This window comes from Vigna radiata, chromosome 11 (assembly GCF_000741045.1).
Source record: "Vigna radiata var. radiata cultivar VC1973A chromosome 11, Vradiata_ver6, whole genome shotgun sequence".
Classification (NCBI taxonomy): Eukaryota; Viridiplantae; Streptophyta; class Magnoliopsida; order Fabales; family Fabaceae; genus Vigna; species Vigna radiata.
This window is the reverse complement of record NC_028361.1, coordinates 17,679,324-17,751,412: the sequence shown is the minus strand read 5'-3', so window position 1 is coordinate 17,751,412 and position 72,089 is coordinate 17,679,324. Positions and strand designations below refer to the sequence as shown.

General features: G+C 31.9%; 4 protein-coding genes and 1 long non-coding RNA gene across 9 annotated transcripts in view; 2 read left to right on the top strand and 3 right to left on the bottom strand.

Moving 5' to 3' along the window:
- LOC106777094 (formimidoyltransferase-cyclodeaminase-like) overlaps window positions 1-5,013 on the bottom strand; it is a 6,054-nt gene extending 1,041 nt beyond the window's left edge. The window contains exons 1-2 of the mRNA XM_014664613.2: window positions 4,868-5,013; window positions 982-1,393 (exon numbers count right to left, since the gene is read on the bottom strand). Of these exons, the coding sequence (XP_014520099.1) occupies window positions 982-1,393; window positions 4,868-4,891 (436 nt within the window). The 5' untranslated portion in view covers window positions 4,892-5,013. The remainder of the gene's footprint in view (window positions 1-981; window positions 1,394-4,867) is intronic.
- An 8,973-nt stretch (window positions 5,014-13,986) lies between these two features.
- Window positions 13,987-17,456, top strand: LOC106777608 (F-box/FBD/LRR-repeat protein At1g13570). 2 transcript variants are annotated; one of them, XR_002670093.1, is made up of 5 exons: window positions 13,987-15,323; window positions 15,432-15,590; window positions 15,728-16,025; window positions 16,350-16,453; window positions 16,774-17,456. XR_002670093.1 is itself a non-coding variant. In XM_014665260.2 (3 exons), the coding sequence occupies exons 1-3, from the start codon at window positions 14,493-14,495 to the stop codon at window positions 16,019-16,021; spliced, it is 1,284 nt and encodes a 427-aa protein (XP_014520746.1). In that variant the 5' UTR covers window positions 13,987-14,492; the 3' UTR covers window positions 16,022-16,058. The 2 variants fall into 2 exon arrangements, 1 of the variants encoding a protein (XP_014520746.1); XM_014665260.2 differs by lacking the exons at window positions 16,350-16,453; window positions 16,774-17,456 and having other exon boundaries at window positions 15,728-16,058.
- A 4,821-nt stretch (window positions 17,457-22,277) lies between these two features.
- LOC106777607 (uridine-cytidine kinase C) lies at window positions 22,278-39,172 on the top strand. 2 transcript variants are annotated; one of them, XM_014665258.2, is made up of 12 exons: window positions 22,278-22,554; window positions 23,428-23,781; window positions 24,089-24,203; window positions 24,763-24,958; window positions 25,044-25,157; window positions 25,241-25,414; window positions 28,818-29,012; window positions 32,947-33,069; window positions 33,140-33,261; window positions 33,667-33,790; window positions 33,925-34,197; window positions 38,683-39,172. In XM_014665258.2, exons 2-12 carry the CDS (start codon window positions 23,445-23,447, stop codon window positions 38,899-38,901), a joined length of 1,992 nt encoding a protein of 663 aa, XP_014520744.1. In that variant the 5' UTR covers window positions 22,278-22,554; window positions 23,428-23,444; the 3' UTR covers window positions 38,902-39,172. The 2 variants fall into 2 exon arrangements, with proteins under 2 accessions (XP_014520744.1, XP_014520745.1); XM_014665259.2 differs by lacking the exon at window positions 22,278-22,554 and adding an exon at window positions 23,888-23,988 and having other exon boundaries at window positions 23,644-23,781.
- Window positions 39,173-44,967: 5,795 nt separating this feature from the next.
- LOC106777747 (WPP domain-interacting tail-anchored protein 2) lies at window positions 44,968-56,075 on the bottom strand. 3 transcript variants are annotated; one of them, XM_022787422.1, is made up of 6 exons: window positions 55,594-56,075; window positions 53,311-54,580; window positions 52,057-52,624; window positions 50,811-51,943; window positions 48,573-48,770; window positions 44,968-45,294 (listed from the first exon to the last, which is right to left on the bottom strand). In XM_022787422.1, the coding sequence occupies exons 3-6, from the start codon at window positions 52,595-52,597 to the stop codon at window positions 45,118-45,120; spliced, it is 2,049 nt and encodes a 682-aa protein (XP_022643143.1). In that variant the 5' UTR covers window positions 52,598-52,624; window positions 53,311-54,580; window positions 55,594-56,075; the 3' UTR covers window positions 44,968-45,117. The 3 variants fall into 3 exon arrangements, with proteins under 3 accessions (XP_022643143.1, XP_014520969.1, XP_014520970.1); XM_014665483.2 differs by lacking the exon at window positions 53,311-54,580; XM_014665484.2 differs by lacking the exon at window positions 53,311-54,580 and having other exon boundaries at window positions 45,161-45,294; window positions 48,569-48,770.
- Window positions 56,076-63,356: 7,281 nt separating this feature from the next.
- Window positions 63,357-66,890, bottom strand: LOC106776506. The gene is made up of 2 exons (XR_002665991.1): window positions 66,812-66,890; window positions 63,357-63,782 (listed from the first exon to the last, which is right to left on the bottom strand). It is a non-coding gene; the product is annotated as an uncharacterized LOC106776506 (long non-coding RNA).
- Between the last annotated feature and the right edge of the window lie 5,199 nt (window positions 66,891-72,089).

Here is a 72,089-nt window from a genome sequence, read left to right as displayed (position 1 = left end):
TAGAAATAAAATATTATAAAAATTTGCCAAACTGACAACTGAGTTAGTATAATGTTTTTTCTGTTAAAAATTTTTGTTTTTATTTTATAGAAAACACAATTCTTTTAGTATCTTTATGTCATCCTTCACTTAGAATTAAATTTTTACTTAAGTAATTTGTAATTTAATTACTATGCAAACTTTTTATTTTATAAATTTATAATTCTAACTTTTATTGAAAACAAATACAAGAAACACCTCAAAATTTGCATGCGTGTTTTATACTTTATTTGATTCTAACAAAAGTTTTAGAATTAATCGAGAATAAAAAAACTTACTTATTAAGAATTTAAATCTTAGAAAATCAATGTAACCCTTTTACACTTAATATACACATTTCGATGTAAATTTACTGATGAGATTATTTTTTTTTTATCAATGTAAATCGAGATTATTAAAAGTTATATTTTTCTTATCAAGAAAAACAAAATAAAATTATTTGTGTATAACTAAAAATATTTAAGAGTTATTTTTCATTCCCATTACAATTAGTAATTATATGAAGATCGATTATTCAAATCCCAACTTTAAAACAATCAGTTCTTTATAAATGAATAATATAATATATATTATGTATTATTCCGTCTATTCCACAATTTAAATTTAAGGATGAATGTAACAACTTAAAAATAAAAATAAATAAAACCATTTACACAATAAAAAATTATAAAAAGTATTCATTTTTGTAATCATTCTTTTGTAAAAGTTATTTTATGGTTTATTAATATGTTTTATTTTAAAATTAAAAAATCATTTTATAATTTAATAAAACTTTTATTATGATATAAGAATAACACAATAATAAAAGTAACTAGTTTTTATACTTATAAGAAAGAAAACAATTAATATTTTATTAGGATGTGAAAAATAACTTTTTATATGACAGAAATCGTAACTATTTAAATATATATTATCTTGAATAAGGAGTAATTTAATACTGACCATTGAATCGGTTGCCTATATCTGCTGAAACTCTTTTGGCGAGCCATGCTGCCTCATGTAGTGATGCACCTGCGAGAGGGTGGAAAACGATGTCATCCACTACGCCTAAACGAGGATGAGCGCCGTCATGGAATTCGAGGTTGATGGCGTTGAAGGCAGCCTCCGCCATGGCTATGACGGTTTGTTGCAAGGGGCTGTACACAACACTTCCGTTGCAGTCGTGCAGAACATACGACACAAGAGTGTACCTCGCTCTGTTGTATGCTCCATCCAGAAACTTGTTCACAATCACTGTTTCTGGATTTGACCTCGCAGCGCGTTCTATTACGTCCAGAGTGGCCATGCTGCGGGACTCGGAGACGAAGAACTTGCAGCATAGTAGGATGGACTGGTCTACGCCTTTCTTTTGATCCTAGATGAGTTTTATAAGAGACTCAATATTTCATACGTTCAACCAAATGAACCATTGTTTTAGTGAGGTGGTGATTTTTCCCCACAAAAGTAAGCACTCACAACTTAAAATTTTAATCATTTTTTATTAATATATTATTAAAGTGGATTAATGAACAATATAGTAATGATTTACTTCACTCCAAAACGTAAAGAAACTAATGTTTTAACACTCAATGAAATTCTTACAAGTAATAAGGAATTAAAAATAATGAATCTGATCTGGTTTATTTAATTATAAGTTTTTTCTAATTAAAAATAATAATATTTTTTTAATTCAAATCTAAATAAAAGAAAATGATCTTAAATTATATTTATCATCAATTAAACATAACATTTCATTTACAATTATCACAAAACCTCCTGAACAAATTTTTTATTGGTTTTATAGTTATTCAAATTTGTTTTTATTTAAAAAAATTGAGTTAATAAATAGAGATTTGTAGATTTTTCATGTTACATAATTATTTTATACAAAAACTAATTTTATAAGTATTCGTTTCATGTTACATAATTATTTTATACAAAAATATTTATTAAGAAAACTAGGTGAGTTAATGAACCGATATGGTTCACCACAGATTTTATCATTATTACTTCTACAAAATTGACTCACATATATATCTATGTCATAAATCAGTTGATGATTTTTTTGTCAAATTTTAATGCATGCACCTTCAAAATACCCCAAAAAATTATAAAGTCCATTGCCCTTGTGCTAAGAAACAAAAAAAAAAATCATTTTTTATTAAGTGAGCATACTAGTTTGTTTGAATTAGTTCGTTATGATTTATGAAAACCTTTTATCATACTCCTTGATCTTATAGGTGTGATATTACTTAAAAATTATTAACGATTATTCACAAGTAGTTTGAGTTTATTTAGCATGCAATAAAATGAAGTCGTGTCTACATTTATGAACTATTTGTCTTTGTGGAAAAATAATATGATACAAAAATAAAGAATAAAGAAAGTATGAAGTGACAATGTCACTAAGTTTAATTGTTTGTGTGACTTGTTTTTAAACAATGGGATTGTGTTTGAAATATGTTGTGTGGATACTCGAGAACAAAATAAGAAAATGGAAAGACATCAACTTATTATAAATGTGACAGGTATTATTAGATAAAAAGGTCATTAATTACCAATGCATTTTTGGGGTAAATGTGTGTTACCAGCATATTATTTAATTAATCGCACACCATCTAGTGTGGTAATTATTTGATACTTTATGAAAAATTATTTGGTAAACTAAATAATTCACAAATGTTTTTTATTACTTATGTTATATGTATCAACAACATCAGGGATAAATTTGTAAGTAGAATAAGTCGAAAGTGTTTATTGAGTATCTTTATGGAAAAAAGGATAGAAATTATATGATTTGGAATCTCATGAATATTTTATTTTCAAAGATGTGAAATTTTATGAATATGAATTTTCTTTTCTTAGGTCACAAGATAACAATCTTTATACTCCTAACTGGAGAATTCTGATGCAACAGGGGTGCGTTTATGATCTTACAAAAAGAAGAGTGCCCCAACTTCAAAGGAGATTGTGTGGAGACTATCATGATACTACTGTGTGATGAAGGAGAACGTATGAGTGGTGTGGATGGTGAGGTAGTATCTCCATATGGAGTTCATGAGATTCATGATGTTATGATGATGAAAAAAGAAAATATGGGACAAAAATAGGAAGGGAATAAGAAACAAAATTCCATGGATATAAGGATTTGGTCATTAATGTTATTAGAAAGAAAAATCCTTAAAAAAGTTCATTCCTTGTCAATATTTCTCTAGTAATCATTATTATCATATACCATTGACAATGTACAAGGATTTCGTCACTAATTATCATAATGACTATTTTATTATACTATTGATTTGATTAGGAGATATATTTTAAACTTATTTATGGGTATTTCGATAAACCCAATAGTTACATATTCCAAGCCAAAAAAAATTTAAATACTATTTTCTTTTTTAACTTTTCCAGACATCTTTTAAGAAGAAAATCGTAACGAAGCATCATACTTCAAAAACAATGCATAAAGTATCTAGGACCTCTGTGTGCGCCTACTTGTTGGATTTATAATAATTATTTTTGGTAATTTTAGTTGTTGTTGACTTGATTGATTATTTGATCTGTAACTTGTAGTACATTATTCCAAAAGTTTTTTTGACTAGTTGATCCTTCTCAATAGTCTTCTGCAACAGCAAGAGAGAGAGAGTTATGAATACACTCTCTGCGAGGGGAAAATTGTCCACAGGAAATCTAGAGATTTTTTGTCCGCTAAAGAAGATTCTAAGGATGCCAAGTGGATGGATACTCGTAATGAGCACCTTATGCTGGCAAGGTAACAATTCAAGCTTATCAATTGTTTCAAATTTTCTGTTTCTCATTATTATACAGGCACTCTGCCATTTCTTTCCAACCATGATACTTTGTAATAACCTCACATTAGACTCAGATGTCAGACATACCTTGGACCTATAAAATTTGAGCCCAAGCATTGTAAATCTCAAAAATTGGGCCAGCCCACTAACAAGATAGAAATTATGAGAGTTTATATCTTTTTCAAAAAATTAATATTATATAAACTATCGATTTTTATTACTTATTTTAGTTTATTGAGATTTCAGTGAAAATTATTACAATCCTAGAATTGTGACTCCCTTTGAATGAGCTCCGGTGTATTTGAAATTTCCTCTACGATCCCTCCTTTATCAGAAAAAAGAAAAAACATGCAAAAGATTTTATTTTAGTGTACAACTCATGTGGATATCTGTTTCCTAATTGTGAACTTATATTACCATTATAGAGATGTGAAATTATTACAATTCTAGAATTATGACTCAGTTTGAATGCACTTCACTATGTTTCTGCAATTTCTTTTATGATCTCTCCTTTATCAGAAAAGAAAAAAACACTTAAAAATTTTATTTAAGCATACAATTCGTGTGGATATTTGTTAATGTGATTGTGTCCGTGTCTGTCACTCACTGATAACCACTCTTATCCGCATTTTCTCACACACGTGACTCTTTCCACTTTATTCAATTGGTTTACAGAGGATAAGCGATAGAGCAAAACACGAACGAGCAGATATTTTTGAAAGCCAAAATACCAGAAAAGAAAAACTCAGTAGAACATTCCGATTCATCATCCATGGCTCTAACTCACTCTACTCGTCAGAAAATCCATCATTCAACTGAAACAAGAACACTAGAAGAGATCGAAACCACAAATTAACAAAGGTTAACCGCTGTTTCCTTTCTTATTTCCCCCTTTCTCTGTGTATTTGGTAACATTTTGCAATAACAAACAAATTGACAGAGATTTTGAATATTGAGAAGAAAAAGCACACCAAGCAAAGAGGAACAGTGGTTGATCTAATATCAGAGAAAGAATAAGTGGAAAGAGATTTTCTAACCTTGGCAGTAGAACTGAAATCCATGGCGAAATTGATCCTTTGCCAATTGCAACCTGTGTTCACGAACTGTGTTTATCGAAATTTCAATGAAGAACTCATGCCAGTACCAGAAGATATAAATATCGAACCACCAGTCCATGGAAAATATTAAATGCATTAATACAGACAAAGCTTATCTGTGACATATTTATATATATACATACATAATATAATACGCGATGTATTAATGACATGTGACATAAATTCTTTAAACAAAACCCTACATTTAATTGAAAGTCATAGCAATTATATTAAATTGGTACACCTTCTCCTACAGACAAATTTTGCCCACGTGTTACGCTACTTTATAATTTTGGAGGAAATATGACTATTAAAGTTAAGGTAGTGTTAGGTTGAAACTTCTATATCCAGTACATTTCCTTAGAATTTTTAAAACTAAGTAATATAACTTTTCCATAAAAACGAAAAAAAAAATACTGATTTTATATAATTTTTTTATGTTAAATGATTGATTTGTTCTAACTCTATCTTTTAGTTTTTGTATTTTAACATTTTTAATCTGATTTATTTTCTACGAATTTAGACAAGAAGATTAAAAGGAGTAAATGATACACGTAAATTAAAATTGATAATTTTTAAATATATTAATAAAAAAGTAAAGTTTGCCCTTGTATACAAAATAAATATATTCTTTTTAAATGATTGTGAATGTTTCCTCGTGATGTAAGGTCCCTCTATTACCTTAGAAGAAAACAAAATCATGCTTGTTTAAACGTATAAAACATTTTGTTTAAATATTAGGTAGTGTTTGGCTGCAATTTTCATGTCAAACACAGTTTGAAAAGAAAAAGTAATTTAATAACTTAATAAGTAACATGGTTATTATATTTACTAATATGATTAATATATATATATATATATATATATATATATATTCAATTGAGTTTAAATATATTTTAAATAGATTTTATTTTATTAAATTGATATTAATTTTGGATTAAAATGTGTGACCTATTAAAATTTAGATTCTTGTATCTTTTGAGATACTTTTTATCTGACACGAGACACGTTTCAAATTTAAACACTTAGTTTGATGCGTAATAAGTTTTAGGATAATGATAGTTTGATATTTTTTAACTTTTTAATGTTAATTTAAATGATGTGCATTAATGCTAATTTATTGAAAGATAATAAATTAATTTTATTTAAAAAATAATGTGAGTCAATAATATAAAACATCATTAGTATAAATTATAAACATAAATATAAGAAAAAATATTGAGCCTAATTTAATTTTTATAAACTAATGTAATTTGAAAAAAATATGTTGACGTGTTTAGATAAACAAATAATCTTTGATCATTCCTATTTTATTTTATTTTCAAAGTTTTCATTTTAATGTTAAATTTTTTTAATAATTTTACTAATTTTTTAGCTAAATAAATCTTTATAATGTCGTTAAACCAGTTAACACACTTTATTTAGTATTTTTTAAAATGTTAACAAATTTCATATAATAAATATTTACATATTTTGTTTTTAGAACAATAAAAAACATTGGTTTAGTACAAGATTAACTTTAGTTTTGAATTCTATTTATGGTTAATTTTATTTTACTACGTGTTTGATCTATAAGAATTGTTATATGTGTTTATTGAAGAAAATTTTAAGATTAATATACCATTAAAAAGAAGCATATAGAGTATTTTAAATTTGCAAAGCAAAAATTACGACTAAAACGACTTTTTTTCAAAGTTCAATTGTAAATCGATAATAACTTTATTTTTCTTGTAAATATGTAAAAAATTGAAAATAAAATATGTGCTCAATTATTTTAAATATTAAGAAAATTTAAATAAAATAATGAAATTAAAGTTTTTACATTTAAAAATAGGATTAAATATGTTTTTGGTCTCTTTTAATCAGTGAAAATTAGAATTTGTCATTTTTTAAAATTGTGGCCTAATTTAGTTCTTTATCTTTAGAATTGCATAGATTTAGTCATTTTAACTAAATTTTATTAAGTTTATTTGACATTTCAAATGTGTTTGAAAATAACATTTGAGTTGTTCATACCCTTTTGACACATTTTCGCTTCAATATTAACCGAGAAGACAAAGTTCATACATTTCTAAAGTTGGGAGAATAAATTGGTCCAAAGTTTTGAAGAAGAACCGATTTCAATTTTCTTTTAAAGTTAAGGGATAAAAAACATATATAATCCTTAAAAATATGTATTCACTTATTGTCATAAAAATAAAATATATCAATATTTATTAAACATTAATTCATTAACTTAAGATAAACTCTCTCCAAAAATCTTATACTACATGGCCGATGATACAAGGTCCAAATTAAAATCCTAGACTACTTGATCCATTATATAAGATCCAAAAGAAAATCCTATACTACTAGGCCTATAATACAAAGGGTCAAAATAAACCTACTCTACTAAGAACTCACTAATGACCCATGATGATAGAAGTTTGTGTCCACCTTCCACAAGTTACTCCAACTATTCTTGAATATTCTTGGCCATGGTTTAGGGGGATGCCATTACGTGTGCATAGTTAAATTAACATGAGAAATGTTGCTAAGTTAATATTTTTTATTTCGTGTTAGCTTATTCTGTTATTTGTGTATGTGGTTTTGTCTTGTTATGATCATGTGTTACATAGGAGTACGTAGGAAATGGTGCACAACTTGGAAAAAAGTAGAAACATTGAATAATAGTATGATAATCTTTATTTTTGTCTTTGTTAAATATTTATCTAATGTAAAAACTAAGTTTAAAACTTTAAGTTCTTTGGTGTGCACTACTGAACCCTTTGAATGTTTTAATCCTAATGACAAACAATGTTTTTCACAAATTTATTTTTTTCGTTAAGTAGTGATTAGTTGGATAAGCCTTATGAGAACTTTATACGACACCCATGGGAGTGTTAAATAACCCTTATGAGAAGAGCTAAACGACCTACTTGAATCTGTTGCAAAAATAGGGGCCTTGATCACCAAAAATGGATTTCGGTACTCCAAACCTACAAAATATGTTAGATATGACAAAATCAACAACAACCTAAGCATTACTAGTGGTGACTTTAGCTTTCACCCATTTCAAAACATAGTCAACTACAAGTAGAATGTAAGAGAAACCAAAATAGACAAGGAAAAGATCCATGAAGTCTATACCACAAACATAAAAAACCTCACAAAATAATATAGGTTATTCATGCATATGTTGTCTTCAAGAAAAGGATCCTACTACTCTTTGACACTACTCACAAGTGTTACAAACCTTCCACACATCCTTAGAGACTAAAGATGGTAGGCCAGTAAAATCCACAATCAAACACCTTCTAAGTTGTCCTTTGAGAAGTGTTACTACTCACAAGTGTTACAAACCTTCCACGTATCCTTAGAGATTAAAGAGGGTAGGCCAATAAAATCCATAATCAAGCACTTTCTAAGTTGTCCTCTGAGTGCCAAGACGACCACCTGGTGAGGAAGAACGACAAAATTGCAGGATTGAGTCAATCTCATGATCTAGAATGCATCTCTTGATAACCTGGTCATTACATAACTTCCCTAGATAGGGGTCATCTTATACATAATATCTAACATTGTTCTCAATTTTAACAATTTGAGCTCTGAATGCTAAGGGATGGAGAACATAAATAATAAGATAATTGACAATGTTTGTAAACTAGGGGGAATGGAAAGAGTTAGAAATTTTAATGGTTATCAGTTCATCCCTCTCATTCTTATCACAGTGAGATCTTTCTTCTTTGGAATCACTTGGACTAGACTCACCCACTAACTCTTAGACATGGGATAAATGATCTCATCTTGTAAAAGCTTGGTCATTTCCATCTTTACAATTAAAAGTTTTAATGCATAGATAAGTGTACAATTAAGAAAAAATGGATATTTTATAGCATGAAAAGGATGAAAATAAAAAACATACTCATCAACAACATCATCTATTATCCCATCACAAAAGACAAAATGATCCTTAGATGGATGTTTCATGGCATTAAGAATATTAAATCGAATCACAATGTCATCAAACTCCATAAATAATGTACTAGCATGAACATCAATCTTGGTTTCAGTTGTCATTAAAAATGGCTTGCCTAAAATGATTAGGCAAGAAACCCGGAGAAAAATTTTCTTCCATGTTAAGAATATAAAAATCACCCGAAAAAATCAGTTCACCAACTTGAACTAAGACATCCTCTATGAAACCTACAAGGGAAACACTTCGATTTGCTAATTAAATTACCACACCAGTAGGTTGTAGAGGTCCAAGAGATAGAGAATTAAATATTGACAAAGGTATGACAGTAATTGAACCTCTTAAATTAAGCATGGCATTTTCAAACTTCTTATATGATGCAATGCAAAACATATCTGAGTCCTTACAGTTTTCAAAAATTTGAGGAATAAGCTTACCTATGAATGCAAACACATTTCTACCTATGTTAATCCTCTTATCTCTCTTAAACTTTGTTTTGTGTGTGCATAACTCTTTTAGGAACTTGGCATATATTAGAATATGCTTGATTGCATCTAGAGGAGGCGTGTTAACCTTCACTTTCTTGAAGGTCTCCAAGATCTCCTTATTGACCTCTTCCATCTTTTTTCTTGGAATTATTTTATGTGGGAACGAAAGAGGGATAGGAGCTTGCTATGAACTACTTTGTGCATTGGGGCTAGAAGGTTCAGTTTCGTCCTCATCATTCTTCCTCTTTGGTGAAACAAGGCCATCTTCTCAAGTGTGGCCTTAGGTGTTGGTATTTGTGTTAGAACATTAATATGCTTTCTAAACCTTAAGGTGATGACACTCACATTTTTTGGATTTTACACAGTTTGTGAAGGAAAACTATCAGAATTGTGGGCTTGTGCTTGATTTAATTGAGTATGTCCCATCTGATTCGTCAAACTCTAAATGAAGACCATTGTCTCTTGCTAAAACTATATATTCTGGACAGTTACCTACCTCACCAACTCCTTTAATGAAGATGAAGGTTCAAGTGTAGTAGGAGCTGGTGTAGGCACAACTGTAGGTGTAGGAGGCTCAACTCTTTGTTGAAGAGGGGGCTATGTATTTTGAACTTGCACTTGGTTCTGCTGGTTTCCCCATTTCACATTGGGATGATTTCTCCAACCAGGATTATACCTACTTAGTGATAAGTCATGGTTTTGTTGTTGTTGTTGCTGTTATGGAGCTCTATTGTTATAAATGTTGGTAACATATACTTGAGGAGTATTTGGAGGTGCAATTTGTTATTACAATTTTGGATAAATATCTATATAATGATCATGTGAAGAACAAATGCCACAAACTTTCTTGGGTGAAACTTTTGATTTTGGAGCAAGTTTGGTAACTAATGTGATGGTGAAAGCATCAATTTTACTCTCTAACTTTTAATTTTTCTCTACTACTTCTACGTCATGGACATTTCTAACAACTATGACATTACTTCTAACATTAAACCGTTAGAAATTAGAAGTCATCTTCTCAATCTAATGTGTAACCTTTTTTAGAGTCATATTACCAAGTATACGACTACTTGCAACATCAATGCTCCTTTCCATGTTGCGCAAGTCTTCATACAAATATTGGAGAAGTAACTATTCATAAATCTATTGGTGGAAATAACTTTTTCATAACTTCTTTGCAACAACAAAAAGTTACACTGTGATATATACCCAAAGTCATAATTCCATTTATATATTATTTATTTTAAAACCGCATATTCAAATGTCTTCCAGTTTTTATACATTCAAAATGCATACTATATATTATCATAGATAATATTTTACAAACTTTCCACTCCCACGTTATATAAAATATATTATAATCTGCACGTGTATAATATAATAATATCCTCGCTATATATAAATTTCCAGGTCTTTCGCTCGTAACCAATATTTTATAAATACTATATAATAATCTAATATAAGCCTATCCACACTAATTTTCTACACATCATTCACGTATGGTATGGTATATATCACAGTGCGTGCGACTATGAACATAATAAAGAAACACACTTTGTGTTTGCACTTCACAATACAAATAAAATTTTAGGTTTTTACTACCCATCCAGAGTACGTGAAGACACTAAATTCGTAACCTTATTTCTACTATCAAAACATAAAAATAAACTTCAATTGTTCTAACATCCCAAAAATTATAGTATTGAACTATATAATATAATTATTACATCCTTGATATGATAAAGTAGTTATAAAAACGAGGAATAAAAGTTTTCCTCAATTTTATATAAATTATCACTCAAATTTAAGACTTAATACAATTCAAACTTAAAACGATTAAAAATAAGAAATCTCGTCCATATAAGCTAAAACTAGTTGATCCTCCATCTAATACCTGTTCCACCAGCATCTCATCACCTTCTGCTCACACCCATTGGACGATCGTCGCTGAGAGAAAACACACAACACAACAATAACAACAAATAAAGCAAGAGCGAGCTAATGCAACAAAATAACATGGTATATTTAAATTAGTAACAAAATTTCTAACTTATAAGTCAAATCAATTAATAATACAATAAACATATCATAATCATCATAAACTCAAACCATTCAAATAATCGTATGAATATCAAACTCTCAGTAGTTCTACACTTGTAGTGGACTTTACTCAGATACATCATATCCTACTCTGTCCCCCAAAGTGGATCTTCAGATATGGATGCACCTACTTGCTAGCTCAATTATCTTATCCTACTTTGTCCTCCAAACTAAATCTTCGGATATAAGTACAACCACTGAAGCTACATCCTTCCTACTCTGTCCAACTTCCCAAGGTGGATCTTCGGTAAGCATTTCTCACTCTCCACCAAACTCTTACTATGTTCAAATACATAATTTCACATCCAACATAATATAATACATTCAACACAGATTTTATATCCATTGAGTATTTTACAAAATAAAATCAGCAGAATATAATCTATTTAATAAGAATTTAGTTAAAACACATAGAGTAGACTTCTAGGAAAGAGAGGTGTGTCACAATGGACAACTTAAGTATCAGGTCTTTCCTAGCCAAAGTATTCCTCAACTTGTTATTAACAAATTTCTTATTTACAGATTCAAAACAACAACATATAATATTAATATAGAAATTTAAATAGTTATATAACAAGCACATAGGTTTTTCATTAACAATAATTGCACAAAATTTCAAGACATGAATAGTTATGCAAAAATATTTTATCATAATATTAAAGCTTAAAAAAAAAAGTTAGCTCTCCTTACCTTTTTTCCAAACTTAGTGTTTTGATGGAAGGTTGTTCTCGAAAACCTTCGAGAATCTCTACTCTAAAATTTCTTCTTACCCTCCTTTCAATTTTTTTTTCCACTTCTTAATTTTTCTTCTTGCGGCAGAACTCTCATTTCTACTTGCCTATTTATAGTCGAAATTTTTACTATTCAAAATATTTTTATAATATTATTTATTATTTTAATAGTATTTTATTAATATTTTAATCTCAATTTGCAAAAACCACTTGCAAATCTTATCCTCCCTTAATCATTACAACCCGTAAGAATTTTTATCCTTTCATGAATTTATTTATTTATTTTATTTTATTTATTTATTAATTTATTATTATTTTTTACTTATTTTTATTATTTTTACAAAACCTTCTAAAATAGGTTCTCAAAATTTTGAACTCCTCCTTTTGAAATTACTATAGTTCTCTACCATAAAATTTTTAATTTTTCTAATTATAATTTTCTATTCAATTATATTTTCTATACATTAAAATTATTATTAATAATAAAAATACTACTAATAAAATTTACTACTATTCATTAAAATGAATATTTTTCATGGGTTTAACATTCTTTCCACCTTTAAAATTTATGTCCTAGAAAATTGCCCTGACTAAATAGATGAGGATAAGAGTTCTTTATTTCTTCCTCCAATTTCCAAGTCATCTCCTGAGTCTTCTCATTCCACAATACCATTAAGATGAACTCTTATAAATTTCTCTAAAAGGTAATAACCTTGAAAAAATGTGTCACTAGAAATCTACAATTCAAACAAACAAACAAGATTAGATACCTAACACATGGAGAAATGGTAAATAAAGTTAAAGAAGTGTGTGAGGAAGAGACCTCCCTTTTAATCATTCTTCTAATGATCTTCTTAAGAAAAGCTTCTTTAGTCTCATGAGGAACCATGTTGTTTATAAAAATTCAACAAATATGTCTCAACTTCTATAAATCGGAGAAAGCATACGAGAATTCTAAATCTCACAAAACATATGTTGATTTTAAATTTCTAAATGTAAAATCCAATACAACTAAAATCATAAAAAAAATCTATAAAGAAAATTATGGTTAAAATAGTAAACAAATGTCAAAATTAACTAAAGATATAAAATTAAAATAAATATCAACATTAGATTCAATTTATTACTACTAAGAGAAAATGGCCTACAATTTGAAAATGAAGTATATCGAAAGTGGTTCACTGTATAATAAAATCGTAAATATGTGTATAAGATATGTTTAATCATAGATGTAATTAACATCATACTTTTTTTTTCTTACTTTGACTCTATCCATAATTCACATAGTTAAGATCTTCAAGATCATACTTATTAATAAATAAATTTCTACCACTAATAAAATTAAATTTGTCGAAGAAATCGCATGGATGTGGGTTATACAATAACATGTTTTAATTTTAGAAGAAAAAAAAAGCATTTTTGAAAAAAATTAAAATATTTAAGAAAGTTAATTTAGCAATAATAAATCTACTTATGGGCTGTTATGTGATGAATTGATATTAGTTAACTTTATATAGAATTGGTAGTACATTTTGACAATCTTCGTCCTAGAAAATTTTATGGAATATTTTCTAAATATATAATCAGAATTTTTTATAATACATCTTATATTACATTCTTCAAAAGGTGCACACATTTGGGAAGGTTATTTTTGCTATTTCACTCTGACGGAGAGGTGCAGAAATCAATTATAGGATGAATAGCAAGATTGAACAGGTTAGACCGTATGTTCGGCCCATGATAAAAACTACGACGGTAACTTCTTATGTTGTTAAGATTCACTTCTTAGGTAACGCAGTACCTTGCACGCAACATTTTAGTTTTTCACTCTCAATACTCATCGCTCAGAAACAGAAAAGACAGAATTTTTGCTCTAGAGTTTCATTAAAGTGCCCACAATTCTCTTCCTTTTCATCTCTTCCCCAAAGCCCCTTTTTCTGAAATTCAATCCCATGCTCGCTTGGAATCCGTGATCCAGCCCCTTCAGCTACAATTCGCTTCCAATCTCGCTAATGGGTGCCTTTTATCTTGGTACATTCTATTGGGTTCTTTCTCAATGCAAACAATTTAACCCTCAATACTGTGTTTGTATCAGATCCTAGATTTCACTACGTGGGTTCACAATACCAGAATAAAAAACCTGGGTTAGTGATATATATACTTATACAAAGTAAATGGGTGTGCTTTCCTTTTCTTTTTCTTTAATGGGTGATTTGATTTCTGAAGAATTGCCGGCAAATTGAGCTTTTTTATTGTTTTTTATTCTGGTTCCTTGAGTTGTTGTGTTGTGAATGAGGCGGGTCATAAGAATGGTTGATGTGATGGGTCCAGACTTGATTAGTGATCTTCCTCAAAGCATTATAGAGAGTATTCTGGTGAAGCTTCCAATTACAGATGCTGTGAGAACTAGCATTTTATCTAGTAAATGGAGATACAAATGGGCTTCAATTACTCAACTTGTGTTTGATGACAAATGTGTGCCCTTTAGTAATGATAGGGAGATTGTTGAGAGGAGTGTTGTCAAGTTCATCACCAGGGCGTTGTTTCTTCACCAAGGGCCAATTCATAAGTTTCAAATTTCGAATTCGATGTTGCAAAGCTGTCCTGAAATTGATCAGTGGATTCTTTTCCTATCGAGGAATGATATCAAGGAGTTGGTTATGGAGATAGGAGAAGGGGAATTTTTTAGAATACCTTCAAGCCTTTTCAATTGTAGGAAGTTGACCAGGTTGGAGCTGTCGCGGTGCGAGTTGGACCCGCCGCATAGTTTTAAGGGGTTTGTGTGCTTGAGGAGCCTCAACCTTCACCAAGTTTTGATATCCCCTGATGCAGTTGAGAGCCTAATTTCCAGATGCCCTCTCTTGGAGAGTTTATCACTGTCATATTTTGATAATTTGGCTCTTACTATCTCTGCCCCGAATCTTAAATACTTGTATCTTGAAGGTGAATTCAAGGATATATGTCTTGAAGATACTCCACTTTTGGTGGAAATATCTATTGCTATGTATATGACTGATGATATTGCAGAGCACTTTGAGCAAAGCTCAAACTGCAATTTTCTCAAATTTCTTGGTGGTGTGCCTAATCTTGAGAAGCTTGTCGGGCTTATCTACTTCACAAAGGTAACATCGTCTTCTCATGTGTTTATTGTGTTAGATCATCCCCAAAAGGTTGTTTATGAAATTATGCATGACCAACTTTATTTTATTCATTTCTGCGTTTTCTTGAAGTATTTGAGCATAGGTATTGATTCGGTGCATCTTCCAATAATGTACCACAATTTAGAGACTATTGAATTACATCAAGTAAATTTTGAGGATACAAAAGAGATACTTGTCATCCTTCGCATGATTACAAGTTCTCCCAACCTAAAAGAGCTACATATTTCAGTAAGTCCTCGGTCTTTACTCCTTGCAGAAGTGGTGGCTTTTACAACTAATAATGAGTGATTTTATTAACTTCTACAAATCAGACCCGTTTATGTAAGATTAACTGCTGCATTATTTTATGCATTTGACTTTGGCAGGGTTCATCGAACATACCCATTGCTGCAGATGCCCCGGACTTGGATTTTTGGGAAAAAGGATGCCTTTCAGATTCTTCACTTAACAGGCTTAAAACCGTGAAGTTGTCAGAAATGGGTGGTTGGCCACATGAGCTAGAATTTATCAAATATTTGCTTTGCCGTTCTCCTGTGCTTGAGACATTGAGTATCATTCCCTGTGTATTTGACATGGGGAATAATTTGAAAATGTTGATCGAATTGGTGAAATGTCGAAGAGCTTCTTCTAGAGGAGAAGTTATTTTCATCCACGAGTGAAATGGTGGAGTGTTATAAAATGCATTCTTTTATACTATTTCGGTTGCTACTTCCACTGGGTTCATGCATAACTTTCTTTTAAAATACAAATATTACCATTGCGAAAACCTGTAAAATCTCAAGCCAAAGTAGGAACTTTATATAGACTGATTGAAGACGTGTGGCAAACAAGTTAGAGCCGTTTTACTGACTAAAAACTCAACTAAGCATCCGGAAAGTAAAAACATGGATGCTTTTCCAATGTATTTACTCATCTGAACTTGATATGCTGGATTGAATCATAGCATATTTTGTAGAAATTAATTTCCACTCAATTACTTGCTGGCAGTATTTGCAGTGACTATCTTGGCCCAAAATATAAGAATGGTATACCGACACAAATTCAGCCATTCAATGTGCCACAATTTGTATGTGCTCTTTGCCTTTGGCATAGTAAGTGTACCTGCTTGGTAACAATCTTTACCTTTTTTTATAAAATAATGTTGTTTTAGTAAATCGATCCTTGTTCTCACCAAAATAGTTCTTTGTTGGGTACTGTGGAAATTCTATTACTTGAGTCAGATGACATAATATTATATTGAGGTAGAGTTCATCACCTTTGCCCGAGTCCACCCTCTTCACTGCCAGTTTTATTTCCTTTAAGTATTTAAACTAGTTCAGACATCTTGCTTCTGGTTGGAAACTTTGAGTACACATAAAATACGTACTTGGAAGATTTCAGCAAGGTTAATATAATCTCAAATGTTTTGCAGGTTCATATCTACTAGCAAATCAATTTTCTTCATTTCCAACCTCGATTTGTAGCAACTTTATGTACTTACAAAGTCGAAGAGGTATCTTGTAAAGACACCTCAACTCCAAAGCTCTCTCAACCTTTCATTTGCCAACTATTCTTTCTCTTCCTCTCAGGACTTGTCCCACACTAGATGAACGGGGGTTGTGCTTGTAGAATATTCTCCCACGTTCAAGTCCGTTTTTAGAATAAAAGAATAGTCAAAATGACATTTAATGCAAAAAGTAAAAATCAAAATGTGATTATTGTCGTATTTATAGCAATATTTTAATATTTAGGGGTCTTTAGCTGAATGGGTCTAGGTGGACCTAGTGGTCCAATGACTCATCTATCTTAAGCAATGGTTAGCCAAATATGATTAAGTTATGTTGTACATGATTCATCAATATCTTCAGCAGGTGATACACGTTAATGGTAGAAAGTAGGCAACTTCTTACACGTGATAGTTAGGTATTGATAAGCAACACCAGGTTCTAGTAGATAGCAAATAAAACTTGGTGTTTTTGCATTCAGCCTCCGTAGGCAACACTTGATCTTTGGGAGGGAGCACATAACATTCGTCACTCGATGTTCAAAGCATTTCAAACATAATGTTATGACGTGCTTTTAGAATATTGTGTGTAATGCACTGCATGCTAGAGGCTCTACAACTATTATACTCTCTCTCTCTATTTATATATATATATATTCAACCTCTATAAAAGGAAGAAAGTCCTCTTCATATGACATTTCTAGTCATACTACATTTACTTTGCAAGATCAAAGTCCTCTTTATGACATTACTAATAGTGCTACATTTACTTGATAAGATCAAAATCATTTTCGTAGAACATTAGTCATACGGAGTGAGTTCGATCTCGCTTTAGGTTTTTCTTCCCTCTGTTTCGAGTTCATCCTTCGATTTCCTTCAAGTTTACATCATTTTTGCTGTGTCACTCTTCGTTGAGGAAGTCTCGAGGATCCGAATTGCGCTCGCGCAACTTTTATCGTCATCTCTTTGGGTCGTCTTCCATCAACTTTTGTATAGTTCCATCAGGATTAAGCGTTGTTTTATATATCAATTTCACTTCTATGATGTCTTTTCCATGAGAGCAATTGACGAGTTCCCAAGTGTTATTCTACTTAGTCATTTCAATCCCTTCTTCCATAGCCTTGACCTATACTTCTTGCTTTGATGCTTCTTCATAATAGTTAGGATCAATCATGGCCATATTTTAAGTTTCGTATATGTCTACTAAAGATCTTACTCGTTTTGGACTAGATTCAAGTGAAGTATCTTATTATTGTGAAGGTAGAGAAAGTGTACCTGAATTTTTTACGACCGTAAGTTGTTGCTCTATGCCTTAATCTTCGTTGAATTTGCCAAACTCGTGAGATGTTTACTCCTTGCCACGATCACTTCTAAGTACTTTTATCTATTTTTCACTTTACTTTTCAATAAGGGCCTTGAATTTCTTGAATACTTCAAAGACTTATGACTTTGTTTTTAAGAAATAGACCTATGTCATTCTAGAGAAGTCATCAATGAAGAGGATGAAATACTTGTGATGTGAAAGCGTTCTCATTGATCCACAAACACCAAAATGAATTAGCTCTAATTAGTTTTTTGCTCTCCATGCTTTATCTATCGAGAATGGTAATCGGTTTTGTTTGCAGAGGAGACATCCTTCGCATGATTCATTATTCTCCTTCAAGTATAGAATATCTTTCATCATGTTTTTCTGATATAGAAACTTTTAGGCATGTGTGTTGGCCAAATCTCCTATCCCAAAGTCATGAGTCATCAACTTCTACCTTCATGGCAATATTAGTTCTAGGTTTGAAGCTTATAGGAAAACTTTTATTTCTCTTCTCCATTTTTACTTGGCCAATTTCAATAATTTTACTTTCATAAATTTTGTATGTATATTTCTCAAAATGAAGAGAATATCCATTCTTCATCCTTTGGCTAATACTTACAAGATTTTCTTTAGGATTTGGAACTAGTAAGATATCCTTGATGAATTTTGTACCTTTCTTTGTATCCACCATGACAGTTCCTTTCCCTCGAGATGCCACTGTGGTGTCATTTCCTAGTTGAACTTTTACACTGACAGATTTATCAATGTCTTTGAAGATGCTTTGATCTTTCGCCATGTGATTGCTGCATCCACTATCCAAGTACTAACTTCCTCCTCCACTAGGAGATCTTTGATTGGCGTAGAATAAGAGTTTCTCCTAATTATGTTCTTCCGCAAAGTTTGCTTGATGCTTATTTTTATTACGACAATACTTCTCTACGTGACCAAATTTCTTGTAGTTCTGACATTGAGGTTTTCCATGATACCAACAATTTTTTTCCAAGTGACTTGTCTTTTTACAGATGTCACATAAAGGATATTTTCTTTAACAAGTCATAAAGAAGCTTCTAAAATTTTCTTTATTTCCTAGAAATTTCTCATATACTTCTATTTCCTTCATATTCTTTATTTTGATACCGTAAATCTTAATTTGGATTGAAAGGCATTTTCAACCGAGTCTTATTTGTGCCTTTTCAATCTTTGTTCATAAGCTTCAAGAGAGCTCATTTGTCGTGTTACTGATAATGTAGCCAAATCTTTTGTTTGTTCAGTCGTGGTTGTGATTGCATCATATTTTTGAAAAATAGAAATTAAAATTTTTTCTACAATTTTTTTGTCAAGAATATTTTCCCCATAGGCTTTCATCTGACTAACTATTTCATCTAGGTTTAATCATTCACGAGTCCCTTTTTTCGGTGGGAATCTCAATTTGGTCATGTTCTTTTTCGGCGTCTCAATCGGATCCTTATTTTGTGAAAATTGCAACAATTACACCCTTGTTGTTAAATTGGGCTTAACGACATTATAGTTAAGTTGACGTGACAGGATGATGTTAGCTTTAAGTGATGATACACACCCAATCAACCAATGGGAGACAACCACCTCATCAGATCTTGCCACATCAACTTCGTCTCTTCCACCAGAAACCCCAATTACCTTTTCCTTCCTTGTGTTGCTGTCAACAACCACCTCACTGGACCAACCTGTCACCATGAGCTCCACCATGTGCCGCCACAATCCTTCAAGAACCCTAATCACAAGCTTCCCAAATCCTCCATCTTTACAAACCTGCAGCAAATAAAAAATCCAATTAACCCCAATTTCTAGAAACTCTCAAATCAATCATGGCAGCACCACCAATTTCATCATGAGCTCAAGCCACTGTGATGCAATTAGTTTGCACCAGTAACCATTTTCTCCGCCGCAACAACACCACGACCATGGAAAACAACAACCACGAGCATCCATTTGCACACAGAGAAACCTAGATACAGAAGAAAAACCCAATAACGAACAAAACCCATCATCTTTTTCGCAACTATGAAACCCATTAACACACCACCACAAGAACCCTTCATCGCGGATCCACCAAATTGGACCACCGTGACTCACCCAAATCACAACCAATCTTCTCCTTCAAGAGCAAATCCACTAAACCTAATTGCAGGTTCATCTCCCCAGTTTGCGCAAATTGCGCCTCCATCTTCCTCTAGCAACCACCACTACGAAGCCAACCTCCATTTTTGTTCCCAATTTGCACCTGCACAGAAACCCAAGAACCACAAAATCGCACTCAAGCAATCCATGAACCATTCTTCCTCACGAACATCACAAAACCTAATTTTCATCGTGCCACCATGAGTTCCATAGCTAGAATTCGCAAAACCCTAACCTGCAATAAAAGAACCAAGCAAGAAACCCATAATTGTGAATTTGTGAGAAAACTCCAACTCATGCAATCAGTGCAGAACCCTAAAATAGCGCCGGCATCAGCGAACAACACCCTTCTTCCCAGTGCAATCAACCCCTTTGCACAAACCCTAATCTGCGCAACGTCAACATGCCACATCATTTTTTTTAAAAAATTAACATCAACATGCCACGTCAAAGTGATTATAACGTCATTGGCTTAATTTAACAGCAGAGGTGTAATTATTGCAATTTTCACAAAATAAGTACTCAATTGATACGCCCGACAAAGAATAGTACCAAATTGAGATTCTCACCAAAAAAAGGAACTCGCTGAATGATTAAATCATTTCTTTTATTATAGAATAGTAGTATTTAATGGTCTCATATTCTTTTATTCTTATTAATTCAAAATGTCATGTTAGAGAATGAAATTTAACATTGCGTACCTCATCACTTCCTTGAAACTCCTCTTCTGTTATGTTCCAAACTTGCTTTGCACTTATGACACCAATTATCCTTGAAAAAATTTATCATCATCAAGTTGTTAAAAATCAAATAAAGCTCTTGAATAATGTTATTTATGTTTCCCTTATTACATCGGTTGGTCAGTTATGTTATATATGTTCCACTTATTACATCACCTTAAACAACACCCATTTCTAAATCGGTATAGTATGTCTTAAATAAACAACATCAATTTCTAAATCGATGTAGTATATCTTAAATAATCAATATAATATGTCTTTTCAGTAGTTTTAAAAAATTGTAATATATTTATTATATTAATTTAAAATTTTAAAAAATAATTATAATTTAATAGAAATATTTTCTTTTATAAAACAAAATCAAAATATTTAATTATTTTAATAATAAAATTATATTTAAGTGTTTATATGTTTTTAATAAAATATATTTTATAATTTAATTAACTAAAATAAATAATTAAAATTTAGATTTAAATTAAGCAATGCTTATCAGATATGTTTTAATTGAATACGTAAAAACAAATAAAAAAACTTAAATGAATTTTATAACGTTAGAAAAAAAAAACATATATATATATATATATATATATATTTTTTTTTCTAATATCCATTTTATAATAATATTGACAAAATTGTATCAGTCAATTGATGGAAGTATCATTACATAGGTGCATAAACATCTATTACATAATTATAACTTTTGTATTTGTCAAATTTTTTTTAGGTCGTTACTTTCTCTAATAAATAAGAACACAATAAAAATGAACCATTACAAAAATTATACTTATTTTTACATAGCAAAAATTTAAATAAAATCATATATATATATATATATATAAATAAGCAGATAATTTTATAATTAAATATACTAATGGAAACAATATTTAAAATTTTGTGTGAAATATAAAAATAAGAAATTAAATTAAAAGTTAAAAATTGTAATATTTATTGAAATTAAAACAAATTACTAAAATGACTAATAGTTATACAAGTTATAAATAATATAATACAATGTACTTTTATATATTATAGTATAATGTTATATTTAATAAAAAGTAATATTTATAAGAAAATGTAATATTTAATTATTTTATTTGCTTCACCATTTCTTATATATATTTTAGAAAATTATTAAAAAGATATTAAATAAAAGCAGAATCAAAACCGTGTTTCAGTTTATATAATATCTGTTTAGATATTATCTGTTTATATGTTGTTATAGAATATTGATTATGTTCTCTCTTTAGACCGTTGGGGATCCTCTCGAAATTAATCTCTCATCACAAAATATCCTGGAATGGAGAAAATTCCCATTCCTTTCATTTCGCGGAGAAGGGTAACATCAAGAAAGAAATAATATTAATATTAGAACTAATATTAATATTGATATATGGGCATACAGCAGAACCGACCTTGAAATGATGGGTTCTCTTCTGGGTTATGGTTGCCGTTGTTTGTGTTGTTGCTGAACTCACTGTAACTGCTCGTTCAGGGAGAGGCTCGGTGAGTCTTCTGATAATCAAAAGATTGTACATTGGATCAATTTTGATGTGCATTCTCTTATGGGTATTATTGTTTTTGTACCAAAGCTTGAGAATTTTCTTTTTGATTTTGGATCCAAAGTGCTTTCAAGAACTGAGTTTTTGAAGGCCCTTTTTTGGTTTTGCTATGTTTCCAAACAGCTTCTGTTGGTGTCTGTTTCCTGGTTGGGCTATTTCTTTTCTTCTTAATATTTGTCACTCTAATAATTTGTTATATGGTTGATCCTTTCCATGCTCTTAAAAAATTGTTAGTTCAGGGTTTTGTGTTTTATTTTTTGTTTTTAATGTGCAATTTTAATTTAATTTTTTGGGTTGGATATAGAGAGGGCCTTGTGATATCTGATGGTGATACCAGAAAGCCATCTGCTGGCAGTCAGAAAAAAAATCCGTGTATCTGTCCTCTTAGTCCTGTTGTATCAGTGTTTCTAAGCTAGATTTTGAATTTTACTCTTTGGGCCTGTAGGATGTTCCGACTTGTATTCTCGCAGAATTTTGTATCTTTAAAGTGAGATTTGCACTTTAGAGAGACAGAGCGTCTGGACTTGTTCATTTCCAATAAAAGAATTTAAATAACTGTATGGATTGTTACATATGTGCATTAGGATGAGCTAAATGTATACTACAGTTGGGTGCAAGATTACATGTCCACGGATAAAATGATAGTAAGAATGCCAAGGCTTCTTTCTGGATATATGGTAGAAAAATTAAAAGTGTAGTTAGCAAGCCATAATCCATCATTCTATGTGTGTGATGTGATACAAGGATATATGAGTTTAACATGAATGTTACATATTTTTTTAAGCATTATTTAACACTGATTTTTTTCGTCTTAGAGAAACTGGGAATTGTTCAATGGGAAAAGAGATTTCCGATTCTGATTCCCATCACAAACGTCTTGGTCTTTTAAAAGATCAAGTTCACTTGGTTAAAAGGAAAGACTGTGATCGCCATGAAATTGCTCCAATCCAAGACCAACTATCCTTTGAGAAGGGTTTTTTCATTGTAATTCGTGCATGCCAATTGTTAGCACAAAAGAATGATGGAATAGTATTGGTAGGGGTGGCAGGTCCTTCCGGAGCAGGCAAGACTGTTTTTACTGAAAAGATACTCAACTTCATGCCCAGCATTGCTGTCATTTCAATGGATAATTACAATGATTCCAGTCGAATTGTTGACGGCAACTTTGATGGTAAATCATGATCTGACCTTATGCAATGCTTTTATTATTCTTACCATGCTGCATTTTTGGAATACTGCCTGTATAGCATAATGAAACACAACTTTCGTGATTGTAGGAATGACAGCTCATTTGGGAATAAAATATTTTTGTTGAGTGATGAGGTAGTATGTATGTCTATTAGTGTGCATCTGATACATAGATCCACAAAAATAAAATGTATGTGGTATCATAGTCATGCTTTGATTATTGTGACATTTAAAGCACCGGCTAAAAGTTTGACACCAATGTGGTTGAACTTTGTTATTCCTTTGTCCAGATCCACGCTTAACAGACTATGACACGTTACTTCAGAATTTACATGATTTAAAGGAAGGAAAGCCTGTTCAAGTTCCCATATATGATTTCAAGTCCAGTTCACGAACAGGATACAGGTTGAATTTTGGACCATGTTGATTAACTGTACAATTTGGCATATTTTTACTTGTTGAAAAATTAATCTCTTGAGACATTGATTAGAGAACACTGTTTTTAGGAAAATAAAGATGAAAAATAGAAAATTTGTATATTTGGGTAATAATTTTCAAGCAATGGCTATGTATACGAGAATATTTTGTATCAGCTTCTGTATTAACTTTCAGTTGTTTAATGTGTATTTCCTCTATGGTACTCTCAGTTAGGGAGTTGGATTAGTTCTAACTCTACAACTGCTAATATGCTTAGTTGATGGAATGATGGAAAAATCTCTCGAATTTGATTCATATAAAATTATGCAAAATTGTAGAACACCCTTATAAGGTTCAGGGATGTAGTTTCCTGCAGTTGTATCTTATTGGCATTTAATTTCAGTTTGATATTCTGTGATCTGCATCAATTACAATGCATATCTGAAATTTATACTTAATGTAATTCAAAGATGGTTTTAATTGGTTTGAAGTACTCCAATTTTATGTTTGCCTTCATTTTCATATTAAATGTGTACCCTGGTTACAGGACAGTAGAAGCTCCAACTTCTCATATCGTGTTTATAGAGGGCATCTATGCCTTGAGTGAAAAGTTACGACCTCTACTGGACCTTCGAGTCTCTGTTACGGGAGGAGTTCACCTTGACCTTGTAAAACGAGTTATACGTGATATTCAACGTGCTGGTCAAGAACCTGAAGAAATTATTCATCAAATATCTGAGACGGTTCATACTTTTAATATCTTTCTTCTTTTTATACAGATTTAGAAAGTAACATTTTCTAGAAGTGCCAATGTTTACAAATTTTCAGGTGTATCCCATGTACAAGGCCTTTATTGAGCCAGATCTCCAAACAGCACATATAAAAATCATCAACAAATTCAATCCATTTACTGGATTCCAGAGCCCAACTTACATATTAAAGGTTAGTGCTATAATGAGTCATTATTTTAATTCCACTTGATGAGATTATGCCTAAACAGAAACTCCATTGCATAATTGTTCTAGTCAGCAAAGAATCTAGCAGTGGATCAAATTAAAGCTGTTCTCTCTGAGGATTTTAAGGAAACAACAGAGCAAACTTATGACATATATCTTCTACCACCTGGTGAAGATCCGGAAACTTGCCAATCATATTTGCGCATGCGAAATAAGGATGGGAAATACAGTCTCATGTTTGAGGTTTGGTTCCTTACTATATTTCATATTCTGTACTGTAATAGTATATTGTGTATCACATGATGCCTAGATGTGAGCTTGCACTATAAATTCAAAATTTGATTTTTCATAGGTACGAATAGGGTGTTGTTTGGAAATTCAATTAAAAATTAAATTTCTCCTGATGTTCCATGAATTGAAAAGTTACTAGATTCCTCTACCTGTGAATTTTAATTTTTTACTTTAAAATACTCACTTATAACTTAAGTTTTCCATCTCTATATAGTATCAAGTAACATTATTGATAGTTTTTGGTAGGATACTAAATGTATTACTAGAAGTTATTAGAAGTTCTTAGAAGATTTTAGAGATCTCTTTGAAATTATTACTTTAGGGTTAAAGTTCTCTAAATATAGAGTCTAGTATTGTTTCAAATTAATCAATTGAATAACAATCTTCTTTCTCTGAAGTTAATCCTTTTAAGTTGGTATCAGAGCTCTTGATCTTAGGATTTCTGCTTCCGTGTTTCTTCTTTGTAGTCTTAGTTACGATTCTTATTAGGTCACTTGAAGTGCAACCATTTCCTTTTATTAGTTGGGTTGCCTGAAGTGCCCCAACCTGTGGTTCTGTCATTGCTACTATCCCCATTCACTGTCATTGCTAGAGTCACATTGTTGCAAGATCGTTGTCAAAGCTATCATTGGAGCTTTTGTCGAAGCTTTCACTGCTAGGCCACTATTGTCGTCGTTGTTGCTACGTCACTATTATCGTCACTGTTGCTACCCATCACTGTTAGGGATGGCAAAATTATCTATATCTGTGGATATTCACGTGTAAAATCCGGTAAATGGATACATTAAGTTGGTATTCGAGGGTAGTGGTAAAGGATAAATTAGTACTCGCTCATTAACATATCGGAGGCGAGTGTCATACTATTCGTATTTGTGGGGGTCGATCCGTTGCTAAAAATTAAAATTACAATTTTATGAGAGTTTTTATTAGGTTACTTTAGGTTGTTGTTAGGATATTTACCCTATTTATCATCATTATATTGTGTCAAGGGTTATCCTATTTATCATGATTATATTGTGTCAAGGGTTATCCTATTTATCTTGTATCAATTTATTCTTATAAATAAAAGATTATGAGAGGGATCAATAAAGCCCTCAAGAATTATTTTACAGTTTTAATCTCAAGTTGGTATCAGAGTGGGTTGATTCCGCTTTGGTTTCTATTTCGTAGCATCTGTCCGACGCCACTGTCCATTGTTTGCCGCCGTCCGCAGCCGTCTATAGCCGATCGTCGCCGTCCGCTGTCACGGTTCCGTTGATCTAAACCCAAAGGGTTTTCTTGTTGTTCGCTGGTGCGATTCATCTTCTTCAGAGATGGCGTCTGGCAGTACTCTTTCCTTCTCCAGAAGTCCATCAATTACCTCAAAGAAGCTAAATGGAAAAAATTATCTATCATGGTCTGCTGCTGTTGAAATGTGGTTCCTTGGCCAAGGACATTATGATCACCTTGAGCGAGATGGAATCCATATGCCTGCTGAAAAAGCTCATGATATGGTGTCCTTCATGGATGAAACCTAATCTGTTGTTGAAGAACTCCAGATGTTTTTGGAAGTGGACCCATTAAAGGATATCAAGAAGAAACAAGACAAATTTTACATGGTGTTAATTCTTCGTGTCCTACATCCCGATTTTGATCATCCCAGATATCAACTCCTGACCAGTCATGAGGTCCCCTCCATGGAAACATTAACTACTCTCTGCGTGTCCCAGTACCTTAAACTCACGAAGCGCATGAGCTAGTGGAACCATCTGTCATGGTTGCCACATGAAGAAGAGGAGGATGTGGCACTAGAGGAGGAGGACGAGGAGGTCGGGGACGTCCTCAATGTACATACTGTAAAGGGATGGGTCACACTCAAGAGAATTGCTACTCCTTACATGGTTTCCCTTCCAAAATCGCTAATATTTCGAAGACTGAAATTTCAACTTCGAAGACTGAAACTTTCACTTCTAAGTTCATCGAGGATGAATATCAAGAGTATCTAAGGTTAAAGTCTAAGGTTCTTCTGATCACATTTCTAGTAATACCTCTTTGTTTTCATCTATTTTCTTTCGAGAAAAACCTCATTTCATAACCCTTGCAAATGGATCTAAAACTTCCTCCAAAGGAGTCAATCATGTTTCTTTGTCTCCCTCCCTCAATCTCAACTCTGTCCTTTTTGCTCCTAATTGTCCTTTTAATTTAATTTCCCTAAGCTAGTTGACCAAAATCCAATTTAGATTATACAATCCTATCCAGGAAAGAGTACATTCGTTTATGAATTTGATTCCTCTATAGCATAAACAAAGATAATCGGAGAAGAATGCAGAAAGAAAGACAAGAATGGAGCACCGCAATCTAGCAAATTGAGGATTCAATAAAAATTCGGCACAAAGATTTCAATTTTTGATAAGATCATGTGTTCTATTCAAGAACCAAGAGAATTCTTTCTAAATGACTTCAAAATTCAAATATTTAGTAGCAACGGTGGCAGTTGCAGAGAGAGGAGTAACGAAAATGCCAAAAAAACTTTAAGCTCTAGATACCATGTTGAATATAATAAAACTAGGTATATGATTAATCTCCCTTATGTTGAAAATACAGAAAATAGACGTAAGATAATGTATTTATGATAAGGAGAATGTGGGCTAAACCCATATACAAACAAATAAAGGAAAACTAACCTAATTAACATAGAGACTATGTTTCCCTAATTAACATGAAACATGATATATCTAACAATTGCACCTATGACTTTCGGATGCTATGATAAATTTGCTTCTTCATGTTTTAGGTGTTGGAACTAATAGCATAAGGAACTATATGAACCCAAACATTTTTTAAGTTTGAAGTCAGCTCTTTTTGAAATATCTCATTTTTATTTTTTATAGCATATGATGCTAATACTTTTTTAAAAAATATTAAAACTAGAAAGTCTAAGATTGCTGGATTGGAGGATGAGATGTATATTTGATCTCTAGAAGAAGCCAAAAAAGTATATTTTTATAGAAAATGAGTGCACATATGCTTCAAATTATGGTTTTGAAATTTACCCATTACACTTGGGAATGATGCACTAGATTATTGTGTACAAAATTGATTACCATTATATAATTTATTCTCTCTCCTAAACTGCTAGGTTTGTCGTTAACATTGTCTCCTATTTTGTAGCCGAAATACTTTATTATTTAGAATTTTAAAGGTTCATCGTTTGTTGGTTTGTGACTTATTTTGATTCTTTTGGACCACAACAACACATTTTTGTTGCTTTCTTATGCTATTAAGATCTCATATCTTTGGTGTTTTTACAACTCCATGATTTATGGAGAATGAACTTTCAACCGTGTTAATTAATTCATGTCTTGTTAATTTTCAGGAATGGGTGACTGATAATCCATTTGTCATATCACCAAGAATTACTTTTGAGGTTAGTGTGCGCCTTCTTGGTGGACTAATGGCCTTGGGGTACACAATAGCCACTATCCTTAAGAGAAACAGCCATGTTTTCTCTGATGATAGGGTTTGTGTGAAATTGGATTGGCTTGAGCAACTCAATAGACATTATGTTCAGGTAATATTAGACTATCATGCTACTATTACATGTTATGGTGGAATATATTTATTGAAATCCATCATAAATTTCAGTTGTAGTCATTAATAACCTGATTATTGGAATAATCAATAATTTTTTATATTTTGTTTAATTTTTGTGCATACTTTTTTATATTTCTATTTATATTGTTGTTGTTAGAGATATGATTTTATTATATTTATGAAAATAGTGAGAACTAGGTATAAAGTTAATTTCCCTTGTGTAGAGAATAAACATAGGGTAGTATGTTTATAACGAAGAATATATATTTATAATGAATAATAATAATGGAAATTATGAGCTAAACCCAAACACACATAATATTGTAACTAACATAAGATATTGTAACTCATAATATCCTAACAATATCTAACATTTCTCTTGAAGTTGATACATATAAATCATATGTATCAAGCTTGTTACACATATAATTGATTTTAAATTCCTGTGAAGATTTAGTGAAAAATATCTGATAATTGATCACTTAAGTTAACAAAATCTGTTTTAATGTCTCTAGATACAATTTTTTCTCGAGTAAAATAATAATCAATCTCAATTTGTTTTTTCCTTTCATGAAAGACAGTAATAGAGCTAATATGAAGAGCAACATAATTGTGACATATAATTGTCATTTGAGTGACATCTCCAAATTGTAACTCTTTAAGTAATTGTTAAAGCCAAAAAGTTCACAAGTAGATGAGGTCATAGTTCTATATTATGCTTAAGCACTAGATCTTATCACAATACTTTGTTTCTTGCTCTTCCAAGAAATCAGGTTACCTCCTATCGAAACATTATACAAAAATAGATTTTATCAAAAGGAGATCTTGCCAATCAACAATTGAGTAGCAAACAATTTTAGTATGGTTATTGTGACCATATAGCAAACCTTTTCTTGGAGGTCATTTAGTATGGTTCGTGTGACCATATAGCAAACTTTTTCTTGGAGATCCTTTAATGTGCTATATAATATACAAGTCATCGCATTCCAATGATTTACACTTGTGAAATTGAGACACTAATACATCACTTTGATTGGAAAGGAAATGTCACGACAAGTAACAAAATGATAGTTTAATTTTCCAACTAATCTTCTCTAATTATCAAGATTTGAGAAAGGCGACCCTGAGTAGGTAGGAGTTTGGTATTGGGATCCATGAGTGTGTGAACAGATTTTTAGTTCATCTATCCAGTTTCATTCAAATTATCGAATGCATACTTCCTTTGAGTAAAAGAATGAATGATCTACCTAATAGCAAGTCATTACCAATTTGTTGAACAACATTGCTAAATTTTCCAAACAAAGTCCGAGGAGACTATTTTAGCCAATATAAAGATTTGCGGAGACGGCATGCCATTCCAAAGGAATTCCCTTTAGCAAGAAAATCTAGAAGCTGCTCCATATAATTTCCTTCCTTGAAATCTCCAAAAGAAAAACATTTGTAAGATCTAATTGGTAAAGCGGTCATTGTTGAAGTGCAACCATGGCTTTTTCACTATTATGAAAAACACTTATTTCGTCAAGTATGGTCTGATCTCAACCAAGATGTGCTAATGCATCACTTACATATTTTGGAATTGACACAATAAAAATTGTTAGGTTTCTTAGTGTCAAGAAATCTAGATACTATCTCAAAATAAATAATCACAACAAATTTATGAATCCTCACAGTGAGGAAACAATTTTTTAGTTGTTTCATTTATGTCTTTTATGGAGTTGGGTGTGTATTTTAGTGGCACACCCAACTCCATAAAAGACATAAATGAAACAACTAAAAAAAGAAACCGTTAACTACTAAAGAAAAACTACCCGTAACTGCTATGAAACTCCTCTTAACTCCCCCACCACCACTTACTAACTGTCATGTTTATTTTTTCTGACATAAACCTTCTAAGACCTATCAATACTGCAAGGGTCTGAACAATCTTGTCCTCAAGATTGAAATCAAGAAATTAATCTCTAATCATTGCTTCGTCTTCCCAAGTTGCCCTGGTAGGATCCCCTTCCTTCCATTCAATAAGTACATGTGGAACATTGAGGCTTGGTAAAGAGTGTAATCTGGGATCTAAAACATTGAGACGGTAGGTGTGATGACGAGCGTGACGGTAGGAGCGATGGTGAGCATGAACCGGAATTGACAACAATCAGGAACAAAGCACGAAAGAAGCATGATTGGAGCACGAATGAAGCGCGAACGGAGTGCGATTGAGTGCAGGCGAAGACGACTTGAAGGAGGTGAGGCGATGGCAAACGAGATGGCCATGGAGAGAGACAGAGGGGCGTAAGAGATAGTGTTAATCAGGTCATGAAACCCTAAATCCCATACGAACTTGTTTTCTTAATTTTTTCCCTTTTCAAGCTCGCAAAATCGCTCCAAACTCACGATTCTACACGATCCTATCGATTTCAGAGTCGATTTCACCGAGTTTACTTAGAAGACGAGTTTGATAACCATGGACACAACTTGGTTCCTTGTATCGCAACTCACCTGACAATTCCTTCTCTACTGTCAAATGGTGACTACCCACTGTTGGCTTAAGCTGGGAAACATGGAAACCTGGATGTATCTTTGCTGATTCTGGCAATTGCAAACGAAAAACGACCTTGCCAACCTGTTTTAGGACAATAAAAGGCCCATAATACCTAGGTGCAAGTTTAGGATGTAATTCAGCTGGCATAAACATTTGTCTATGAGGTCTAATGTTAAAAAATACCCAATCTCCCTCTTGAATTGTGCATACCTTATGTTATTAGCAAATTTCACCATTTGATCTTGGGCTCGTCCAAGGTGAAATTTCAATTGCTTGAGTGTCTCATCCTTGTCCTTAAGGTCCTGTGCTACCGTTTCAATTGAAGTTTCACTTGGAAAAAAATAGGATATTGTAGGAGGTGGACGACCATAGACGGTTTCAAAAGGTGTACACTTGGTTGATGCCTGAAAACTGGTATTGTACCAATATTCAACCCATGGAAGAAAGGAATTCCATGTCTTTGGTTGTTCAGAATTGAAACATCTTAAATATGTTTCCGAAGTTTTATTCAAAATTTCAGTTTAGATAAACTTTGGAAGAAGGAACGCCATGTAGTCTCACCTCCTCTCATACAAACATGGTAGCCAATGATCTGGTTGAATAAGGATGTTTTACGGAAAAAAAAAAATGGCCATACTTAATCTGTTAACCACCACCAAAATTGCATCATATCCATTTGATATGGGTAATCCCACAATGAAGTCCATACTTATAAAAGCCAATTTGATTTTTTCTCTAGATGTAACCTCTTGAACTTCGAAGAATTTTTCTGCCCTTGTTATTCTACTCTCCTCATCCATCCCCGCTAATTCTCCTTTCTTTCTTCTTTCGATTCTTCTTCAGTCTCATCTTTTTTCCCACTCTGTCTCCATTCAGAGATCCTCTACTTCCTTTAGAACCTCTTTCCAAATTTTTCATTCTTCGCATCAATTCCTCCATTATTGTATAACAATTAAGCCCAAATACAAATAACATTGTAACTAACAAAATATATTGTAACTAACAATATCTGACAATATTAAAGATTTGATGATATAGATATTTTTTTAGATTTGATAATGAAATATCTTACAAAGTATTTCCCATTATTAAATTTTGATTTTGTTCCTTATTATTGTATCTCTTCTTTATTATGATCTCATTATTAGATATTGATTTTCTTTCTTATTGTTATATCTCCTCTTTATCATAAATAAAAACGCTCATGTGTGTATACAACACACAAATTCATTATATTGCTTTTCAGTTTCTCTCATCTCAACATGACACTAGAGTGGTACCATCCTCCATGACTTGTTGTCATTGATCCTTTCAACAGTTGTTTACGTACTATTTTTTCTTTTGCTGATTTATTTGCAATTTGGAACTGATTGATAAACAGGTACAAGGAAGAGATCGCTTGGTTTTACAATACATAGGACAGCAGCTAGGTCTAGATGGTTCCTACATTCCTCGTACCTACATTGAGCAAATTCAAATTGAAAAGCTTGTGGACGAGGTTATGGTATGAGAGCTTACCATATGCTAATGTTTTCTGTCTCAGCATTTTCTGTCTAATTGTTCTACTTCTCCAGGCCCTACCAGAGGATTTGAAGACAAAACTCAGCCTAGATGAGGATTTGGTGTCAAGCCCCAAAGAAGCACTTTCTAGAGCCTCTGCTGACAGAGTTGCCATGAGAAATAAACATCTGAGGAGGTGAAAATTTTCCATCTAAATTTATTAGAAGAAACCACTAAAACCTTGTCTGGATGGTTTTGATTTTTATTTTTGAAAACCTTTTATAGTGTTGAGTAATCCTTAGCCAACCCTACCTGTTGAGACAAAGCCTAATTGAACCGAAGATTGTTGGTCACATATCATAACCACCCATTAATGAAATTGAAATAGGTTAAATTATCTAGTGTTATATTGAGAGAAAATCAATGTACGTATTTGACAACATGAATGNTGTTTGTTGAGGTACTTTATATAACTCAATTAGTTATGGGTCTGTTACTCTGGAACATTATTTGACAATGTTTACTAAAGGAAACATTCTATACTTCTAGGAAAACTGATTTACAATTACCTAATTATATGACTACTGATTATCTTCAACAGTGGAATATCACAGTCATATACCAATCAAAGAGACAAAAACCTTGCTAAGGTTACTGGATATGATTCCAACAATAGAAGGTTTGGTGAAAGAAATTCAGAGTCCAGCACAATGTCAGTGAATCAGGTACATTAAGTCTTGTAGCATTTTTTTTTTTTTTTTAATTTCATGTAAAGATAGAGTTCATTTAATCACTTTGGTATTCGTCCATTTACCCATTAACTATCTAATTTTTGTTTTATTTACCTAATATATCTTAGGGAGCAATCAATCAACTTTCCGACCAAATTTCTGCCCTCAATGATAGAATGGACGAGTTTACAAATCGCATTGAAGAGCTAAATTCCAAATTAAACACCAAGAGAAATTCTCCAAGCCAACAGAATATGTCACTTCAAACTGAGACATGCAATGGATCAGCTCCCACCTCATACTTCATCACTAGTTTGGGCAATGGTTCCCTAACTGGATCTAAAATGGCAAATTCCTCTTCATCATCCCAGTTAAATAAGGACTCTCCTGTAATGGAAGAGGTATTATGAGTCTTATGTCACTTTCAGAGTATTTTATTGTTTTGACACTTTAAGTTGATTGTTAAGAGGCGCTTCTTTGGGAAGTAATAGAGGAGGGTGGCTGGGAGTGAGAGAAGAATAAGAGACATATTTTACTAACCCTCTAGATAAATTTTACTATGTTTTTTAAGTTTGATTTATATAAATGCTCTTAAGAATTAGACAAATATAATATGAGATTCACTAAACATATTCAATGGGAAACATAATGGTGGAGAGAGAGGACCTCTCAGAAGTCCCTCAAGTGTGTTGTTCTTCCTATTTCTACCATGTTTCTACCACATAGGCAAAAACATTGTTGAGTTTACCAAGAAGTTGTCTTTATGAATTTTTGTAATACTAATCGTGCCTATTAATTGGTATTCAGAGCCCAATCTTGATTCTGTGGAGGAAAGAAATCAGGGTATGGGAGGTTCAAATGCCTGAGGATATAATTAGGGGGCTCACTATTGTGGTGGAGAAACTATCGTAAGCAAGATTAACATATAAGGAAGTTTCTATCGTAAATGAGAGTAATGGGGGATGAGAAAGGGATATAAAGGTTAAATGGCGTCTTCTTCAAAACGGAGGAAATTAGACATCCCTATTTTTGCAGGAGTGGATGCTTATGGCTTGACTAACCACTTAGAGCAGTACTTTCGTCTAAAAGATGTTGATGAGGAAGAAATGATGAGAGCTATCATGATTGCTTTAGAAGGTAAAGCTTTGAATTGGTTTCAGTGGTGGGAATCTTGTAATCTCAATCCTACATGGGATGCTTTCAAAACTTCAGTAGTACACAGGTTTCAACCAACCATGTTAAACAATCCTTTCAAAATTTTGATCAGATTAAGGCAAATTGGTTTGATTGAGCAATACATTGAGCAATTTGAACAATATGTTGGGTTTTCAAAAGGGCATTGAGCAAGATTACTTTATAGGGATCTTCTTGAAAGGCTTAAAAGAAGATATCAAGGTTGAGGTCAACACACCTCTCTGTCTCCATTCCATACTCCTTCAAAACATCACAACTTAGATTCCTTCCTTAGAAACACTATCTTACAAATACATCATATGCAATAGTCATCAAATCAACAAAGGATATTTGGACCACCATTCATGCTCAACAACAGCCTATCACCAATATAGATAATACATATAAACATATCACATAAATTCTGAATCACCCACCTGATGTGTAGTAGTTTCTGTCTTTAGCCATGGTAGTACTACCCACTCATCTCTGTGGGTGTGTGTACACACCCACACACACACATGTATCTCCATATCTCTAGTAGATAGATATTAAGAAGTGGACTTTAAACCTAACTCAACCTCACAAAACCGACTTGTAAGGTGAGGTTTGCATCCACTTATATACTATACTCTAAGTTGGTCTTATCTCTAGTTGATGTGGAACTTCCAACACACCTCCCTCACATCGAGGTATATACATCTTGTGCATGGGACTAGACATTAATGGGTGGTCCGATAGCGGGTGGAATAATATGCTCAACAAACATCAAATCTTGTTAGGATAGACTTTAACCCATGACTTTGATACTACGTTAAGAAGTGGACTTTTAGTCTAATTCAATCTTACAAAACTGGCTTGTAAGGTGAGGTTTGCACTCACTTATATACTTTAAATTAGCTTTATCTCTAGTCGATATGGAACTTCCAACAATAGATTGAAGCCTCTTGAAATGGCTCCACTCAACCCTATGCTTTCAACTCCATTTGTCTTACGCATTCAAAGCAAATTCTAGGACCATAGAGAATCTCACCACTCATAATACATATATAATCTAGATATTGTCTTATTTCTATAACTATACCACCTCCCTCAAGTTGGCGTCTATAAGTCATTTTTGCTTAGCTCGCTTCAAATATGGTCAATCCTTTGTTATTTTAGAGACATGGTGCATATGTTGACCAATTTTTCATTGAAGTTGACAAATTTTGTTGTGATGTCTCTGGATTCCAACTTTTCTCTCATGAAATGACATTTTACTTTAGTATGTTTCGTCTTTGATGAAAGACAGGATTACAAGAAATGTGATGTTGCCTTGTAGTCACATATAAGGTGAATTTAGAAATTTTCTTCAAATTTAAGCTATTTGAGGACTTGTTTTCACTATTTGAGTTGCAACAACATTTTGTTTCTTACTTTGAAAATCCCACATGGACTACATATTATCAAATTATAGCATATAAGTGAATTTAAGCCTCACTTTATGGTAACAGGAACGTGATTGTTGAAGTGGTATGCACTTGTTAACATCCTCTCTCTTGTATCACATTCTTTTGGTGGTAACTAGGTTTGCAAAACTATTGTGTGAAGAAGGGATGCATAATAATTGTCTTACTATAATTGAAGGTACAAGAATTATTTTGCAAGAACTGGTTGTGCTCCACAAAGAAAAAGACAACATAATAAACTATTATTCTCTAATTTAAACATTCATTTAAGAAATAATGAAAAACAAGTTGCCAACATTTATTACATTGCTCCTATTTGTCCTTCACTATTATCCATTACTTCTATGAAAGTAGCAAAAACTAGGTATAGTATTAATTCCCCTTGTATAGAAAATACACAGAAGAAGGGTAACATATTTATGATGAACAATAATACAGGAATATATGGGCTAAGTCCAAATTACACATAATATTGTGTCTAACATAAGATATTGTAACTAACAATATCTTAATGTCTAACACTCTTCTTCAAGCAAATGCCAATATCATCAAAATATATCGAAACACTTTCTCATAAAGGGTTTTAGCACCTCATTCATCAAAGATTGAAAGTTGAAGGAGCATTTGTAAATCTAAACGCCATCACCATGAATTCATAATGTTCTTCATGAGTTTGAAAAGTTGTTTTCTCAATATCTTTTTCCTATACATTCTTATTTGATGATAGTCTGATTTAAGATCCACGACTTAGAAAGTTTTTTGGCTCCCCCAGTATCATCTAATAACTCTAATTGGAAGGGGAAATTGTTGGGTATTGTATGTTTATTCATTCCTCTATAATCAACACAAAATCCCATCCCCTATCTTTTTTTCTTGACTAAAATAATAGATCTAGCATAAGAACTTACGCTTGGGCAAATGATGCCTGCCCCCAACATCTCAACCACCAACTTTTCAATCTCTGTTTTTTGGTAGTGAGGATATTTGTATGGCCATTCGGTATTTGAGAATCAACTTTTAGAACAATTGCATGATTGTGCCTCCTCGAAGGAGGAAGAATACCCGTAGCTCCAAAATCCTATGAATATTCATCAACGACCCTTTGCACTCTACCACTTTGGTATCTTTCCAAAATATACCCTTTTCCTTCATCTTGCAAAAGCCCCCTTAAAATTGCTTCTGCCACGTCCTTCATTGTTAATCTTTATATTATTATTGCCCTTGCTGGTACTGGATTGGGAAAAAGAATTTGTCGCTGCTACTGATCTGGTTGAAGAGAGAGTGCTAAACCCATTCTATTCTTTCTCGATTCAATTCTTGGTTCCTAACATATACACACTAGCACTTTGACAGTCCAGAATCCTACTACTATTCACTAATTTTTCAATCACCCGCAATTCGCCAAAACACACCTATATATGCAAGCTTCCGAACAACATAACTACTACTAATAGATTCCTCAGCTATTTGCATTAAAACAATTAGCTGTATTTTCTCTCTCCTTTATTTCTTCTTTCAATAGACCTTTGTAATAGGAGATCGCATCCTAACATTGTCTAATTCCTACATTTATGCCGTTTATTTATTATAGTCAGATGAGGAATCAATGAAATCCATAGTAATAGAAGAATCTTTCCATGTTTACATGCAATCAAAACAGATCCAGCAATATATGTAATAAAAACTGCATGATGTATTTTAACAATAACGGAAGAAGCTTCTCTTTCATGTAGTTAATTTAGTATTTTATCCTGATCTTATTCAAATGTTGGAAACTTATGATAGATTAAAGATGGATGAATGTCAAAAAGGAAATGTGATTTACTTTTATTTGGATCCATTGAATGTTTCACGGTGGCTGGTAATGAACGTCATGATTTACAAAATAACTGTTCTGCATGTTTCTTGCTATTGTGTAAATTTTGGTGTACCTAGTGGCGGAAAATATTTGTGTAGATATATGATGGGATATTCAACACCTGTACCCAATGTTCTTTAATTGGATTCAAGTGGTGTCTAGCTTTAAAATATATGATTATTAAAATTTCCTCTTTCTTGGCACTGAGTTTTTTTGTGTGACTAAAAAGGAAAATGTGAAAAATACGGTAGCAAGCATTAAATATTTCTGGTGTGCAAAAGTGCAACAACATTTAGAAATTATGTAAAAAAAATTAAAAATTTAATAAACTATCTGAATCACCAAAGTGTGTATGACTTATGTTGTATAGGCTCTTGTTAATATTCTTGACTACTGTGTGTGATCAGATATCAAGCATTGCACGCAGTCAGCGTCAGATCATGCATCAATTGGACAATCTGAATAATCTTCTGAGGGGTAGCTCAGGGGAGAAGTCTCAGCAAACAAGAACTAACCGGAGAAGCATAGATAGGACAGCAGATTCCATGGGAACCTCTGTTATGGCAGTGGTGGCAGTTGGTTGTTTGGGGATCTTCTTGATGAAGGGTTTGTTGAACCGTAATTGATTTCTCTAGATATAGTCACTGACTTAGATTCAAGATATTTTTCTTCACTATGACAACCCTTCTGATAAGAAAGGTGTTGAGGCAATTAACAGTTGAAGAATTCAGGAGGCAGTCTTTTAAGATTATTTGAAGGTCGGAGAGAGAATGATGCATGCCCACTTGAAATTTTGTAACTTCGTGGGCTTACTTTTTCATTACATTTTTATGCCATTTTAAACACAACAAAGGATAATCTATGTTTTGGAATTTTCAGGTGGTATACCATCATGTATATTTCTTTCCTCATTTCAAAATTTAAATAAGTTGGTAATAGTGAGGAATTCAATTGTAACAAAACCAAATCCCGCGGTGCTAGTTATTAATTTCCTTTCGCAAATGCGTCTTTACATATTTATATATTCATATCCATGTGTGTGTGTGTACGATTGTGCTGGCAATGTTGATTCCATTACAGCAAATATTAGAGATTGGCTGGCTTACATGAAATATCTACAACTTCAATAAATTGACATATGTAATATCTGAATTGATTATATATATATTTTTTTCAATATTATTCTTTTCACTTTTTAAATATTTTGTTTTAATTAAAGTATTTTACATTTTAATTGCTGGTTTGGATAAACTAATTGAACTTTTCTTTTAAAAATTTAGATTATATTTAAAAATAAGTTTTTAAAGTATATATAAACAAATGATTGTTGAAATTTCAATTTTTTTTCTTCTTTGAGTATATTTTATTATTTGTTATTTAAAATCTTTTAAAAGTTCTTAAATATAATTTTTTAATTTCTTTATTTAAAAATAAAAATTTCAAATTTACTAAATAAATGAGTTATTATTTTAAGTTACCTCATTCAAATACAAGATTAGAAATTAAGTAAGAAGTGCGACTTTTGGTCGTAATTTTCGTTTTCAGAGACTCTTGGCACGACCGTATTTGATATCACATGTGATATCACATGTGATTTGAAGAAGTTTCAAACTAAAGCAATCAAATGTGAAACAAAATTCATTGTTTTTTTCATAACATGGATAATATACTTTTGACAACTTTTTTAAGATAACATTTTAACATTATTTACACGTCATTATATAATTAATCTAAAATTATTTTACTATTAATAATAATAATTATAAACATATCAATTATATAATTATATATAAATAATATTAAAATATTATAAAAAAATATTGTCAAATATCATTATTTTATATTAATAATTTCATACCAAAACAGATATATTAACATATTGCGTCTGCAACAAAGTTGTTTAATAGACAAATAATAGTGTCAGGTATCCGTCCTCAGAAAGCTCCTACATTTAGAGAGGCTAAAAAAATAATAATGTATTTTCAAGAATTGAAAATAAAATGTAATATGTTCATGATTGGTTTAGGTGGCTTTCTCCACAAGATTTTTAAAAAAATATAAACATGAAATTTTGAAGGAAAATTGTGTATTTACAAAATTAATTTATGTATGAGATATTTTAACTTTTAGAAAAAAAAAATAACTCTTAATATTCTTATGAAGAAACTTGTCTAAATAAAATTTTTAGATGACTAAAATATTAAATGATAGTGAGGAACGAAACCACGAAATCATGGTTAAAGACATTAAAATTAGTAAATTTATAAACATTAAAAGTTATAAAAATATTGTGTTTTCCAAATATTCTAATAATATATAATAAATATTATGTGCATATATAAAATATTATATCTTAAAAAAATTATAAATGATAATTACTAGTTTTGCATTTTATTGAAAAACCTCAACGATTTTGCATCTGTGAAATTATATTCTTTTCAATAAATAATTATGATCATATTCCAAGTTAAACATTAAATATGAAGAAAGTCGAGAAAAAGAAGGTGACATTCACTACAAAGCTTCCAAAATGAGAAAGAGAGGAGGCACCAATGAAAGAGGAGTTACCAAACTTTCTTCTTCTTTTTTTTATTTTTTTTTTTACTTAGTTTAGTTTTTATCTTAGAATAAATTCTACACTTTAGCCTATTTTTATCTTAGGTTATCTTAGTTTCTAAAACCATGTTCTTTGTTATTGTTAGGAGGCACTTCTCTTAGCCTATTTAAGAGAATCACCTCACTTGTAAATGGTTAAATATTTTGAAAAGTAATGTTATTATGTTCAATCAATTCTAGAGGGAGTGAAAAGAATCTTTTTGGGTGTTCTTGAGCTATTCTTAGTCTCATCTTGTACTAAGGTTCAAGTGGCAGAACACTTATCTTGGGTGGCTTAAAACCTAAGTGGCGTGACCACCTTGTTATCCCCTTCTCTTCTTACCTTTTCATCTTTTGTTATTGTTTGTTCACTTTTGTTTCATTTTTTCAACTTATGTTCCTTACTATATCATGTCTTGTTTCCTTTTTATGTTGGTTCTTCCTTTCATTAACTTGAATCCATTTTATCTTATTTATTCTTGAGTCTTCTGTGTTAGAATCACAAAATAAAGTAATTGTGTTTAGACAAAACCAAGAGGAGTGAATTGGTTTGTTAGTAAGATTATGTTTTAAAAAAAATTCCCTTTTTAAAATTTGACTTAGCAATAAAAATGATTTCTTTAAGATATAATAGCATATAAATAAAGAGTGTAGGAAAAGAGAAATTTACACAAATAATTTTATATTGGTTCAGATAAAAAAACTCTACGTCTAGTTATTAATCTTTCTAAAGATGAATTAACTCAAACACTTAAAATAAATTAAGATTACAAATAAGAGTAAGAATAGTTTAGGATATAAAGCACCTCTCTTAAATACACAAGAAATGCAAAATATCTCCCTTGAAATTCACAAGGGATGAATACCTCCTTTGAATCTCACGATAGACGAAGACACTTCTCTTGAATCACACCAAAGATGAAGAAACACCATCCTTTAATCCATAAGGAATGAACATCTCCTTTGAGTAACACAAAGGATGAACAAATTCTCCTAGCAACAATCATAACACTCAATCACACAAGAACCCACTTAGTGAAAGTTATTGCTCTATCCACACTATGATAACCTATTACTAACAGTAACAATCGATTACCACAGAGACTATTATGAAAAACTTGATTTTAATTAAATAATCAATTATCAATGATAATCGACTATCACAACTTCTTGGATAAATGAAAAATTTTCTGGGATAATCTTTGTACATGATACTTTATGACTCTCTAAGCAAAGTTTTATGCATAATTTATTCACTAATATATGACTTATTACAAAGACTTAATCACATACATAAATAAAATACAAGTCTTCTAATATTTTTGTCACCACTCTAAGTTCTTGGACTTGCTTTTATCATCATCAAAAAATTTACTCTTGAAGAATGATCTCCATCATCTTCTTCTTGTGATAACATTTTGAAGTGATCCTTCATATTCAAATAATTTAGTTATCTTAGTATCTAGCGGGAATCTTCCTTAAACTTTCTTAAGAAATTTGAACTAACACCTTGCTTCTAAAATCAACAAGATGACTCCTTATCATTTCCTATTGAAAGGTTATATTGTTAAGGTGTTATTTATGTTTTCTTAATCTTGTCTTATTGTACCTATCTTGGAATGATCCAAATATTCATGCCCTTGGCCAAGTTAGTGCAAAAGAAAATTTAGAGGTGTTGAATGTTGTGTATCATGCACATACATGTTTTGTCAAGCAGCTTTGGCCGATTATGTTTTGTACCTTTGGTCTTGCTTAAATGCTTTGTCTTAACATTTTTTTTTTGCATGCTTAGTCATAGGACAATGTTATCTTAAAGAAAATTACATGACAGGTACTTGTTAAGATTATGTTTGTAACTTCTAGTTCTTTAAATGTGCTTGCTTTTACTTGAGTCATATGTCACATGTTTTCCAGTTGCAGTTTTCTTTTCATTAATTCCAATGCTTAAATATGTCAATCAAGTGTTTTAGCTCAAGTTGCATGTGCCTTGAATTGATTGGTTGAACCTAAACATATAGACTAAGTGTTCTATTAAGACAAAATCGTCTAGAAAGACTATATTGTTTAGCAACTTGAGTTTTGAAGTTTAATATACAATACTTCACGAAATATCCTTAAGGTCTTGTTCACTTGAGTGGATTTGGGGGAGAGTAATTGAGAGGATTTGAAGATAAATTTTTTTGTTGTTTATTTGAATAGATTTGGAGATAAGTGAGGGTGGATTTGGAAGTAAATTTTTTTAATCTGTCACATAAAGTAAATCCTACACTAATTCTCACAAACTTTACTTTCAAATCCACTCTCGTTTACCTCCAAATTCACTCAAATAAGCAACAAAAAAAATTACCTTCAGATCTACTCAATTACTCTCCCTCAAATCCACTCAAGTGAACAAGGCCAAGTGAAGTGTAACATCTAAGCTAAGCGCATATTTGAACATTCTTATTAAACACTAGCAAGATAAACAATTACGTGTCAATAATAAAAGGATAAACAATACTTGAAAAAATCACGTCTAAAGAAAGAAGTAGCAGATGTTGTAGATTTTATCAATTGAGACACTATTTTAAAAAAGCACAGACTCACGTCAAATGTTGATATTACAAAACAATAATGCTTTACTTTAACGTAAGAACGTCAAGTGCATAAATGTATTGTACCTCTATCTACTTTGATTTTTGCCTCTTTATCTATGTAGATAATGGCAACATCAAATTTTACTCAAAAGTACTGCACATGGATCAGTAACACATTGTAAAATAGAAAGACATTTCTGAAATACTTTCCTAAAACTTTATGTTCTACGTTAGCATACAAACGCTAAAATAATAATGTTTTTTCCAAGATGTAAAAAAGTACAAATCACCTACTCTTAAAAAAGGTCATTTATCTGAATAATCATCATCTTTCAAAGAAAATTGTATAAGAAGGAACATATTTACTATCATTGAATTGTTACAATGATATTCTCTCTAAAACTGTTAATATTGAATTTTATCATTAGTTGCAATTGATATTTTAAAATAACTAACATTACATAAACACGAATTTCAAAATATAATAATAAAATTACTAGTTTTTAGTTTTAGCATATATATGAAATTCTTCATATATATTTAAATTATTATCTTTTAATTAAATGTATATATGCATAACTCTGATAATTAAAAATTGAAAATGTTTATTAGGGTTAATTTATTAATAAATATAAGAATAGTATACATTAAAAATAAAGAATCTAATAATTGATCAATTGTAATATAATATTATATTTTTATTAATTATTTTAGAATTAATGATATTTTCAGTTTTTAAATTATAACATTAATAACACGTGTTTGTGTCCATATACATCTTCTTCTTCTTCACTCCCTCTCCAATCCTCCGTAGTCATTTCACTCTCTCCCCAACCCTCCCTCGCGGTTCCACCCTCCTGCATTCCATCTTTTGAGCAACATCATCCCTCTCAAAAACAAAATAGTACAACACAACAATGACCAGCAATCTCAAAACGTTGGTGTTTACCTCTATAAGAAAATCAAGCATCGTTTTCCTCTGCCTCATGAAACTCCATGACCATGACAATGATCCTTATGCTCTCTCATCGCTATCAGGTAAGTTCGTTGACGCTCTCAACTTTCACTTGCCTAACAATGGAAACTGTAACTGTTTCAAAATGCTTAGTGATGGTGAGCAACCAGGAAGGGCGGGAGGAGGGAGAGAAACGAGTAGGGACGATGGGAGATAGGAGAGAAAATGGCATACGTGAGCCTTAAGGTTTTAGGTAATGGACTCAGATCTCATTGAGAATGGGTGTATGCTGCTTGTCACATGAAAATCAAATAATCATTTAATAACTAAAAACATAATTAAGCCATAATTTTGTTATTTACTTAATCTTCTAAACTATTGATATTAGTTTATTATTAAATTACATTTATAATATTTAGAGTAATATTTTTGAAATAAGTTAAAGTAAATAATAAAACAGTTTCTGTTAGAAGAACAAAACAAGACTGAAAGTCTTTAAGAAAAAGATTTGTACATTTGAAAAAATAAAATGATAATTGATGTATCAAAGACAAACTCTAGATCTGTTAAGCACTAATGATAGAATAACCTTCAATTAAATTTTAATATTAGTTTACAGCAACTAAGATAACATAAAGACGCTCTAGGCAATCATATATCAGGGAAGCCCAACTACACAAGCACAAATTTTATATAGCCTTCATATAACTTGGCAATCATAAGCTTTCGGAAATGAAAATGTTTCCTTTGTCCAACAACCAGATGGCTAACACAGAAACCAGCGGGACAAAAAATGCTACTGAAAGAAATGTCAATTTTCTGCAACTTGCAAGCTTATCTGCCGAAATAGATGATGCCACTCCAGTTTTTGAGCTTGCAATTTCTTCACCCACCTAATAGTTGAAACAAAAAAAGGAAAAGACTTTAGGATAGGAGAAAAATTAAGTTTGTACCTGTAAATTAGCTTTTTACTCTATCAATGCAAGCTGAACTTCTTCACATTGTAATGTTTCCAAAGCAGTATTAAAAATTCATCCAGTAAAATGATGGTAGAAAGTATAACATTGAAAGAAACCAATTGGTTCTGGATACATGTTGGGCATTTTGGTCAACTTTGTCAGTTACCATTGTAAGCATCATAGGTTAGATAAGAGTTTTTACATTCGAGACATCCAATTTCAAATTCTAAATAAGGTTCCTTATGTTTATATTCTGATTATAGCATGGCAAACAGAAAAAGGCTTGAGAAGGGAAAGCAGAGTTCTGTAGACTCTTTTCATGGTAGTATTCAAGAAGAACGTAATCATGTTATGGAGGGAAAGGGAAAATGAATTACAAGAAATAGACAAGGTACATTGTTATTACATACACTAATGTAACAGTAAATGAGATCAAATCTACAGATATGAGCGGGAAGATCAGAGTGTTATGTTTATGTAACACGTGGGAGAATTGGTTAAAGGTGATAGCTATGTGGTACGCAGTGGAGAGAATAATGAATTGCGCAAAAGTTCACGTATGAGAGAGAAGAGAGTACAAAATTGCGGGAATTCATTCAGTGAGGACGAGTGTGGTATGACTCTTTTCTCTGCAATCTTTTTCTCTGGCATTTCTCTGTTATCTTTTCCTGACCTAACCTCTCTTTATGGAAATGTATATTGCTAAAGAGAAGACAAAATCTTTTCAATAGAGTTAGCAAGAGGAAATAACAACTAATTCCTTACACTAATATTTCATTTTCTAATAATAGACTTTGCTTTTGGAGATTTTATCTTGCATAGCTATACTCCTCTTTGGGAAATCATCTACCATAGATGGGACAACCAATTGCATAGGCCATTACATGTTGCAGGCTATTATCTAACCCATGTTGCACTATGATGCTAAGTTCAAAGCTGATTATGATGTGAAACGTGGAATGTATGATTGTTTGGATAGGTTGGTGGGAGACATTGATCAGATCACCAAGATTGACTCCCAAATTGAAAGTTTCAAGAGCAAATCTAGATTTTATGGTAGTCCAATAGCTCATTGTGCACTCAAAACCAAAACTCCATCACTATGGTGGGAATCATATGGTGATGAACATCCAAAATTACAAAGATTTGCAATTAGAGTATTGAGCTTGACTTGTAGTTCATCCATATGTGAATGTCACTAAAGTGCTTTTGAAAGGGTACGAATTCCTATCTATGAAATTGATTTTATAATTATCTTTTAGAGGCTAGTATAAGGTGTTAATTAATTTTGTAATTATTTTGGTCCACACCAAGAAAAGAAATCGTCTACAACAAAAGACCATGAATGATGTGGTGTTTGTAATGGCTAATTCAAGATTGACGAAGAAGAAGGATGTTAGGAAGATAAAGGACTACAACATGGACGATCTTTGCTTCTGGCGATGAATGGACTGTGGAGGAAAATGAAGCAAGTTCAAGTTTAGATGCTTCATATGAAGACATCTTAGTTGAAGTTGGAGAGAATAAATATGCCAGTAGAGGTGGTGTTGTTGCACCTATGGATGATTTGGAGGTTCCTCCAATTTTTTATAATGATGAAGGTCCTGGAGGAGAGGATATTGATGAAAATGAAGATCATGTGGAGGACAAGGATGATTATCCTGTTTTTGATATGAAAGATTTCCTTGGATAGTTTTATTAAACATTGAACAATTTATTAGATGTTTTATGCTTCTTCAAACGTATGAACCTATTTTAATTCTTATGAACCCATTTTATGAATTATGTATGAGTTATTTTTATCATTTATATAATTTAAACTAATGCACTATTTATGAATATAATTTTTTATTTACTTGTCAAGTTACGTTTTCATTACCTTTCCGATCCCCTTACTATCCTCGAGTTTGACAACATTGACTAGTCCAATTCAATCCACATATCCTTCAACGTTCCATAATATTCTGAAAAAAAGAGAGTTCCCTGCGTGGCACCAAAGATCTTTCTTTCTAACTCATAACATGTAGACATGTCCTATAACATAAAATAGGTAGTTGCAAGGTCCTCCCAAATTTCATGGGCACTAGATTCTACTTATTTTTGTAGTCATGGGACCCCCGTAACCATGTAATGATTCGTGAGTCATCATTATCCCAAATCTGAAAATTAGGTTCATCCGGGGAAATGGCCTTTCCTTCAATATGATTGAGTATACACGTACCCTTAACGTACGTCTGATAAATTAAGCCCATTGGAGACAATTCCTATCATTAAGGCCGTTGTCATCAGGCAAGTGCGGAAGATCGGCATTGTTTAGTGGAGTTGCCATGCCAAAAATAAATAATAGGAATTCCTTAGCCCTCTCCTAAATAAAAATGAAAGGTAAGACAGAAAGGTCCAGTGATGGCAGCATCAATGGCACTGATGAAAGCAGCTGTCATGGCAGCAGCACAACAGCACCTGTGATGGCACCAGCACTATGCAATGGTGATGCAGCAATGACAGCAGCAGTGATGCAGCAACGACAGCAGTGATGATGACAGCAATGATGCAGCAGTGACAAGAGTAGTGGTGATGCAGCAGCAGTGATACAACAGCTACAGCTCCGGCGAAAGTTCCAACAATGATTCCGATAACAGCTCCTATGCGTGGCAGCAGATGGGGGCAGCAGGAGTGACAAAACCACAACTTAGGGACACTTCAGGCAACCCAATAATTAAAAGAAATCGTTGCACTTCAGGCAACGCTAACTAACTGTAACCAAGATGGGAAAGAAAAAATTCGGAAGCTCAGCTTCTTAGACAGGGAGCTCTGATACCAACGTGAAAGGATTAATTTGAAAGAAGGAAGATTCTTATTTTTGTTAATTTATTTGAAACAACCTCTACAATCTTCTAACAAACTCTAACAACTTCTAGCAATACATTTAATATCCTACCTACAACTCTCAACATTGTATTTAATATCTAACTAAAAACAGATATAATTTGCTTTACTAAATTTGTTGTTCTTTCATTGTTCTGGGGCAAAATTTAACACTTAGTGCACAATAGAGCTTATAGAGAAACTTATTTTATTTTTCTTCTTATTTTCTTTCTCTACAAGTGGTTTTGGAGAAAATTTCCTAAGTAGATCCTAAATGTAACACCTACATTTTACATAATAAGCATTACTACAAATTAAAAAGATAAGGCTGACAAATAAGTACCTGCCTGAAAGGCGGCATTAAAGTGATCTATTACTTCCTCATCCGAGGACTTAGCACAGCTATCATTGCTTGAGTCAATGTTGGAAGCTTGATCTTCGTTTCTGTTATTCAGTCCATAGTTGCAAGTATGTAAAGATCCATCAATTTTAGTATTCTTTAACTTTTGTACCAAATGTTTATTTTCCTGTTTTAATGCAAGTAACTGCAAGAAGAACAATGATAAGAAATCCAATGTCCCTGTTAGTGTATAAATCATAAAAAGTTGAATAATAACTCCAGAGTTATTTGAAAAAAAAAATAATAAATCGACAAACATAATCATAACTTCAAAATTATCATGTTACCTTTTTTCGGTTTCTAATTCCGTTCCAAGGAAAGATACTGATTTATTCTCTAATTATGCCAAACACAGTCATAATCACCTAACTCCACTTGTTTCTTTCAGGATAAGTAACCATGAACCATAATAGATCTGGATTTGAAATTCTGATTCAGACACACTGTAGATTATCCACAGAGGTATATTTTCTTTTGTTGAAATATAATGTATTTTCTGGTAGGCTTTTTAGAGTGGGCTTTTTAGGAGCTTTCTATTTTTCCTTTTTTTATGTTGATCTACTATCCCTTAAATAGGGTAATATGTTTATTAGGAAAAAGTGAGCAGTAATAATAAAAATATTTTCAGTTTCTCTCCCAATTTTAAGTTGGTAGTGTTTTACGGTCATTTTTCTCCTGACAAATGTGTTTATCTCGTGGTGTATGTTGATGATATTGTTATTACAGGGAATGAAGTCACTAGAATTACTCAATCAAAGAATCATTTGTTCAACCGCTTTCAGACTAAAGATCTGGGTCGTCTAAAATATTTTCTTGATATTGAAGTGGCACAGTCAAAAGAAGGTGTCATCATTTCACAAAGGAAATATGCTCTTGATATTTTAGAGGAAACAGGCATGACAAATTGCAAACCCATTGATAGTCTTATGGACTCAAATCAAAAGTTAATGAGAGATCAAGATGAAACCTTCTCAGACCCAGAGAGATATAGAAGGCTGGTTGGAAAACTCATCTATCTTACAATAACAAGACCTGATATTTCTTATCCAATGAGAGTTGTGAGTCAATTTATGCAAAATCCACATGTTAACCATTGGAATGCAGTGATTTGCATTCTCAGATACGTAAAAGGAAACCCAGGACAGGGATTGTTGTATGAGAACAAGGGAAGCACTCGGATTGGAGGATATTGTGATGCAGATTGGGTTGGTTCTCTAATTGATCAAAGATCTACTCCAGGATATTGTGTTTTACTTGGAGGGAACCTTGTATCTTGGAAAAGTAAGAAACAAAGTGTTGTTGCTCAATCTAGTGTTGAAAATGGCTTTAACTACATGCGAACTTGTGTGGATCAGACAACTTCTTCAAGAATTGAAATTTTGTGAAAATGAGCCGTTGAAACTGTATTGTGACAACCAAGCAACCCTTCATATTGCCTCCAATACAATTTTTCATGAGAGAACATAACATATAGAAATTGATTGTCATTTTATTAGAGAGAAGTTGTTGTCCAAGAAACTTGTTACTGAGTTTGTCAACTCTAATGAACAACTCGGAGACATTCTGACCAAATCTTTAAGGGGGCCTAGAATTCAGTTTATATGTTCTAAGCTTAGTGCATATGATCTATATGCTCCAGTTTGAGGAGGAGTGTTGAAATATAATGTATTTTCTAGTAGGCTTTTTAGAGTGGGCTTTTTAGGAGCTTTCTATTTTTCCTTTTTTATGTTGACCTACTATCCCTTAAATAGAGTAATATGTGTATTAGGAAAAAGTGAGCAGTAATAATAAAAATATTTTCAGTTTCTCTCCCAATTTTAAGTTCTTTAATGTCCCTTGAAAAACTACAAAAGGTGGAAACAACAACATTCTTTTGATCCTAGAAATATACAATTTTTCTTAATTGTGCTCTGCAGGAATAATTTCCAACTATTGAATCATTGAATATTTTACTTTCTCACTCGGTTCTAGCAATAACAACAATTAAGATGATATAAAGTTTCATGAATTAAGCACAAAAGGATCAAACTTAGATAAATGAAGATATTGAATACTTCTTTGATGAAATCAAACTCTAGGAAACCCAATTGGGTACACATATCTTTAAAGGGCCTAAATATTAGTTTTCTGTCAAAGAAACCATTGAAACTAGAGTTCAAAACCCACAAATTTCTTGAGTCATTACCTGGTTATTGATGTGCTCCCTTTCAGCAGCTAATTGCATTACCATATCCATGATAAGTTTGGTTTTAGTATCAATTTCTTTTGCCCTTGAAAAACTTGTATGGCTAGCTTGATCCAAAGACGTCTTCAAGCATATTGTTCTGGACCTAAGGAGATCCAATTCTTTATGAAGTTCTAAGTTTGTTTGAGATAGCACAGAACATTTCTCAGCAGCACTTTCATTATTACTTTCAGCTTTTGAAACCTTTGACTTCAGCTCTTCAATTAATATTTCCATATCCCATATAGCTGTGTATAACATGTTCTGCTGTTCTTGACTTGCTTCAGAAGATGCCTTTGCAGTCTGTAGTTGGATATCTAATTCCCTTAGTTGCTTCTCAAGTGAACCAACCTTTTTTTCTGCAGTGCTAGCACTCCCTTTAAGAAAATTTATCTCTTCAGTAAGTTCCAAGTTGGTCTCAGTTAGCTGTGTAACCTTGGCTTCCGCACTCTCAGCCCTACTTAATGCAATATCAATGTTTTCTCTTAGAGACTCAACAAAATTTTCCATTTCAATTTGATGTTCATGATATACTTCATTCTCTGCAATCGCATTATTAATCTGAAGCTCAAAATCCTCTCTCTCCTTCTCAAGAAATTTCACCTTTTCCCTCAAAGCCAACACATCAGATTTTTCCTTAGTACTCTCGACATTACATGTCTCAAGCTTATCTAAAGCAGCATCTTTAGCCTTGATTTGCTCCATCAAATTTTGAACTGTTGATCTCAACTCATTTTCTCGTTGCATAGAACTACTGAGATTGAACTCAGTTACTTGAAGACGTCCCATTATACCTTTAGAAATCCCCATTAACACCTCTGCAGCATTATCTGCCTCTAGAAATCTTCCCCAAACTACTTCTGCTGCTTCTTCCATATAAAATGCCACTTGTTCCGTGTAACGGAGTTTCAACTTTAGGTCCTCATTGTCTTTTGACTCTGCTAACTTCCTTTCAAGAGCTAGCTCCCTCGCAAAAGATTTCTCAAGCATTTGCAGAATATATCTTCGTTGTTCAACCATCTGATCATTGGGTTTTGCTTTCACGTCTGAAAGTTGACCATTTCCTGATAAATTCAAGGCCTTCCCGGTTTCGCCTGTTTACATGGATGACTAAGAAAGGTAAACAGTCATCCCAAACTTGGAAAAGAACTGCACGCGCAGCATAAATGTCAGAAAAAAACAAAACTTAGTAAGAATTCCAACTTACAATTCTCATTTCTATAAGCATCCATGGTTTTCTGTAACTGGGATGATTGCATTTTCAACTCCATTAACTGCTGTTGAAACTGTTTCACAGACTCTTCGGAGTCATGCAATTTTTTGTCCATCATAAGGAAAAGTTCGGTCAAATGTCTGCACGAAAATATTTTTTGACGAGCAATAACAATTTCTTCCTGGAGAGCGTCCATGAAACTGTCAAGCTCTCTTACCTCAGAATCCAAAATGCCAGCCAATAAATCAAATGACATTGCCTTCTCAAATAATTGTGCCAAGATGCAGTTATTCTTTGAATCCATTGCTTCAAGATCACTTTCCTCGCTTAATAGATAAATATAAAGCACATTCAAGTTCACCAACTTCTCGGTAAAATAGGCTAGTCGATAATCTATTTCCGTTAAAGCTTGAAGGGATAACTCTTCTTGCTCGTCGTTTTCTTTTGTTGAGAAGCCCTGCAGTGCGTAGGGTTTTCCAAAAGCTGAATCTACAGCGTAAAAGTGACCTTCATCTTTTTTACCAAATTCATCCATTGGTGGTCTGTAGTTTTTCAGCCTCTCCTGAAAATAAGGTAGAAATGAGACCTTTGGTAGAAGAACAAAGCCACCATACCTATGTACTTATTCAACACACAAAAGATATGGCACAATTATCTAGTTAATTCACGACTTGTTTCTTTCAAGAACAAAGGCAAAGCACGAGAAATGAGGAATAAAATAAATTAATAAAAAAAACCAATTTTGTGCAAAAAAAATTCATAATTCATCATTTTCAAATACATAATTACGTGTTGAATAACAAGTAAAATATTTAAAGCATATATTATCCCTTCAACGTAATTAATTATATAGTAAATATTTTATTATTATTAATGTATATTAAAAGGTAAGTTTTTAATATAATCGATTTATATATTAAAGAATTAATAATATTTGTTTTTTTGTTTCATAAAATAATATTAGAATAATCAGTAAAAGTAAAAAATTTAAACTTAAGTAGTTATATTTTTTTATTCTAAATAATATTACTTTTTCTTTATGTTATTTTACTTAATGCTCGATCATCCAATACAAAAGAAGTGTAAGCCAATGTCTCAAAAGTACTAACAGTAATAAAGTAAAGCAACAATAGTTAGCATTTGGTAATTAGCATGCAATAGTTCAGATATTTTCTATCAACAAAAAGGATATATTTGATATAGAAGTACACCTAAAGTGCTCCAAACCATATACAACTTATATACAACCTATGATTGTATCTTCATTTTTCCACATCCATAAGTCCTCCCTTTCTTTATGTGATAAAATTCTTTGAATCTCTTGCATGAACACATCAACTTGATCTTTTTCCCACTCAAACCATTCCCATCTCCACTTCATACACCACTCCTATCTACTCTCATTCCATCTTCCAACCTCCCCAACTTTTCATTTTGTTATTCAAGTTTCATATAATCTAGGGAATCTCAACTGAAGTGGTTCCTCACCTTTCCACACACATCACCAAAATTCATGATTTGATCTAGGTCTCTCATTCAACCATGTCCATTATCCATACTTGCAGCCTAGCATTTCCTTCCATGAACCTTGGTTTTTCACTCCTAGTCTTCACTTCCACTCCTGGCCCTCCTTCCTCCTTTGGTTTATATGTGTTCTCCCTTTCAATTCACGTTGTATTCCTACCTTGTGATCCCCAGCCTCAAAGAAAGTTCCACTGGAGCCTTTAAAAAGAACAGATAGTACAAGGAAATTGTTGTAATAACAAATTTTATTAGGCACACCGGGTCTGCAAAAGACAAATCTTTCTTTCCACCAAGACAATCTTTTCTTGATTTTATTCTCAACCGGCTACCAAAAGATTTGCTTCGTAGGATTTTTCCCCACAATAATTCCCAGGTATATGAAGGGTACATTTATTATCCTGCAGTTTAATATTTTGGAGTACCTATCTAGTTCCCCTTTGTCTATACCCAACTCCCCAACCTTACTCTTATGGAAGTTAACCATAGGCCTAATGCAAATTTAAAACATGTCATCTGCAAATTGCAACATATTCACCTTCAAACCTTCTAGCATAATTTTCTCAGTAGCCTGTCTATCCAGCCCAGCCAACCTTTCCATAACAATTAAGAACAAAAGAGGTGCTAACGGATCCCCTTGTGTTAATCCTCTACTTGGTTTAGACTCTATAGATGATTTCCTGTTCACTAGAATCGATATGGTGGATGATTCCGTACATCCCTCCATCCATGTAAACAATTTACTACAAAAGTATAGTCTTCCTAACATGTACTAAAGGAAATCTCAACTCATAGAGTGGTAAACTTTTTCTTAATCCACTTTTACAATCACACATTTCTCCTTTTTACATGTAGCCTCTTCCATTTCTTCATTCTAAAGTTCACATTATTCCTGATAAATCTAAACTAATTTGATCATTTATAAAAGGCTCAGAAAGAAGAATTTGATGAAGGTGCAGTGAGGAATTTGTATGCTCTCATTTATTTGCAGTATTCACTGAAAACATATAAAGAAAATATTGGTAAGAAGAATTTTATATCATGAGGAATTTGTATGCTCTTAGTAACTGAAAACAAAAAGAGAAAGTGTCGGTATCATCATGATTCCCTTCTATTTCCCAATGGGAAATACATAAAAATTGATGTCGTTAACAAGCCTGTAAGATATCAAAGAAATGCACAAAAAGAGAAAAAGTGAAGTACAAGATGCTTGGTAGCAGAAGAATTTCTTTTAATTAGAATGGTAGTAATTTTAAGGATCAACTAAAATTGTTTTTTTCTTTACAAGTTGCTTTTATTCACCTCTAGGTTTCATATGAATTTCAAGAACCCAAAACATGTAGCATTTCATCCTTTTCCCTTTTCCTGGCATCACGGAACTCAAGAGATATTGGTAAAAAGAAAAAAGTAGAAACATATAACGAATTTGGTTGCCTGGTTTCTTTTTCTAGAACTCACTACTAGCTAGCATCTTCTTCCCCTCTTCTAATTAATTAAAATATAATTACCAACAGAAACACCACAACCAAAATTATAAAAATTGAGAGTACGCAATATTTCCTCTTCACGCTCTTTAAACATCCATAGCACAAGACAAGAAAAGTTGAAACACAATAGCAGTTCAACTAAAAATACATTTCGTTTCGTTTCAAACAGAGCCAATTTCACAATTGAAACACCTATTCTGAATTCCTTCCTATCTTAAGAACAGAAACCATAGGATAACCTGAGTTTCCTAACAAAATCAACACACAACACAAATCCTTCATGATAACCCCAAAATCACCACAATAACACTGCAATTCAGTTTACATCAATAAGAATGTAAAATTTCCAGAAACAAACCCCCACCCCAGTGACAATCCTCAACAAAGCTCCTAACTTGATCATTCCAAAACATAAAATGCTACGAAAAGAATGAACCTGACCGCCCCATTTCCAACAATGGAGCACATAAGGCCCAAAAGTCACACTAAATTATTAAGTGGGAACTAAGAAATTGAGTCATACCTTTGTCAAAAAGCTTCCGGGTCTTCGTATTAGTTTCCTCCCACGATAATATTGAAGAAACTTGACTGAACAAAAGCCCACATGAAAATTCTGCTAGATAGTGTTTCTGAGCCTCCTAACTACCACTCATTTCGAAATTACTGTTATATAAGGGTCAGTTTTCCCGTTCCCCAATGCAAAACTAAATAAATAAAGGTACACTCTTTTATCTTTTCTTCTGTTCCAACCAGTGTTGATCGATGAGCTGTAAGAGGAAGAACCAAAAGTGCAAAAAGCAAAGGGGTCAACCTAATGCGTGGGAGCGCTGTTTCTTGCGATCTGACAAATCAAAGACTCGAATTGGGGTGAACATTAATATTGACTTTGAATAATTGGGTTTGAGAAACAACACAAAACAAAGCTGTACTCACAACTAGATAGATAAGACACAAACCAATGGCTAAGACCAACTTAAAGGTTAAGTGTTTTTGTCTTTGTTGGATTCAGACAACTTTGGTTTGTTTTCTTTGTCATCTTTGTTTTTAATGCTATATATAAGATGCTTCAATTTCATATTCAGTATATTTGTAAAAAGTGTAATGTGTGATTAATTAAATAAATTTTGAAATTCTCTATTTAGTTTCTATTAAATTTTTCAGATCCTCAAAATTTTAAAATATTTTAATTAAATCTCTTAAATTTTTCTTAAATATGTGATATTATAGTTATTTAAAGAAAATTACTTTTAAGTTTAAATAAAATTATTAAATTATAAAATTACAAAATTCAAAATGACAAAATTATAAAATTATAAGATTATAAAATTTTAGTTATAAAATTATAAAACTAAAAAACTATAAAATTATAAAATTATATTATTTATATAAAAGAGTTCCTATTAATTTTTTTTATTTATTGATAATTTTATAATTATAAGTTTATGATTTTAATCAAACTTATAAATAATCTCCGTAAATAAAGTGAAAGTTTTCATCATCATATTTTCTTGTAAAAAATATATTATATAATAACATTTAGACAAAGTGATATTACAATATAAATGTTACATCACATATTTAACGGATAAATCCAATTATAAATACTCAATTAAAAATTTTAAAATTTTAAAAACTCAATAAATTATAACAATTATAACAATTTAATAGAGATTTAATTAAAAATTCTTAAATTAGATACTCAAAACTTAATTTATCCAATGAAAAAACTAAGGTGTAATGTAGTATAACTATTATTTTTTCACTAAGCCCACCATCATTTCTTTAATTATTTTACTCACATTAATTATAGTAAACTCTAATTTTGTTTTCTCTTTTACAACCTTTTGGATCTTTCTGTTAAGAAAATATTTTTCTACTTAAGTTTCATCTTTTTACTGATATGGGATTGAAAAAACTATAAAGATTGTTTAATAAAATATACGTTAAATGAAAAAACTAATTTTTATTCTTACAAAATAATATATCTATAGATATATAATGTTATATAAAAGGTTATAAAACTAGGACAACAGTTTTAAAATTAAAAAAAAAAAATTGTATATGGCACGACCAATACATACATATCCTAACGTTTTTTTTTTCTTTCACCCAATTTTCACTTTCCCAAACTCATGATATTTATCCTTTTATGTTTAAACTCCTCAACGTAGAGTATACTTTATCGTTTGCACGATTTTTCTGTTGATCCTTTTCTGTCAAAATCATAGTGTATCACATTCTTATTATTTTTATATCTCATCATTCTCTCAAATAAACTTAGACTTATGTTAAATATTCTGATACACCTAATAATCTTACATTATTTAGAAGTTGAAGTTAATGAAAATTTAAATACTATTTTTTTCTTTCAACCCCTTAGAGAGTACTTTTAAAAATAAAATTGTAATAGAATTTCAAACTTCAAAATGAACAATACTTTAAATGTGGTAATTAACTTTAATAATACTAACTCACCGAACTTGAATCAAAAGATTGATACCATTTGTGAGAAACAAAAACGATTTTCCTTAACCCTCCATTGGAAGATGAACTTTCATTCACCTTAGACCTCGACTAAGAGCTTGTGTTCTAGTACACTCAATAGTCTCACATCACTTAGGAATCGAGACCAAGGAATGTTTATATAAATTCTCCCTCCTTTCAACCCTTTGAGATGTCTTTTAAGGAAAAAAAAGACTACGACGAAACATTAGACTCCAAAGTGTTGGATGTGGTAGTTGACCTTAGCGATGTTATCTCATCGAGCTTAGGATCAAAACTTATAATCAAATTTTGTTCTATTCTCAATATATTATGAAATATATCCAAGATATTTATAGTTAATATCTTATGATATAATAACTTATTATCATATGCTCTTATATATCATATATATTATAATAACAATTTATTATCTAATTTCTCTAAGATATTATGATATAATGATTGATTATATAATATCTTCAAGATATAATATTTGATTACCTTCAACTAGCTTTTTAATATATTTGTTTGCTTATGACCTAGAAAGCCTATAAGTACATGTCCCAATAAGAAGTATGATAAGATGATAATTACTTCTAGTATCAAATATCCATTTCTCCTTTCTCATTTACTTAAGTGTTGGAGAGTCTTTGTAGGTGGACATACCCCTCGTGTCGATTCAAAGCTGGGTTACATGTCAACAATCAGGTCAACCCACCCTAGAGACTACTTAGCCAAATTTGATAAAAGCAATTGTTCTCCACCATAGGACAAAGGTAAAACTTTATCTTACCTCAATGTTTTATATTATCGTCACCTTGAGTAAAGATAGTCCATCACTACTAACAATCATCTCACTCATGCTATCATGAGCATTTATGATCAAAATTTTGCAAGGCCTTTGAAACGTGCTATTTTGACACTCCATTTGTTTTCTACATGAATATTTTATTACGATATAATATTTTATTGAGTATTTATGGAGAATAGTGTCAAAAGAAATTCTCCCCATTTGCTTTGATAACACCGATCTTAATTCGTTCTACAAGTTCCAATGGTGGACATGATATGAATTCACTGAATACAAAGATATCAAATATTATATGCCAAAACTATAAGGAAAACATGGGTGTTTGCATTATAAAGACAGAGAAACCAAATTGTAGGCTAACAATAACTCGAAATTAAACATATCATTACCTAAGAATTTCCTTATAAAGGTGAATGTTTTAATTCTATCTTAGAGTTTTCTTGTAAATTTGAATGTTTGAATTCCGTTTCATTTTGAATTTGCGTTTGATTTCAAAGTAGACATAGTTCCATTGTTTGTGGCATTGTGACTTTTATGTTGCAAGTTGGACTTGCTCTATTGATTATGCAATATAATAGAAAGGTTTAATAGCCAATTTAGTTCTCACTTTGGTTGAAAAATCTCAATTTAATCCATCGTTATAAAAGTGTTTTAAATTAGTCCTAACTTTTAAAATAGTGGGTCAGATTGGTCCCTTCTGTTAAATATAAGTTAACGAAATTAATGGATGATGATGTGACACAACTTAAAGCTAACGAGGGACCAATCTAACACATCAGCTTTAAGTTGTGTCACATCATCATCCATTAATTTCGTTAACTAATATTTAACGAAAGGGACCAATCTGATCCCCTATTTTAAAAGTTAGGATTAATGTAAAACACTTTTATAACCAGGGACTAAATTGAGATTTTTCAACCAAAGTGGAGACTAAATTGGCTATTAAACCTAATAGAAATATATAGATACAATATTGTTTGGAAAAGAATTGAATGAATAGATTGAGGCAATATCTAGTGCGCGTCCATGATTGCAATAACATCACTTTTTATGCATATCCTTCATTAGAGTTGCAAGGTGATAACTCCTCAATTTTGCATTCTTTTAGGTGTTAGGAGATTAGGTTAGTCTATTTTTCTTTCTAATTGTTTAGAATTAGATTAGTTTTAGGTTTTTCTATAAAATCTTTATATTTGTAGAATTTTAGTTAAAAATAGGTTTTTAGGTGTATTTTTAATATTTTGAAAATAAGTAAGAAAGTCAATCTTTCTCTAAATATTTTAATAAATTTTTCTTTATTTTTGCTTTTAATTTGTAATTGTTGAAATACCTTTACCTTAATTGTTGATTAGCCCTTTTGTTCATAGTAGACTTAAAATTTAAGGATTGGGAAATTTGTGGAATTGGGCTTGTATCCTGTAATTAATCTTAGGTAACCTCTAACATTTAACCTGCAACATGTATCTTGTAATTAACATGTATGTGACTTGTAACCTGTAACTTGTAACTTATAACGTGTAACCTATAACCTGTAACCTGTAACATGTAACCTGTAACATGTAACATGTAACCTGTAACTTGTAACCTATAACTTGAAACATGTAACATGTAACATGTAACTTTGAAACATGTAACATGTAACATATAACCTGTAACCTGTAACATGTAACATGTGACACGTAAGTTGTAACCTGTAACCTGTAACCTATAACTTATATCATGTACCCTGTACCATGTACCCTGTATCCTATACCCTGTACCCTGTACCGTATAACCTGTCACTGGTAACCTGTAACCTGTAACATGTAACTTGTACCCTGTAACCTGTAACCCATAACTTGTAAAATGGATCTTGTAACCCGTAACATTTATCGTGTAACATCTATCATGTATCATGTATAATGTAACATGTATCCTGTAACATGTAACAATTCATCACATTACACTCATATATATTATTTCAGCATGACAAACATAATGTAAGCAAGTTCTAGCTTCCCTTACCTTAGAAGAAAACTACTCAACTCATAGAACACTTTGCAAAATAACTGAAATGCAAGGAATCTCTAGACCTGTAAACTGTAATCGGTAATCGGTAACCGATAACCGATAACCTAAAAATTGTAACTATTAACCTTTAACTTGTAACTTGTAACTTGTAACCTGTAACCTGTAACACGTAACCTGTAACCTGTAATTTGTAACCTGTAACCTATAATTTGTAACCAGTAACCTGTACCCTATAGCCTGTAGCTTGTAGCCTGTAGCCTGTAACCTGTAGCCTGTAACCTGTACCCTTTAACTTGTAACCTGTAGCCTCTAACCTGTAACCTGTAACCTGTAACTTGTAACCTGTAAGCTGTAACCTGTAAGTTGTAACCTGTAATTTGTAACCTATAACTTGTAACATGTAACTTGTAATCCGTAACTTGTACCTTGTACCCTGTATCTTGTATCATGTACCCTGTACTTGTAACCTGTAACATTTATCGTGTAACATCTATCACGTATCATGAATCATGTAAAATGTATCATATAACATGGATCCTATAACATGTATCCTATAACATGTATCATGTAACCTGTATCAATTCATCATATTAAACTCATATATATTATTTCAGAACAACAAACATAATGTAAACAAGTTCTAGCTTCCCTTACCTCCCAAGAAAACTGCTCAACTCATAGAACATTTTGCAGATTAATTGAAATGCAAGGAATCTCTAGACCTGTAATCGGTAATCGATAATCGGTAATCTTTAATCGGTAACCGGTAACCTTTAACCTATAACTTGTAACCTAAAACATGTAACCTGTAATCTGTAACTTGTAACCTGTAGCTTGCAGCCTGTAGTCTATAGCCCGTAGCCCGTAGCCTGTAGCCTATAGCATGTAGCCTGTAGCATGTAGCCTGTAGCATGTAGCCTGTAGCATGTAGCCTGTAGCCTGTAGCCTGGAGCCTGTAGCTTGTAACCTGTAACTTGTAACATGTATGTTGTAACCTGTAACTTGTAACATGTAACATCTAACCTCTAACCTGTAATCTACAACTTGTAACCTTTAACATGTAACATGGATCTTGTAACCTATAACATCTATCGTGTAACATCTATCATGTATCATGTATCATGTAACATTTATCATGTATCATGTATCCTGTAACATGGATCTTATAACATGTATCCTATAACATGTATCCTATAACCTGTATCAATTCATCATATTACACTCATATTATTTCAGCATGACAAACATAATGTAAACAAGTTCTAGCTTCCCTTACCGCATAAGAAAATTGCTTATCTTATAGAACATTTTGCCGATTAACTAAAATGCAAGGAATCTCTAGACCTGTAACCTGTGATTGGCAATCAGTATTCGGTAACCGGTAACGTGTAACCAGTAACTTGTAACATGTATCCTGTAATATGTAACTTGTAACCTGTAACATGTAACATGAATTTGTAACATCTATCATGTAACATCTATCGTGTATCATGTATCATGTAACATGTATCTCTTAACATGTATCCTATTACATGTATCCTATAACGTGTATCAATTCATTATATTACACTCATAAATGTTATTTTAGTATGACGAAGATAATGTAAGCAAGTTCTAGCTTCCCTTACCTAACAAGAAAATTGTTCAACTCAAAGAACATTTTGTCAATTACTTGAAATACAAGGAATCTCTAGACGAACCTATGAAATACCAAATTGAAAACAGATAGAGTCTTTAGAATTCTAGATGGACCAAGAATGATTAGGAGAAACATAATTGCACATGCAAAGACACTAGATTCTCTTAAAAACGGATTAGGAATGAAGAAAGAAAAAGGAGTAAAAACTTACTTGCTCTCTAACAGAAATTGATTGGCTAGAATTGTAAACCTTGATGTTGTAATCGATTATGCACTTCATGATCGTTAAATAGATGACTCGAGAATAAAAACTCTTAGAAAATAAAACTCTAAAAAATGGTTTCTAAAAAAATACATTTTAAAATAATAAAATTCATTTATAACAAAACTGTTTATAATAAAATCATTTAATATTACACATATAATATCCTATTTTCAAAATACTAATTTGTAAGTAGATTCATATTACATTAACTTTTATTTTAATATTAAATAAAATCATTTTTTAAAAATAAAAAAAAATCTTAATTTAAAACTCATGCTAAAGTAAGTAGTCTTTCTTTAAAGATAATTATTTTTTAATATTATATAAAACAAACAAAACATTTTTATACATTTTATATTCTACCTTTTAAATTTCTGAAAAAACAACTTTTTTCTGTTAAATATACGATATTATTTTTAAAGAAATATTTAAAAAAATATATCTCAAAATTGAAATTTCTGAAATTTTATTTTTTGAAACGCGTGATATTATTTCTAAACCAAACAAAAATTTTATTACAAAGTGAAGCTTTGAAAAATAATACTAGGAAAATATTATAATTTAAATATGAGACACACTTCAGTTAAAATTAATTATTTTAAAACACTTCTACCTATAAACATCATTGCTTGAAAATATTCCTTTTTTAAAAATAAACAAAATATTGAAAATCATATTTCAATTTCAAATTTCTATAAAACTAAAAAGGTTTTCTGTTTATAAGAAAAATCCCATCTTTTACTCTACATCAATATAATATTAACAGATTAGTCAAAATCTATGTCGAGGTGAAGCTTTTTGTGTTGTGAGGGTTAAAGTAAGGGGAAACATGCATGGGTAACAAAATCTTTTTCGACTTTGTTAACCCCTTAATATTTTAACATCAGTATTGACATATGTATACTAAATTTTCAAGTGAAACATAATAAGTAATAACTAATATTAGTTTTTAAATTATGTAAAAAAAAAAAAAAAAAAGATGTTACGATACGTTCCCTCAAAATGTTGATTTTATCTTTTGGCCTTAGTAAATTCTGAATTTAGTATTTTGTTGAGTTTTAGATGTTGTCCTTCGTAAGTCTTCAAAATATATCAATAGACACTGATGTTTTAACATGCATTAAAAAAATTAATATACCAAAAACTTAGACGACTGAACTGGTACATTCTACTGTCGCTTCATCCGCGATTATGCAAAGATTGCTTCTCCCCTTACTGCGTTGCTGTATAGAGATGGTCTTGAAAGGGAACCCAAAGTTCCAGTCTTTGATTTGCAGAATTTCACCTGCGGCAATATGTAATGATGCAATTAAATCATCCAATTGCTTTCTAATTGCTTCACTTCTCCACTTACATTTCGTGAGCTCCACGCTATCATATCACTTCGGTTGTTAAAAGAATGCGGCAATATGTGCTTGCTAATTCTTCACCATTGACCACCGTATCTTGGGGGAGTTAATATCTTAGGCAATTTATAACTCCAGAGCAACACGTATACTTTGGCTACAAGGTCGTCAAAATCAATATCATAGAGAATTTTTATATCACACTTGAAACGTATAATTAACTTCAATTCAAAATGATAAGAAAAACACACAGAACAGTGGAAGCCAATAGAAATAATATAATAAACACCCGCGATCTAGTTACAAAAGAGTAAATCCTTAGTTACAAAGCTTAGTCTTGAGTGTAATGTCTAAATCATCATGAGATGTAGTTTCATCCTCCTATCCTAACCTTGAATTGAAACCATGTTTTCATCCAAATCCAAATTGCGTACACCCAAACCCAATCCTTCATTCTACGCATGTTCATCTTGTACAATGTGGTCATCATGTGACGAACAATCATCAAGATTAATCTGAACTAGTTTTCTATAGATATATTTTAATTGATATTAACTTACCGATTTGAAGAATTGTAATTCCGCTCACATTCAAAACAGCAGTTGTGATGTCATCCTAGGAATTTAGTAGTTAGTTACTTTGGGAGACATTACTTGAAATTTTAACAAATTGACAATAGATTTCAAGATTCATGGTAAAAAACATGTGTTGAAAGGCTCTTCTTCTACTAGTGTTGAAAACGGTTATGAAGCAACAACTTGATAAAGCTTTGGTAGAAGGTGTTCATGTATCCATGCTTTAGCTTTGTGAGGATGACGGAGGTTTACTACTGTCGCTAACCACACACGCCACTCAACCAGCAGTAGCAGAGGAAGTAAAAGAACTATTAAATGCGTTTGATGACATTTGAAGTACCAACTCAACTGCATCCATTCACGCCAAGTCATTTCTTCCAGATTTTTAAGTTGAATCTTTTGCTTGAACAGGTACATGCACTTACTAGTGATTTGGAGTATGATTGAGAGTAGAATTGAACCTAAGTTGTGAGTTGTTTGCAAAAATTGAGTGAAGAAATATTAAATGCATGAGCTTATGAATTCAAAATAGAAAAGAAAATCTGGAATGAAATAGAAAAATGAAGAGGTCGAACAATTACAAAAGGAAAACAAGAAAAGAGGACAATTCACACTACATGTTACACTCCTAGATGCACTTGCTTACTTTTCTAGTTGTCTTATGACTTAAATTGTATTGTGAAGCATCTTTGAATGAAATTTTGTTTCTAATTCTACTTGAAAACAGCAGCTGTATGTGTTCTTGATTCAACTTGCATTTTTTTGGTTTTGTCTTAGTACTCATAATATAGATATTCATTAGGTTCCTTTTGAATGCCTTCACTCAAAATTTACCTTTTTTTTTGCATGTCTTTTCTTGTGAATTCCTTTGAGTTTTGACATCTATATTCTTTCATTTTAAAGTTGTCCAGTTTCTGTTAGGAATTCTTGAGATCAAGAATTCAAATTATAGGATTAATACTGCAGTAACACTCAAATTAAATATCCAACAATTACATACACAATTTTACTCTATTGTAAGTCTAAAAACATTCAACTGCTTCCAAGGGAAGAGTTTCCCTTCACACAGGTTAGCACCTGTTCTGAAACAACAATAAAACCACATGTCTAGGAGGAACTGTTTCCCCCTTAAAAGACAACCATACTAAACGAAATCACTCCCTCTAACCGGCTTATCAGTTTCAAACTAGCTTTTCTTGACTTTTTCTTCTTACTCAAAGTGGAAAAGAAATTGATTAATGCTTCACTTGTTTCTTACAACCCGCCTCTCTTCTAATTTAGGTGTTGAAGTGAGAATTGTTGAAGCTATACTCTTGTGGTGACTTTAAGGAACAAAGAAGACAATATAGTTAGTTTGTGCACTTCTAGGTTTGTAGTTAAACTCTCCATTAAACCTCATTTCACTCCCAAACCAACTTTAAATCCATGACAATAATAATGCATTTGAGTGTTAAGGAAATAGCCTACACCATGAGAAGATAGGAGAAGTTACCTATCCTGTCTTTCATGAATGATGCTCCACAAAGCAAATAAATAACTAAAATATATTAAATTGAGATAGTTTTCTGTTTCAAAAGCACTAACTTCATAAATAGATATATAGATTAGTCTCCTGAGCACATCTGGTGAGAAGATTGGTCCTGAATCCGTTTTAATTATCACCTTGAGGACAAGGTGTTTTGCCAAGGGGTGGATGGTAGATGATAGAAGCAGAGATACTAGCGATTTTGTTGTGAACACTGCCGGCCGAATAGCTAAAAATATGTTCAGGCTCAAGAGGGTTATTAATCATCCTGCTGATTGGGATTACTACATCCATTTACTGCTTAAGATATTTTGTCTAACCTTTTGCTGTGTTATCTTGTAGAATATTTTGTTAGATGTTTTGAAAGGCTGTCACTCAATGACTGAGTTTGTTAGTTCTATTAGGAATCTAGTAGCAGGACTACAGATTATTATAGATAATGAAGGAAAACGACAGCAATCATATCAAGTAACAATTTCTCTTTAATCTTATTTATGAAGGTATTTTCCTGGCGTCAAATGCAGGAAACCATTATCCTATCTGTTTTAAAAATTACCTCTAACATAAATATTCAAATTCCTAAAAGGCAAAATTCCATATATCGGTGCTGGAAAACAAAAACAAAATCCTGATTAGCAACAAATCCGTAGCAATGTAATAGCTAAAGCTTACATCTCCATTATCACCATCTAGGACACAAAAACTGATAACGACATTTCATTCTTCAATCGTAATTATAGTTTGCCTTTAAACCTATACTTTTTTTTTTCTGTCCTCTAAAATATGTATCTCAGTCCACCACAACTAAGTCAAAAACTAATTGTGCTTACGGTAATCTGAAGGATGCAAAATTCCAACGACATTACTTCAAATAGATCATTGCTACAACATGTAACTACAACAGCTTACGCAAATCCATCGTATTCCTCAAACCTATACTAACCTTGAATTTAAACATTTAATAGACAAATTATCCAGATAAAACGTTAATTCTAACTGCAAAATATAAAATGTTGTCCTAAATAAAAATCAGGCGACAATCACAATATACACTAAACAAACACCAGGAAGTGAATAAGAACAAACCATGAATTTAAGTTCCAATTTCGTTGTAACCTTGCTACTGTAAGGAATTGCAGACACTGCAGCCACATTGATGCTGCATCCAAAATTACGGACAATTTTTAAGTAGCCGTAGCAAATCATGAAAAAAGTATAGATTAATACACGAAATTAAACTCCACAGATTTGAATAGTTTACACAAGTTCCTGATTTCTAATTATTGTAAAAAGAAATACAAGAAATTGAAAGACTGAAAGTGAAGATAGAACCGTTGAATGTAGGATTCAGGAGGAAACGTCTTTGGCGTTGTTGAACAAAGCTGCGGCGCAGAGAACGGAGGCGATGAAGGCGATGAAGGTCAAGCCAATGAACAAGGAAAGGCCCGCAACGAAGAAGTCCAATAGGCTCAATCCCACCATCATCAGAATAGCCATGTTGCCGTTGAGATCAGAATAGGATCGACAGAACCATGAAAGGGATTAGAAAAGAGAGGAGAGAACGCGGATGGATGTGTCTAAACGGTGACAGAATTGAAACGCCGAATTCACCTGTGAAAATCTATTATAAAATAAATAAATAAATATTTATCTTTTAGGTAAAATATTTTTTGTCCGAGTTTTGGTTACAAATATTTGAAATGGTCTTCATTTTATTTTTCTGTTCAATATAGCCCTAAAAAACGTAATTATATTCAATTTAGTTCTTTTTCTGTTCAATGTAGTTCTAAAGAACGTAATTTGTGTTTAATTTAATCCTTTTTACAAACTCCGTGAACCACAAATCAGGATTAAATTGAACATAAATTACGTTCTTTAGGACTACATTTAACCTAAAAAGGACTAAATTGAACATAATTACGTTCTTTAGGACTATATTGAACAGAAAAATAAAATGGAAACCAGTTTGAATATCCGTAACCAAAACTGAAAAAAAAAAAGGTATTTAACCTTTATTTATATATTTATTTTGTTGATAAATGTTTTAAAGGTTACTTTTTTTTAAGGTTACTTTTTTTAGTTATTTGAGAGTAGTAATTCTGTTGTCACATGTTTTTACAAAGTTATTTTATTTTTATTTTTTCATTTTATTTTATTTGATAGTTTTGTTTAGATGAAATTTCTATTTTTAAGATGTTCGAAGGAGTTCTATTTTTTTATAAAAATGGTTAAATTTGATATTTTTTATAATGACCGTAATAATGTGATATGACATTATTAAAAGTTTTTCTTTCACTTTTTAATTTTCTTTTTATTTTATTAATTAGGGGCTGAAGAATTGCCTCTGAAGGCTCACAGCACAAACTTAACATTACACCAATCAGTTATTTCAGAAGTGATACACATTAACATATAATTATTTCACAAGAGGTATACTTTAACAATCAAGCATTTGAATGCAAGAACATACATATACTCATTGATCAAATAAACATAGGAAGCTTCTCCTGCACCTCCAATTATTTCTCCCTACATCTTCAAATTTTTTTAAAATCTCAAAATTATTTTTGTAAAAAAACATTAAACAGATTTCAAAATTTGTAGAAAGATTTTTTAAAAACTTCAACTAACTTAAGGGATTTCGAAATTAGTTTAACATATTCTTTTAAAATTTGTTATTAAATTTAAAATATAGTAAATATTTAATTTAACTTAATATTTTAATATAATTTAATATACCTTAATATTTTAAAATATATTTTCTTAAACTAAAACAAGTAAAAGATATTTAAAAAATTAAAAGCAAAAAATGCAAAAAAATAAAAAAAAAATTAAAAGGTCATAAAATAATTCTCAACGGATTTTGAAATAATAAATTTCAAAAACTTTAATTTTTTTAATTTTACTGAAGGGCACTTTGGTCTATTAGAGGTGTAGGAAGAAGTTCGTGGAGGTGTTAAAAAGAAGCTTCATAATAATTGTTTGACAAAGAATTATTTGGTAGTGTTAAATCTAAAAAGATTTTTGAAATGAAGTCCAATAATTGGTTGGAAATATTCCAACTAGATTTGCAAACCATAAGTCTAATGCATATTAATAGTTTTGACTTTTTTATCTCTTCAAATACAAACTCATTTGCCTTTGCCAATAAATTAAAAAACTTTTGAGTGATTTTTGCCAATAAATTAAAAAACTTTTGAGTTATTTCATTTGGAGACTCTTCTAAACGACTATTATATACTTTGTTCAACTAAAGCATGTCAACTAAGAGAATTACTCATCATCTCTTGCATATACATAAATTGATTCATCTCAAAAATATGTACAAAAGTGCTCGAACCGGAAGACTTCTAATTTTCAGGTGCAGTCAAATCAGCAGAAGGAATTTCTTCACCATATAATGTCTAAATCTTGTAATTTGGCATGAATCCTTTTTCGTATTGGTGAACTTTAACCACCTAAAAATTTCTAGTACATTCGCACTTGATGCATCGACATTTAGTCCCTTTGTCAAGAGCGTAATATTTATATTTCCGAACCATCCAAACAAACTCTTCAACTCCTACGACAAAATTTTATTTCAAACATTTCCTACCGTTCTAACAACGGTCATACATCCAACCATGTTTGATGGAAACTTTAGCCATGTTCTATCACAAGATAATGGACGAAAATGTTAAGTGAATTAATGGTGATTAAAGATTGATCAAGGAAAAAATCTAACAAGTTATCATATTTGAACGACTGCTCAAAATGACTAAAGATGCATAATTCACCTCAACATTGACTTTTGAAGTTAAGGTATTTGCATCTAATGAATTTTTACGATTAATAACCTGACCCTAGAGTTACCGAGTTAATTTTTCCACTATTCGACCCCATCCTGTAATGCTGCCAAGTTCATCTTGTAATATTGTCAAGCTCATCCTGTTGAGTTGTCGAGCTCATCCTCTATAGTTGCTGAGCTCATCCTCTATAGTTGTCGAGCTCATCCTCTAAAGCTACCGAGCTCATCTTATCGAGTTGTCGAGGTCGGTTTGGTATGCTAGCGAGCTCTATCTGTTATGTTGTCGAGCTCGGCTTGCCAAGCTTTATGCAAAATTTAAGCCCAACATTATATATGTAGTTATAAATGTGATAATTACTTTACTTACATCCATTCAAGTTTGACTAAAACTAATTTTGTTGTTGTTTTATTGATCAAGATTCCATTGCATCAGGCATAGATGGTAAAAACACAAATTGTTTAATGAAATGCATGAGAGAAAATTGAACTTACACCAAGCACTATTATAGCTAAGGAATGAAAAATATTTGTCATACTTCAGCACATATATGTTTTCATTCACATCATTTCTTTTTATATCCATAGAACCCCTTAGCCAAACCATGATCACTCAACTCAAAATTGAAAAATAAATGGCCACAACCCTAATCAAAGCAAACACGACTATGAGAGAGACAAAACAGTACAAAAAACACAAATATGAATGTTTTTCCACAACCAAAGCCTTAAACATTATCTTTGTCAGGGCATTTTGACTAGAAAAGAAAATTTATCCTAAAATACAATCAAAGCACAACTTACCTCGAGGTGTGGCAATGAACGTGACAGGTCCTCTCGACAGCTAGTGCGACAACAACCACAACAGTCTCTCTTGACGATCGAAATGGAAAAACACATAAAAGGGACCCTCGACGACAAGACCCTTAACACACGAATAAAGCATCACAACAAGGTCACGCCATGGTAGCAACCACGTCCCGACAACGTGAAGGTAGGGCATGGGTAGCATCATCAGATTTTCACTAGAGCACTGAATATGAAATGTGGAAGGGTAAACTAAAATTGGAGAAGGGAAATCTCAAATTTAAATTTGATTTCATCGAACAAGTTGTTGACGGATCCGTCGATAAATTAAGTTAACAATTGCACATACAACCTTATCGACAGATATATCTGTCGATAAATGAAATAGCTACATTTGTCGGTAACTACAACTTGCCGATAAATATTTTTGTTGGTAAATAAAAAAAAATATTCGTTTATAATTCCTTCAATAATTACCATTACCAACAAATCTTATTTTGTTGATAAAAGTTTGTTGATAATTTGCTCTAATTACCAAATGTTGGATAAACTCCTTCAAGCTATATGTCTCAAGCCAAGGGAAGACTCCTAAATAGGTGGTGGTTTGTGAAAGCTTGATGATGATAGAAATATGGTGCGTATATAATGGTTTTGATGTGATGAGAGGATGGTTTCTCTTCCAAGCTTATGGAATAAAGCCAGCCAAGGGACCTCTCTTACCAGAGGAAAGATCAGGAGGATGCAAGAAGAATTAGAAGAGGAAGCATTAAAGGGCAAAGAAGCCTTGTACATCAAGCTAAATTGGCAATTGCAGGACCACTCAGCACAAGGAGAAGCCCGCTTAACGTAAGGGACATGAAACCTTCACATTTGGCTTACGGATCAACCAACACCTGGTGGAGGAAGGCATGCGCTTAGCACTAGCGAACTTACATAGTGCAAGGGTGTTGAATCACCTATAAATTCAACACCTCCTCCTTTGTAATTCTCACTTTTGAATGTCACGTAATGTCATGCTATTGAGATCACTCTAGCCTTTGCTTGCACCAAAAGTCACCTCCTCTGAATTCTTCTTCCACTCCTTTAGCCCCCTTCCTTCGTTGGGAATGGCTACCTAGGATAGTTGCTTCACACACACATCATTGCTCTTCAATTTCACCATAGAATCTTCATTTTTGTTGCACCTCTACATCATTGTTCATGAGTTTCAGTTTTTGTTTCATTGCAATGTGGAGAATGGTTATCCTAGCACCTAGGAGCAAGCCATCACAAGCTATATGACTAAAGCAAGAGAGAGAGAGAGAGAGAGAGAAACAATGGTGGTGTTTGGGTGTTTTCAAGAGAGGTTAGGCCAACTCTAGAGGAAGGATGGTAAAAGGAAACCTAGAATGGGTGATCTAACCTTTGGTGACCTAAGTTGAGTAGTATGACACAAAATTGATGACATAACTTTACTCAAATTCAAAAGTATTTTTTACATTAGGGAGACACCTCTTTTTATAACCAAGTTAACCTTAGATGTGTCATTGTTAAGGATAAATCCTCTCTACTAGGAGTATGACACATGACTATTAATCATTTCATTAGGAGCATGTCACATGGCCACTACTCAAGGATGAAAAACTAAGAAGTCCTCAACCTTGGGGAGCAAACCTTCTTTTATGTGTCACCTGTCTCCTTTGTCTCTCTCAAAATTCTACATTACATGGCTCATTATAAAAAGCTCAATTAAAACCTAGACTACTTAATCTATTTTAGAAAGCCCAAAATAAA

What these genes read in the sequence shown, in the direction of transcription:
- LOC106777608 (XM_014665260.2), top strand. Translation starts at nt 14,493, where the DNA reads ATGAGGCGGGTCATAAGAATGGTTGATGTGATGGGTCCAGACTTGATT. An exon ending in GGCTTATCTACTTCACAAAG is followed by an intron (nt 15,324 to 15,431) that starts GTAACATCGTCT and finishes GTTTTCTTGAAG; the next exon opens with TATTTGAGCATAGGTATTGA. An exon ending in TAAAAGAGCTACATATTTCA is followed by an intron (nt 15,591 to 15,727) that starts GTAAGTCCTCGG and finishes TGACTTTGGCAG; the next exon opens with GGTTCATCGAACATACCCAT.
- LOC106777747 (XM_022787422.1), bottom strand. Translation starts at nt 52,597, where the DNA reads ATGGATGAATTTGGTAAAAAAGATGAAGGTCACTTTTACGCTGTAGAT. An exon ending in GGGAGCACATCAATAACCAG is followed by an intron (nt 48,771 to 50,810) that starts GTAATGACTCAA and finishes TTCTTCTTGCAG; the next exon opens with TTACTTGCATTAAAACAGGA. An exon ending in ACTTTAATGCCGCCTTTCAG is followed by an intron (nt 45,295 to 48,572) that starts GCAGGTACTTAT and finishes TTCAACTATTAG; the next exon opens with GTGGGTGAAGAAATTGCAAG.
- LOC106777607 (XM_014665258.2), top strand. Translation starts at nt 23,445, where the DNA reads ATGGGAAAAGAGATTTCCGATTCTGATTCCCATCACAAACGTCTTGGT. An exon ending in AGCTTGTGGACGAGGTTATG is followed by an intron (nt 33,070 to 33,139) that starts GTATGAGAGCTT and finishes CTACTTCTCCAG; the next exon opens with GCCCTACCAGAGGATTTGAA. An exon ending in ACTCTCCTGTAATGGAAGAG is followed by an intron (nt 34,198 to 38,682) that starts GTATTATGAGTC and finishes GTGTGTGATCAG; the next exon opens with ATATCAAGCATTGCACGCAG.